Raw genomic sequence first — 70,976 nt, 5'->3', positions numbered from 1 at the left:
AAACCATTTCACCGGTTCCCTTCCCATAGAAGTTGGAAATCTGAAAAATCTAGGTGTATTAGATATTTCAGGAAACTTGTTATCGGGTGAGATTCCTATTAGTCTTGGGAGCTGTACAAGTTTGGAAAAATTACTGATGCAGGGCAATAAATTCTATGGTCCAATTCCTTCATCATTGAGATCTTTACGAGGTCTTAGTGTTTGGGATTTCGCTCAAAATAATCTCTCAGGGGAAATTCCTAAATTTTTAGCAGGATTTAAACTTTTAGAGAATGTAAATCTATCTTACAATGACCTTGGGGCAAGGTACGTACCAACAGAAGGAGTCATCAAAAATTCAAGTGCTACGTCAGTTATGGGAAACAGTAAGCTCTGTGGTGGCATACCAAAATTGCAATTTCCTAGATGCACCAAGAACAATTCAAGCAATCAGAAGATCTCTCGAGGATTGAAAGTAATAGTTTCAATTATCAGTGCCTTTTCAGGATTACTTATAGTATCATTTTTCTTTTTCTCTTGGCTCCAAAGGAGGAGAAAACTAAGAAAACAGTTGTCAGGACCTAAACTGAGAAAAGCACTTCCAAAAGTGTCTTTATGAAAGTCTCCTGAAAGCAACTGATGGATTTTCTTCAACACATTTGATTGGAGTTGGCAGCTTTGGCTCTGTGTACAAAGGACTACTTGATGAAGATGGAACTGTTGTCGCAATCAAAGTGCTTAACCTCCAACGTCCAGGAGCTTCCAAGAGTTTCATGGCTGAATGTAAAGCCTTGAGAAATGTACGCCACCGAAACCTTGACAGGGTCATAACATCTTGCTCAAGTGTTGCTTCTCGACAATGACTTGAATGCTCACGTTGGTGATTTCGGGCTAGCAAGATTTCGTCAAGAAATATCAAATCCAAATCAAAGCAGCTCTCTTAGAGTAAAAGGAACAATTGGCTACACAGCCCCAGGTTACATTTAAATGCGTTACATACTTCTTGGATCGCTTCCACCGTTTCACGTGAATAGTGCCGTATACGTGAATAGTACCGTATACGTGAATAGTGTCGTATACCGCTTAGGAAGTGAGGTGTCAACAAATGGCGATGTTTACAGTTACGGGATATTGTTGTTAGAAATGGTGACAAGAAAAAACCAATAGCTCTGATACCACTGTTAGGAAATTGGTGGGTGAAGCAGACACGCAGCTAAAGTAAAATTGATAGAAAAATAAAGAACAAGCACAAAAGAAAATACCAGAAATTACGTGGTTCGGCTTTTAGCCTACGTCCACGGGCGAAGACAGAAAGAAATATTATACTAGTGAAAAGGAGTTACAAGTATTGTAGTATTTTAGCTCACTACCCAAAACCCCAATACACCCAAACTCTCAAATCACTAAGCACACAAAATTCTTTGCTCTTGCAAGAATCACTTCTCACAACTCTCAATTCTCTCTACAAAATTGGATGATAAATGAATTAGGGAGTTCTCCCTTTTATAGCCAAAAAATGGTAATTAAAATAATATATACATATTTCAAATGTTGTTGCCAACTTCTTCTTTTTCTCCATTTGGACGGCACCATTTTCTTTGGCCGGCTGCACCATTTTCTTTGGCCGGCTTGTCAAAGCCAACTTGAATTTGCCTTGTGGCCACCGACTTTGACATGTTTGAGGGAGATTTGAATCTTCATAATTCTGTTTGGACCCCAAACCGTGCTCAGCAGGCAAAGAGGTAAATTTAAGTGCTTCAGATTTCCACTTATTGTTGTGCTTTAAATGAATTTACTTAATGATTTTTACTTTTCTTAATTTCGTTATTTTTTTGAAGAGAAAAAAAGTTTAGCGAGATGTATTTTCTTTTATTAATTTGATATATCTAAACAAAATGTTCCATTTGCCTTTTTTTAAAAAAAAAAAATTATCGTCGTATAAAATCGTTTGTCATAAACAACCATGGTCGAAAAATTACTCCGTTACACTTGGAAAGTTATGTGAAATCTATAAAAATATTTTTGAACTAGTGAATCTTTTTAATTATTAAGCACGATTCTGCTCTTTGAGCGGCAACTCACCTCTTGTCATTTTTTTTTCCTATTACAGCCAATAGAGATAACTAGCAAAGTCTTAAAAAATCTGTAAGTTGCTGTGGAGGAATGAGGTTCTGATAGAAGGCTTGTAGCTAGATATGCTCTATTGCATATCTAGTCGCTTGTTATTAAGAAAAATTAATGTATGAATTTTGAATACTTGTAGTATTTGCTAACAGTGCAAGAAGGGATCTGTAAAATTTATTTGCTTATGAAGAAGCATAGTTTTTCCATCAATTATAGTAATTTATTTAGCTGCGCAAGATTTAATTTCGATTAAAATTGGATTTTTAGGGAGCCTGTGAAATCTGTGTATAGAGAAACATACATATCAGATATTTTGAGATTTTGATTCTTTGAAATGAATTCGACGAAGACTCGACTCGCGAGTGTGTTGTGCATCAGGTCCATAATGTTACGCCATGTGGCTCAACGACCCTTTATGGAGACTTTTTACATTCCCCTTCCACCGAGTGATTGCTTAATGCTTCGGGATATTCGCGAACGATCTGGGCTTTTTCTCGCGCGACTTCTGATTTTAGCATCCTAATTTGGGCAGTCCGCAACACTAAAATATGAGCAATTGGCCGAGTGGTGAGGTGGCGTCGTCGTCATCTTATTTACGAAATATGAGTAAAATAAATATTTTTAAATAATAAGTGAGAGTAAAAAATTTAAATAGTACTTTATAAGATTCAATATAAATCTATCTTAATAATTATTTATTATAAATATCAACAGTTGTCTATTGTAATATTATTAATAATTAAACAAAATAAAAGTATCTCTCCACAAACGATTTATTGTAATAATAATAATAATAATAAAATCCAATCATAATTTAATAATTTAAAAAATTAAAATTTAATAATTTAATATATAATTTAAAAATTCAATAATTTACGTAATAATATCAAATAAAATTCAATCATAATTTAACAATGAATAATTCAACATGAATAACATACAAATAATCTCATAAATCTACAAATAAAATTTATTTTTTCATTTTTTATTTCATTTTTAATGTATATTTTTAATTTAAAATAAAATTTAATAATTTACCTAATAATACCAAATAAAATTCAATCATAATCCAATAATTAATAATTCAACATAAATAAGATACAACATCATAAATTTACAAATAAAATTTAATTTTTTTATTTAATTTTGAATTTAAAATAAAATTCAATAATTTACATCATAATACCAAATAAAATTCAATCATAATCCAACAATTAATAATTCAACATGAATAACATACAACAACATAATAAATCTACAAATAAAATTTATTTTTAATTTTTAATATATTTTTAATTTAATTTGTAATTTAAAATAAAATTTATCCAGATCCAGATATCTAGTTTTTCGGATTCACTTACATCCGGATCTGGATCTTCCGCATCTTTGCGGATCTGGGCTGAATCCGGATTTATTTGACCTCTCTATACTTAGCAACCTTTTTTATGTCAACATATTATTATTATTGTTGTTGTTGATATTATTCTATTGACGCAAAAATAAACAACTTTCTACGTGATATATTTAAAAAAAATGAAAATACAAAAAAAAATAAAAATAAAAATATCTTTAGAAGAAAACAAAAGAGGAGAGGGCCAGCCGGACAGATAGTATCACAGCATAGTGAGCCTCATCATCATCATCATCATCATCATCATCATCATGATGTCCTATTAGGCTTCTATACATATGCGCACGACGGAACGAGAGGACGAAACGATTCAATTTGAAGCCAGCAAGTGATTTGACACAAATGGGTAGCCTCTGGCGAGCCATATCGGGCCAAACAAACCAGCTCAGCGACTACGACAGCACTGAGTTCTGGTCAAACCCCGAACGGTCCGGCTGGTTGACCAAACAAGGCGAGTACATAAAAACTTGGCGTCGCCGTTGGTTCGTTTTAAAACAAGGCAAGCTCTTTTGGTTCAAAGAATCTACTGTCACCCGCGCCTCCAAGCCACGTGGCGTTATTCCAGTGGCCTCCTGCCTCACCGTCAAGGGAGCCGAAGATGTGTTGAATAAACAGTACGCTTTTGAGCTGAGTACGAGGACTGAGACGATGTACTTCATCGCTGATTCCGAGAAGGAGAAAGAGGACTGGATCAACTCCATCGGACGCTCCATAGTGCAGCACTCCAGGTCGGTTACTGATTCCGAGATCGTTGATTACGATAGCAAGCGGTGATGACGATTGATGATAAACTACAGGTTTGAATCATTTGTGCCACGTGGCAACGTGTGGTGAATAATTCCTTGTTTGCTTTGTATATTGTGATGCTTAAATTAGTGTGTATTAGTTTGTTAGGGCTTCCGCGGTGTATGTTCTGATGCTTACTTTGCCACATGAAAATGCTTATAAATTGAAATCAATTTTTGGTTTTTGTTATGGAATTCGTGAGAAACTGATGTTGATTGATGTAATTGTTGGTAACGTAATCGTCTCGTGAATTTGTATTGATTGCTTCTTGTTTGAACGTGGACTTGATTTCTGCTGAGATTGTCTTGAATTAGTGAGCTGGTTGATTGAATTAGAAGATTGGATTTTGTCATTCATCTTGAAATTTCGAGCACTGGTAAATAAGCTTGCGGACTGCAAAAGTAATCATTGTTTTTTGATTGATAAACAATGAATTGGCTTGTAGAAAGGGAGAGAGTTAAATAAAAACTGAAGAAGGCCACAATTTCTACATCCTCTATTCTTGGTGGTTATTATGTGCTAAATTTGGTTCATTGATACCTCAGATTATATATAGCCCTATTGTTGGTGAGAATGTCGTTCAAAATGTAGGACCTTTATTACGTTTCTTATTCCTGTTCATTCTCTTTGTCTTTCTTTTGAACATGAAAGTTCAACTTCTAACTCTCTGTTAAATCGCTTATGCATCATTCTCTCATGCATCCTTCCGGCAATACAAGGGGATCCACTATGTCCATCACTTGGCCAATCAATGCCATTTTGGTGAATTTGGGTGAGGTTCAGGTTGTTCTTAAACATGCATTTGCTCGTCAATTCTCTGTAAACATTATGAAGAGAAGTATCTCACAATTGCATGCATCTCCCCAAAAAGTAAGCTATCAACACTGCTGTATTTTGTGTATAGTGGATTAAGTTGTTTAGTCATTTTCTTTTATTATTATTTTTTTAACTGACCAATCAGTTCTTAGAGGTATGCAAAGTTTGTAACTTTGTATCTCTATAGAATGGGAACAAATCAACTACTCCCTTATCATCACTGAGTTAAATAGTTTGTTCAGCAAATCACTGGGAAATTCAAATTTTTCATCAGGGAGACCATTGTTGATTTTGAGCCAACTAGGGATTATTGGTGTTGACAATGAGAATGAAGTACTGGAGTGCTTTATCAACATGAATGGCATTGTTTAATGTCCAAAAAAGCCGAGACATCCTGATTAGTGTTCATTATCTGGAACTTGTTTTGGGTTGACCAATTTTATAGATTTCCTGGTGAATAAATTTGTGGTTTAGATCCTAAAATCATTAGTTTGATAATCCACCCTTAAGCAGATATATTTTCCAGAGATTCCTATGGAAGATGTTTGCAATTGGTAATGAAGCTCTTTAAAGTTCCTCTTAGGTAAAGACCGGACATTTTCATTACCATGGCTGGTTTACTTTGGTACAAGATACCTTTGTCAGTCATAGCTACCAACAAGTATCCAATTGGCTTCTCATAAAGCATCAGTCGCTTTAAGAATCTGCAGTTAAAAGCTTTATCCGAGGGTTGAATAAGGAGAAGTATTATTTTTACTTGTTTCTCTAGTGGCAGGGAATAAAGACACTTGCTAACAAAGCAAGGTGAACTGTTGACAGAATTCAGGGATTTGCCCATGAAGCTTTTTGTTTCCAACGAGAGAAATGATATTAGCATCTTTTGATATGCCAATTTCAGGTAAACAATAGCTCATGGATAAAAAGAGTCAATTTTATTGCGCAAAAGAGCTCTCCAGGATGCCCCAATTTCGCCCTTGAGAATCCAGCTCCTTGGGTTATATAACCAAATGAATAATAGGCTGTAAAATGTAAGTTTGATTCATAAACATCCTTCTAATCAATTAGAAGGAAAGACTGAACCGGTTATTCTGTAGATAGTCAAACTTTGATGTTACCCAAAAAAAAAATAAAAAAAATTAGTATAAAGTAAAAAGGAAAGTGAGGATTTCACAAAGATAAGGAAGAGTCAGAAAAAAAAAAGGTATTAAATGATTTTATTTAGAGCAATAAAAATAATTTAGCTGAGAGGTCCATGTTCCTTCATTAGTTAGTTGCATTCTTTCTTATTCGCCTCTCCCCGTTAATGCGTACACCAAGCAGCACTTCCTTAATGACATTCATCTCCATCACCATCTCTCTTACGCCCATTCGTTCATTGGGTGTTTCTGTTAAAGAAGCAATTCCAATTCTGCCAAGTGAAGTCAAGCATTCCCTTATTTTGGCTTTCATGCATGGCTCATCTTCGGCATCTTTGTCAACTCCTTGTAGCAGACGAGAATATACAAGCTCCATCACTCTCTCTGGCAATGCCATCTTACAGAAATTGTGCAGGCTTAGGCAGTCTGCAAACATTTCATCTGTCGGTCTCTTTCCTGTCATTATCTCTAGCAGAAGGATTCCGCAGCTGTAACCCTTCCCCTTGTGTTGATAACGAGCCACCCATTCCATATTCTATAAAATTATAACAAAAAATAATTATCCTTTTTATGGTTCATGATTAAATCTGATAAAATAACTTGATATTTTTTGGAAGTGAAAGACAAGAATGGACTCACCAGGAGGCACATAACCTATTGAACCCCAGACTGCAGCTGAATTGCTCTGCCCCTTCATGGGATTAGTGACGTTCGTAGGAAGGAACCTGGCCAAACCGAAATCTCCCACATAAGCAGTCATGTCATAATCAAGAAGAACATTGCTTGGCTTTTAATCACAATGAACAATTGGTGTTTCTCAATGGTGATGAAGATAATCCAAAAGCAGCGACAATATCTACAGCTATCTTAAGCCCTTCTGCGAGGTCTAGTCTCCTTGTAGCTTCATTTGGATGCAACCAACTTTCTAAGCTTCCGCTGGGCATGAACTCAAAAGCAAGAGCTTTGAAGTCATTGCCTCCAGAATCCATGCTTGAACCTGCAGTGATTATTTTGAGAAGATTTCAGTGCCTGGTCTTCCGCAGAGCTTCATATTCTGCAATAAAGCTTCTGGAAGCTCCTATCCTTTCAAGATTGAATACCTTGACTGCTACAGGCTTTTGATCCTGGAGTAGCTTTCCCTTGTTCTCACAAAGCCGAAGAGAAACCATCAGTAGCTCTAAGAAGCTCATCATAAGGGATCCTCAAGAATTCTTCTCCCAGGGATGACCGTAGAGATGGTCTTCTTGGCTTTCTTTTCTGAAAGAATCCAACCGAAAGCATAATTAGAAATATCAAACAGACACCCCCACAAACTATTATAAGAATAAATTTTGGTACCGAGATGATGGATCTGCTTCTTAGAACTCTCAATGGCACAGGATAGTAAACGCAATTCTGGAACACCACCACAGAGCTTCCCGTTTCCAACAATCGAAATCACACTAGTGTTGGTGAAAACACTCATTGATGGCAACTGGCCCTCAAAGTTATTGAAGGACAAGTTCAAATTCTCAAGAAAAGGAAGAGTCTCTAGCTCTTTTGGAATTGTGCCAGACAAGTTGTTGTGAGAAAGATTCAAATCTATGGTTCCTTTGAAGGAACCAAAAAAGGAGGAATTCTTCCTTGAAACATGTTACCACCAAGAAGAAGATGTTCAAATTTCGAACGATTTCCAAGAGTGATTGGAATTTCACCTGATAACATGTGCTCAGAAAAATCCAGTTCCTGTGTATTACTCAATGAACCGACCTCTAGTGGGAGAGAACCATTAAAATTGTTGTGAGCAAAGTCGATGGAAGATAAAGTGGAGAAAAGGCCAGATGGTTTAGGAATTGAACCGCCAAGTTGGTTGCAAGAGAGATTAAGAATCTGCAGGCTTGTGAGGTTCTCCAGGCTTTCGGGAATGTTTCCTGTCAAGTTGTTCTCGGCCAAATTCAATTGAAAAGAGTAAAGTGAGGTTGCCAATGGATTCTGGGATGGAAGAAGAGAGTTTATTTCTGTTGAAAACTAATTGTTGCAAGTTTTGAAGCTTCCCTATACTAAATGGGATAGAACCTGAGAGACAGTTCCTATCTAAGCCAAGTTGAATTAGGTTGAAATACTTAGGCATGCCAGCAGGGATGTCGCCAGCAAATTGATTTCCTCCGGCGTCCAGAATTCTTAGTTTAGTTGAGAGATTGGTAAAGGAATCTGGTAAACGCCGCCAAAACCATTGTCACTTAGTGCCATTATTCTTAAATTGGTGCAATTAGTTAAAGATTCAATAAAACTCAGGTCGCCAGCATCCCCAGTGCCTAAATTATTAGAAGCAAATTCAGCCACCTTAGACTTGTCATTCTTCTTCCGAGATCAAAAGTAACTGGCACCGAAAGTCTGCTCTCAGTGATGTCAAGAAGTATCATTCTAGATGCATTGGAGAAAGAAGCTGGAAAATTCCAGTGAATTGATTTCCTCCAACGAAATATAACAAATGCTCGGGAGTGCCAGGCCTATATCCCAGGGCAGACCCATTTTTAAGTGGTTATCTGGAATGATTAAATCTGTGTGAGAGGAATTTTATAGATTGAAGAAGGGACTGTTGCAGAGATATTGCTTAGACCACTTCCAAAGTATTCCAAGTTTGTGAAATGACCAATAGAATCGGGAATGTCTCCTTCAAGGTTATTTGTCCCAGAGAAAGAAGCGTGAGAAAAGATGAGTTACCAAGAGATGGAGGGATGATTCCATGCAGATTGTTGGAGAACAGAGATAGGTAAGTGAGCTTGGAAGTTGCTGGAATTTCGCCAACAAGATCGTTGAAATTTAAATCAATGACTCTTAACGTCTCAGCAGCGCGACAAGTGGCTTGGAATTTCACCCTGTACAGTACTGTTACCGAAGTTTAGATTCTGTAGACGAAACAAGTTACCAATTTCCTGTGGGACATTACCCTAAAACTGATTGTCCTGAGGGTAAATTGATCTGAGGAAGGTCAAATTGCGGATGAAGGGTGATATAGAACCTGCCAGTTTTTGAGACCTTAAGTTCAACTCTACATCTCTCCAGTCCCGGCTGCTGCGTTTTACTCCCTGCCACTCGCATAGATGAACAGAATCATTCCATGAGCTCAGAATTCCAAGAGGATCTTCTGTAATAAAATCCTTGAATGCCAGCAAAGCAATCTTGTCAGTCTCATTACTACATGTACTCGTGGCATTAGCAACAGTGGAAAGAGAAGCTGCCAAGCAAAGCTGCGAGATAATAAGCACAATAAAATTTATTCCGATTACAAGAGAAGGCCACATTATGCTTGTCATGCTGGTAATTTCGCCTTCATTTCAGGCTAAAGAGGAGAGTGCGACGACATTAAGAGTTCCATCACTTTAATATATCATGCAAACAAAGCCGAAAAATTGTTAAATAAACAATGACATAATATGTCAAATCTCTTCTCTAATTTTCAACCCTTATATCAACTATTATAAAGGAGTTATTACCTCAACTATTATTGTGTTGCGTCCACATTCAAATACAGTTGGCAATTATTATTTCTTCACATGCCAGTATGTCTAGGAATTGTTATCCATTATCCTGCTGCCATTTTATATGATTATTTTTAATGAAATATTTTGTATCTCTCTCTGTTTCTGTTCAGACAAACAAATCTCCATCTAATCTGATGAATCGAACATGTCATGTTGTTACATGTTCATTTGGGTGCGACTGCAGTACATCCATCTCATTTTTTTGTTACATGCAACTATATTATTAACGAATGATTGATTAGGGACAACAAAACACTTGTTACGGACGCACGATGCACTGTTACAGGACCCCTGTTCATTATAATTCAAGCAATGAAAGAGCGAATTCCGATGCGAGCAATTTACTCACAATTGAATAGGTAACAATAACAATAGTCTTTTAAAGAGACATTTTGTCAAACACATTCAAAACCCACATTTACATGAAATTGAAAAATCACGAGAGATAGATAATTTGTTATAAAAACAAAAAACAAAAAAAGGCTTGAAGCGCTTTCCTTTAGCAGTTTTCTTGTCACCGCGTCCACAATAAACTGATTACGCGGCAAATGAATTAATTGGTTAATTTAAATTAATGTTTATTATTTATAAAAGAGATTAAAGTTTGAGATTGGATTAATTCATTACTTGATGGAGGCGAAGGGAACGAGACTGAAGAGGCAGGATTTGAGATCGAAACCGAAACGACGTCGGATTGAGAAAAACTGAGAGTTTGTGATCGCATAGGAGGTGCTCTTGGAATAACTGCCCGACTGCCGCCATATTATTCTGTTTTGTCTAAGTCTCGAAGGGACAATGACGACGGGGGCGCGGACACTTTTGATTAGTACAACTGAACCTTTCAAGAACGGCAGTTGGGCTGGGCTGGCAACGTACAATCGGAGCTCTACACAATTAACCACGCAAAACCAGGAGAAATGGGCCTATAGTTCGGCCGAATTTGCTTCACTCTTGGGCCTTATTTCTAACCAACTCTCACCATATTAATTATTATTATTTTCCAGCCTTACTCTCACCGTACAATCGGAATGGGCAAAACTTAACTTAATTAGTTAATTTTTTTAACTCCCCTTCTCTCTACGATTTGATTTTAAAACTACACAGTCAAACACTTAGATAGTTATTTTTATTTTTATTTAATTTTTTTGGTTTCAGAAATCCTCAATTCGTTTTGAATTATTACAATTTGTAAAATACCTACAATCTGAATTTTACTCCAAGGATAAACGAGGAAAATAATTCATCCCTTTAAAATTTGAGGAAACCCCCCATTCGAGCTTGAGCCCCACATCATCAAGCACATGCGTTACCACCGGCCTTCAGACGTCTACGACTTGAATCAACTAAAGTTGTAATTTTGACATTTTTTTTTATTACATGAGACTATTGCTCAAATTACAACTCATATTACATAAGATTATAATTGATATTTACAAATCAGACTATTAATGAGACCAACTTACATCAACTATGACTGATATTTACAAATCAGACTATTACTAGGACCAACTTACATCAATGCTAATAGAGCTCTGCCCAGATTTTAACCCTTACAAATATTCAAGGGATGTCTATTTCTCACTCTTGGATAATGGAGAAGACTACCTTCACTTAATTAACAGACTATTACTGGGACCAATTTACATCAATGCTAATGGAGCTCTATCCAGATTTTAACCCTCACAAATATTCAAGAAATGTCCACTCCTCACTCTTGGGTAAGGAAGAAAACTACATTCACTCAATTTTAATTGAGGAAGAAAATACCCCTAAATACATTTGTGAGGGTTCGAACCGCTACCCTCCAACTTGGAGGGCAAAGCCGAGTGGCTGTCATTTTGACATTGAAATTAGAAAATCTCAATAAAATACACAGAAGTAATCCCCCCCCCCCCCCCCCCCCCCAAAAAAGTAATAATGAAAAAAATCATAATTTGCAAATAAATATAACAGTTATATAAATACAAGACACAGGTTACAAATACAAGACACAGGTTACAGATGTTGATTAGGCACACAAATTGAGACGATGGAACAGACATAAATTACAGTTGCTTCTTTTTTTTTTTCCCCTTTTGTTTATTGCGTTATTTAATTTATTTATTCATACTTTTTTTTTCTCTAAATCCTATCGGAGCAACTCAACTCCCCTTCAAACTTCTTTTTTTTTTTCCCCCTTTTGTTTATTGCGTTATTTAATTTATTTATTCATACTTTTTTTTTCTCTAAATCCTATCGGAGCAACTCAACTCCCCTTCAAACTTCAAAGGAGTTTCAAATTCCAAGACATCAGCTACTTGATTATTTAATAAACGCTGACTCAGCCAAGTCGATGGCTCGGGCAAGTCCGGCAGCCTTGTTCTGGCACTCACGGTGCTCGTCATCTGGATCACTATCAGCGACGATGCCAGCTCCAGCTTGAAGGTAAGCCACCCATTCCCGGCGCTTCCTGGCATCCTTGTACAAGTACATTGTGTCATAACGTGTACCGGTTTGGAACACCATGGTCCTTAGAGCCAGGGCAATGTCCATATCTCCAGTAAAGGAAACACCGCCAAACCCACCACTGTAGGGGCCACGTCTATTTACCTCCAACTCGTCAATTAACTCCATTGCTTTCACCTGTTTCATAATGCCAATAATGATCAGACAAACATTAACTAGCAACGATCCGCAGATCTAGTTGATTGAAAAAGAAATAATGCAGAGAGTTCCAACCTTTGGTGCTCCACTAACGGTTCCAACAGGCAGTGCAGCACGCAGGGCATCCCAGCAACTGAGACGATCTTGCAACTCACCCGTAATCTGAAAAAAGGCCGAATCAATGGCTTTGGTGAGCACTGAATGTGGATTTGGTTCTGTATGGCTTAATGTGTAAGTTTGGATATTGTTTAAAAGCTAGGAAGGGAGAAAAGAACTCAAATTGCCATTTGGTGACAAAACAGCATTCAAATCCCACACCTAACCAAAAATGCATGACTAAACTAATACAAGGCATGGGGTATGTTGGGCCTCCACTGCAAGCCAACAAGTATTAAGTTTAAAAAGTCCGCACATAATCTAACTTATCCATTACAATAAATATATTCCCCATATGTGCTGCGAATTTGAATGTTGACAGAATCCTGAGGCTATGTTTTCCCAGATCTACAATCCTTTTCGAGAAAAGGACAAGTATAGGTACTCGTTTATAGGCTTCCAGTTTAGATGCTAACCGTGGAGCTTATGTGCATTACGTGCGAATACCGTTCAACATTCATCAGCTTTTCCACTTTCACAGAACCAGATCTTGCAACCTACATCAACATAAAGGTTATTAAAAACACTTTATGAACCTATGTCGCAGAAATCATATCGGCCATCATTAGAAAACACAGAAGATGATAACATCCACAAATACAATGAATCATTTCAGAAATACCTTTCCAACATCATTCCGGCCCAAATCAACCAGCATAACATGCTCTGCACATTGCTTTGCATCCTTTAGCAACTGTGTTTCCAACATCTCATCTTCTTCGGTCGTCCTCCCTCTTCGAACTGTTCCGGCCAAAGGTCGATTCACGATCTTGTTCTGTTACAACAATGCAAAAATAAGCAACCATGCTGATGATTGTTCAAAAAGTAGATAACCAACGAATTTAAATGTTTACAGCCAAACTTTACTTTTCTAGTAATTTCTAGAAAGCCTAAGTAATTTAAATTGATAATAATCAAAGTTTACCTTCTTTACTCGAGTAAGAATTTCTGGACTTGAAGCTACCAGAATACACCCTCTTGCCTGATAAAAAGAATATTGATATCAGAAAGTGCAACAAAAAATTATACTAATTCCAGATGGTACTGTGCATACTTGCAAGTAAGTCATATATGGACTCGGATTCACAACTCTCAGTGCTCTATAAACTTCAAATGGATCAGCAAAAGTTCGACGTTCAAAACGTTGGCTAAGTACAATTTGAAAGATATCCCCGGCCTGAATATGTTCCTTTGCCTCTAGTACAGCATTTTTGTATGCTTCGCTTGTCATGTTTGACTTTTTTAATGGAGGACCAAAATGATGAGTGTGTAAATCTATGGAACCTGGGGCGAGCCTTGGCCTAAGAATCAACAATCAAGCCAAAAAATAATGAATCTCTTTGCTTTTTTGCGAGCCTTGGCCTAAGAATCAACAATCAAGCCAAAATATAATGAATCTCTTTGCTTTTTTTAAAAAAAAAAAAAAAAACTCAAACGTGTAATGACTTTCTCCAAAACCAATATAAAAGTACACAAAATTACTACGAATTAACTCACAAGTCAATATCCTGTACTCTGGCCACCAGTTTCTCCAAGTGTTCCAATCCCTCAGCATATGCTTTCTGGACAGAGGAGTGTTGATCCAGCCTCACCCAATGAATTACATATACTTTCTGAGGAGGGGAAAAAAAAAACAATTCAGATAAAGCTCTATAACAGCTTCTAACAAAACCAATTTTACGAATTGAATGCCAGCTACTTAGTTGGTAAAACCTCTTTAGTTGAGACAAGAGGTCTAGGGGTTCAAACCCCTGGTGGGGGGGGAATTTAATTACCAAATATACAATTTGCAAAATGAAATTCTGGCATATAGTTACTTTGTTTGGGAAGTTGATTGACAGACAAAAGCCCAATTTCAACCATGTGCATGTTGAACATCATCCTTTTTTTCTCTCAAGAGAGAAGGGCAAGTCACAATCAAAACTAACAAACATTTAATGAAGTAGTTTGCTTTACCTAAAATTTGAGTAGTGGAAATGTTGATGGACATTTAAAGACTAACCTTCTCCACGTGGTCAAAGACAAGCACATCATTATAGAGGCCCAGATGTATATCTGCAAGACTTCTATCATCATGTGGTGCCTTTGAGAAAGGTAGCTTTTTCTTCTCCACATAGCGAACGGTATCATACGAGAAATAACCAACCCAACCACCTATTCATAAAAATAGAGAATCTAAAGTAAGAAAGAAGTAAACAGCATAATAAACATTCCACAATTTCAGCAAATTTAAGCAGCCGACTACAAGATGCCAACATCAATTCAACTTATTCCTTATTTCAATCCATAAAATTAACTTCAAAACAAGTAATATATCAGCAAAATTTAATTACCGCAAAAAGCTTCAGGAAGTTCGTCGATTATTTGAGGCTTCCAATCCTCGGAAATTTTTCTGGGAATCTCCATCGGATCATCAACAACCTCCTCGACTAAGCTCCCTTTCTCATGATCCATTATTGTAACATTATTATCTTTCACGATAACTTCCATCACAGGCTGAGCTCCAACCACACTATACCTCCCCTGAATAATCATCCAATCCAATTCAATTTCATAACTGAAAAAAAAAAAGCATAAATCATGACTACCCAGATACTGAAACAAAAGAAAGAGTCACTTACAACATTTGAAACCCGAACACCGGGCTCCACTGATTCAAATAAAAAACTCGGAGCCTCTCTGTCATCTTCTTGAACCAAACACCGATATGCAACCACCGGAGTAAGGTGGTCCGAGAATATGCAACGGTATAAGGGTACCAAATTTGCCCTTTTGGAAGCTTCACTAAATCCTAATGCATCACTCGCTACACAAAAAAAAAAAAACAAAAAAAGATTAAGAAAAGAAAAAACAGTTTCTTGACACTAAAAATAATAGCACGCATTATTTTCATCTTACTTTCTCGCATTTTCTCAGTGACCGAACAGTGAGCAGAAACACTTCATTTACCTAACTTAGTAGCAGTGGCGGTGGCGGTGCTGGTGGTGGTGGTGGTCTGGCGAGAAACGCAGCACTTGACTGTACTGAAAGTTGCTGCGGACTTGGGGAGGTTAATGCGGGTGACGGTGACCGGAACAAGAGACAGCCGGTGACTGGGTGGGACCAAGCGGTTGGAGAAGCTTAGGGATTGCATTGATGTTGCCGCTGCGCCTGCATTCATCGCTACAAGAACAAATAAATAACTCAAAAATCGATAGCGTCAGTCTCCGGTTGAAGCTCAAAACAAAAGATTATGGATTTTGTTTTTGGCCTCTCGGTGTCTTTGCTCTTTGAGCTCGCCACAGGACGTTATATATAGAGTGAAGGTGAAGACAGCGTAGGCCAAATGCCGCCGGCAAATCATGTGGCCACGTAATTTAATTTTGATAACTCAATTACCGTTTTGTCCTTCTGTCACTTATTGAAAAGTATTAAGTTTGACAAGTAAAATCGGGGATTTTAAGTCTGGTGAGGTGGCTCTTAATTATATGCCAGTGTGATAGATTATGAGGAGCCCACAGTTCATTTAAACACTAGACTTCAAATGATTTCGTGATAAATTATTTTAGGGTGCGGTTGATAGTATTATTTTTCGGTCACTGTTTATTTTACATCTTTTTTAGGGAGAATGCTAAGGTACAGACTCTGTACCTTACAGCACCCACACAAAATGTCCGTGGGCCCCACTTGGGCCCACTTTTCATTTTACTGTGCAAGGGTGGCTGTAAGGTGCAGAATCTGTAAGTTAGCCTCCCTCCTTTTTTAGAAGAAAGATGATTTTTTGATGTGACATTCTCAAAAATGAAAATATATTTGCATATTATTTTAAAAAACGGTATGAAAATAAATATAGTCAAACATGTTCCGAAATTGCGTTTGATAGAAATCTTTACCAAAAAAAAAAAAAAAAATTCAATTCATCATGTAATGGATAATTATAGAGCCACATTAATTTATATAAAATTATTTATAAAAGAGAATTATTATGATGATGAGGATGATGCAGTACATATAATGTTTATTTATTCATTTGATCTTTTATTATTATAATTTTAATCAAAATCAAATGCAAAAAAGCTGGTAAAATAATAAAACTAGCATTAATTAGCATATCACAAAACACAAACTCGAATTAAAACTATATTTATCAAAGGCATTTAAATAATTCATTTGTGTGTAGCTGTAACTTATAACACAAAAATAGAGAACAAAACAATTCCTTCTTAATTTATAAAATCTTCATTTCATATTTTTATAAAACGAAAAATTATGCAAAAATTGAATAAACAATTCAAAATAAAAATTATGAGGAGAATATTTGCAAAGAGTGCATGAGGGAGGTTGCAAGAGTGGTTTGGTAAAAGACTTAAAGTGCAACACCCTAAATTTAACACGTAAATCCTTATACAAAAATTTTAAATTGAAATATATCAAATTTTTTTAATCAAATAAAACCACAAATCCATGTGTCTTAAAATTAAATAATCTCTCCTGAAGATAAAAATTAACAAAAGTCTCAAAACTCCCCAATTACATGTTCATAAAATAAATAATCTTAGAAGAAACATGAGTTTACCCTTCTCTTAGTCAACTAGCAAAATGAAATGAATTTCTAACTCCAATGATAAGCATATCTCTCAACAAAATACTTAATCTGCAAAAAGTAATGACGAAGGGTGAGTCGTTAACTCGGTAAGTAAAATCATTCCTAACACACTAGGATTATCGAGTACTAAAAACATTGCAAGTCTTCTTTTATTTAAAACATATATTATAAGTTAAATTTCATAAAATGACATGTTATAACAAGATTGCGTCAATTCATAGTAATTTAGAATATCAAAAACATAATTAATTATGGAAGCAAATTGTATAACATATATATAGAAAACAAAATATTAGCTCATGTCACATAGTGTCACCTATACTCCAGGTGATCAGCCTAGAAACAGAATTAGAATATCGTGAGTACACTCAGAATAGAAACCCAGTACTAGTCCTTATATATTTTATATGATCAGAATCAAAATAACTATAGACAATGAGTCAAAACATTTAAATTAGTTTTTTTTTTCTATATGTATTCACTTGTACATTGCATTTTGCATTGTATGTGGCACTTCGCGGCGCTCTGGTCCTCGAGAGGTGACCCCCATAGAGTCTCAAGAGGTGGCCCTCGTACAATCACAAATAATTTAAATCGTACATGGGTACAAAACATTTGTATCATATTCATAAATGTCCATAACAATAATTTAGGCTTGCACAATATTTTATAGACAAAATGATAAAAGGTAATCATGTAACAAAATAAATTTCATATTTAAAAACATTTATAATATTTTGTTAAAAATTTAGATTTGAAAATATTTACATAAACTAAATTTTGTTATGAAAATTAATTAATCTTTGAAATAGTACAAAAACACTTATAATAATATTAAAATAATCATACATATCCAGTACATTAAGAATGAAGTTACTAACCTCGGTAAAAGCAATTATCTATACACACCTCTAAACCTCAAACACCTCCAACACCTAAAACAAATACAAGATATAACTATTAACAACTTATTCTAAAAACCCAATTTTCTAATTCATACCCGTATAAATCTGATTCTTACAGTTTTAACTCTTAATCTAAAAATCATAATGACACAATATTTTATAGAACTATTCTGGACATCCATAGGTATCTCTCATAAATTTTTCAAGGGGATCCGACACCAAAAACAATTTCAAAACTATTTGTTTCTTGATAATTCAAAATTGTCTCACAGTGCCTTAACTGAACATTGTAGATTCCGAGATTTTTATAAAATTATACATCAATCAGAAAATTATGAAAGGAAAAATGGAAATACTAGACACATATATTAACCTCTTCTAAAGTTTCACAATTTTTCGAGTTCATTTGGTAGAATAAATAATTTTGTGAATATGGTCATTCTATTGAAATCGTAATTTTCTAGTGCAACAGTGTCATTTTCGAAAATCCATATAAAATTAAAAACAAAATCGAATCTTATAAAAAAAATATTATTCAATTATCCCACATATATTAACCTCTTCTAAAGTTTCAGAATTTTTCGAGTTCATTTGGTAGAATAAATAATTTTGTGAATCTGGTCATTCTGTTGAAATTGCAGTTTTCTAGTGAAACAGTGTCATTTTCGAAAATCCATATAAAATTAAAAAAAAATCGAATCTTATAAAAAAAAAGAGTATTCAATTATCCCTGAATGTCTAATTTTCAAAAAGATAAGGTTTTTTTTTTCTTATAAATCGTCCATAAAATATATGTTTTATTTCGGGATATTCATGTTGTCTAAAATTGTTCAATGTGTTTATTGCATCAGTGATTATCTAACATGACTCACCAATAAATTAGTGCACTAAAACACAACTCAAACACCTCTTAAACCATGTATAATGGTCTTTAACAATCTAAAATCATGCCAATAAAACCCTAAATAGAGCACAATGATAGGAAATCAAATAGAACATAGAGAGAGTAAAACTTACCAACCGTTACGACTCTCTCTCCCTTAAGCAAAAGTTTGAATCCTAAGATATGAGTGAAAGAGTAATGAGCAGCAGTAGAGAGAATTAAAAAAAAAAAAAAAAGACATTGTGGATTTAGGTTTATGGAAGAAGGAAAAATATAATTTTATAAGGAGCCTTAAGAAACCCTATTAACTTTGGAAAGAGTAAGTCTTTTCCAAAATTACACTATAAATCATATTCATGGATTTAATAATCCTTATTAATAAGGGAAAAAATGCCATTTGTAATTTCTAATAAAACAAAATTTTCATAATTTAAAATCATGGAAATTTGGCGTTATATAAATAGATAAGATTTGGTAAAAAAGAAAACTGTATGTACGGGCCGACTGTGGAGACAATGTTGGCATTTGTTTTTCTCTCTGAAATATAAATAAATTTAAATTATTCTGAATTTTAAATAGAGTTGAAAGTTTGAATCTGAATTATATGTTTGTCTTTTTATATGTATCACTAAAAATAAATATTAAGTTATTTATTTTTTAACTTAAAAAATCTAAAAACTAGTATTTTTACATTTATACTTTTACAAATTATAAATCTTAAAAAAATAATAAACATCTCAAAGAACATAAATAAGATAATATACTATCATAACATAAATCATATTCAATTGGATAAAACCCTTTAATATTCTATATTAGTATATGTTAATCAATTGTTTTTTGTAGTTTATGATGTTTTTATATGCAAAGTATTCATAAAAGATTATGAAGTTAAATAATGCTAATTTGAAGAAAATAAAAAGATAAAAATAATAATAGTTTACCACTATATTATCACACGTTATAGAGATAGGTAATAATGCTAATTATTAAATTTTATTTAGGTAAAGATGAAAATTAATTATTTGATAACTACATTTTAGAGAATATCTTTTAATGATATCATTCAAACTTTTTATATTAAGAAAAAAACTAAAAAAAAATTCTCAATAACTTACGGTGTATTTGGCACACAGTATTATATTATGTTGTATTACATTAACATTGCATTTTAATAATATTGTATAATGTTTGATGTCACACTGTATTGTATTAATTTTTAGTTATACTATATTTGATGTTGCATTGTACTGTATTAATTTCTTTGCTGATTAATTTAAATTATATATTTAGAAAATAATATTTATTAGTATTTAATACTTAGAAAAATATTGAATATAAAAGTCTTAAATTTTGACAATTTAACATTATTGTTTTAATAAAAATGTTAAAAGTTATATAATTATTCTTCATAAAAATTTAAGCTTATTATCTTAAATTTTTAGTAGCATAACATTTATTTTTTAGTATTTTTTAAATATATAATCTATAAAATAAAAATTAAATCAAATCGTCCGATGGAATAATTTCACGTAGTATCACAACATAAATAAATAATTAAGGTATACAAAATTAGCTAAAAACCACAATCACCCACCACAACTTCCAATTCTCAACTACAATTTAATCACCAACCAGCTCCCAATATCTATTTAATAGACCCTTTACCCACTTCGTTTTATGTCTCGTATGTTTTTTATCAATTAATCACCAACCACCTTGACACACAACTCCCAATTCGCAACCTAAATTTAATCGCAACATAAATCGTGTTTCTTTGAAGTGTCAATTCATAATCTTTTTTCTTTTTGAACAAGCACAAAGATTACTACTTATCAAGAAAAAGTTTTATTTATTTTATATAAAGTTTTTATCTTTGGTTTATTTGAGAGATTAGCAAATGGATTTATTGGTTTATGATCTGAGCTTGATGTTAGGATCTTTTTTTTTTTTTTAATTGTTGACTGGTTTATGCACTTTTAAGGGTTTGTGATTTGAGCTTGTGTGATTTGAGCTTGATGAAGGTAGATCATGAAGGCATTAGAGCTGGTGGTGTCTTGCGACGGTGGCTGTGAAGCTAGTTATCACGCGACGCGAGGTGGTGAAGTTGCAGTGTTGCTCGGCAAATCAAGATGGCGTGGTGGTAGAGCAAGACTGCCGTGCATTTGGAAGAGAGGAGAAGAAGAAATTGCTTGACGCATTTAGAAGAGAAGAGAAGATGATTTTTATTTTTTATTTTTTATTTTTTTTGTTACGAGCAGTTGGCTTTGTTCCCTGATTTTTTACTCTCGAAAGTTGTAAGGGCTTTGCAAAAACGAACAATAAATGAAGATGTAATGCAATTAGAGATGGCCAATGGGTCGGACGGCACGTGGCACGAGCACGGCACGACACAAGCACATTTCGGTGGTGCACGCAACACAGCATGACGTGAGCGTGGGCTGGGCTGGGCTTAGAATTTTAGGCATGCGAGCCTTAAAATCACGACACAATTAGAGATATATTTATAATTTATTAAATAAATAATAGATATCATGATATTAATGAATAAAATTATAAATATCATGATTTTATAAATATCAATTAATATTATTGTGAACTATTATGTATGACTCTATACAAGTCCAAGTTAACAATTAAGTTAACCCTTAAGAAAAATTTGTTATTATTGTTGTTGTTAAGTATTAAAAAAATTCTAATATTATAAGGTCAAACTCAGTAATTAATATTACATTTTCTTACTATTATTAGTTTATTATTATTGAATGTGGACTTGAGTTTTGAATTTTCAATTCTATTAAATTTGAATTAAGGTATAAACCTAAAAAAAGTACATAAACTTGAAAAAAGTATGGCAACAGCTTGACATACGCTCTTAAATTTTTTTTTATAAAAAAAAACGCTTATTGGGATTTTTTTCTTAGGCACGGCATGACATGGCCCACAACACGGCACGTGTGCCGGGCCGGGCCTAAGTAGAAAAAATTAAGCACAGCACGGCACGACACGAAATATATAGTGGGCGCGACACGGCACGGGCACGGGCACGGGCACGGGCACGGGCACGGGCACGGCCACACATGGGCCTTGCTTGCCGGCCCGACCCATTGGTCATCTCTACATGCAATGCGGGGTAAACTCGACATTCACATGGGATTTCATTATGTTGGTTTTGCCGCATTAATTTTTTTTATGCAATACCGCGTAACAGTCAAACATTGTATCGCAGTATCTTAATATAATGTGGCGTTCTAATACAATGTTATGCGGGGCGCCAAACACCCCCTTAATGATTTAATGATTGAAAATTTTCATTCAGATGAAAAAACAAACAAACTTAATGACTTAACCAATTAAAATTAAGTCAATTAAATCATTAATTCAAAAAAGCATACGACCCAAAAATCTGACAAATAATATTTTTTTTCAAAATCTCCATAAAATTCACCCAATGCCTAATCAAGCATATTGTCATGGTAATCAATGGGCATTTGGCCTAGTGGGAGAACATTTACACTCAATATGCGAAAGTAAGGGTTCACACCTCCATAAAAACATTGTGGAGTTAATTACAGTCCTTCCTCAATTATTTCATAATTGAGTGGAGATAGAGTTTAAAAAAAATGCATGTCGTCATGGTATATTAGCTTAGATAGTAAGGTCAAATATGATATTTGACCTTACTTTGATCCATTTATCATTATTTTAATATGCACCACTCTATAAGTAAGTGAAGACTTCGTATAAATAGATGAAAGTTAAAGACGGTAGAAATCCCATGGAGGGGGCATGTGGATTTTCTCCATTAGGAAAGGATATGGAGAATGATTTTAATCTAATTTTTTATTCAATGGAAGGACGGAAACAATCTTTTATCCAATTTCTTATTCGAAAATAATTATTATGATGATTTGTATTTTGTTATATGACTTTTGTAATGGATTAATGTTAATATAAGATATATTGCCAGAATTTATTTAAATTTTTTATTTAAATATGATTAAATCAAGTTCAAAAACTAAAAATATATTAATTATTTGGGGATTGAGGACACTTAGGAATCTCCATCCCCTCCCCTCAAGTAATTTTGACAAGTATAAGCGGGGACAAAAATATATACAAAATATCGGATATATGTACGAAGATGTCGGTCCCTCCTCTCCCCTCCCCTCCTCATTGCCATCTCTTGTGAAAGTGCTACGTAATTGCTTGCACATGAATTGAAGAAGCATATGGAAATAAGAATGTATTTTTATGGCTCAATTTTTCTTGGTCCCTTTATTCTTAGTCCAACTAATATTTCTCTTTACTTCTTGCGTGATCTAATATTTACAGCGTACACAATTTTTTTAAAATACTTTAATAAAATTGTAAAGTTGGTTATATAATTCCAATAAGTACGTAGTAATATCTATTTTGAAAAATAATAATAATTATATTATTATGTTGTCCCCGTTGACTAACTTTCTAGCTTCGCCCCACAGGGACCAATCCCAAACAAGTGAGATTGCGACAATTTTTTTGTGATATGGTGGAGAATAAGGGGAAAATATAATGGGTGGAGACCGCAGAGTGAGGAATTAGGTGTTATTTGGTATTTTCAAGAAGCGGCTTGATTATATGCTAAACCATATTTTATGGTAAATTTATTATTTATTATATATCCATAAAAATATAAATTCCTATATTATATCCAACTCAATGGTGGTTATGTATTTATCTTTTTAATTTATTATTGCTTTATAATTATCTTTTCTTAAAAAAAGAACCAAAATACCTATGAAGTCTCTTTATAATTAATAGTTTTAAATTCTATATAATAGAAATTTAATTCTTATAAGCATGCGGCAATAAATATAGTATGTCACATCTTGTACAAATTTAATTTATACAATAATTTGTACGTGTCATTAATGAACATGCATGCAATGATAGGGTGGAGATGCTCCATAATGCAAATAATGCAAATAATAATAATAATAAGATGAAGAAGAAGCTAAATTTTGCTTCAACCCAAAATTATGAAAAGTCATAACTCCATCTTCGTGCCGTTAGTTTGACCGTTAAATTTAACCATCGACTACTCGGACAGTATAAAAATACTATTATACCTTTAGTTTATATGATTAAATGATCAAAATACCCATTAAAACTTAAAATTAACGACTAAAATATTCGACGACATAATTTCAATTTTCAATTTTCACTCCTTTCTTTCCATTTTTCTTTCTCCCTCCTTCCCCCACTCTCCTTTATTTTTACAGTTGCGAGACACTTTACAAACGGTCTTGTTTTCAAAAGCTTCCTCCGTTATTTTACCTCATTTCTCTTTTGATTGTTTTTAATATTAATTTATAATTTAATTAACACCTAATGCTGCTAAGAATAAACACGGTAGTTGTGGTTGTACCAACTGGAAGAATGAAGATAAGTGTAAGCATGGAAAATAACTATCACCATGACAAGTAATTATCATGTGTTTCATGACAAGTAATTATTTTTTAAAATATCTATCACCATGCCCGCTCGATAATGAAAGATAAGAAAATGCTTGTTGCCCCGACAATATTGAAAATAAAAAAGAAGATAAATTAAATTACGCTAGAGTAGGGTTCAGTCGGGATTGATTGTCGGGGCAACAAGCATTTTCTTATCTAGGGGTTTCTATTTGGGGAGTATGTCGCTGCTCCAGGAAATAAGAAAGAAGATAAAAGTTTTTTCATGCAAACTTACTGGGGCGGACCCAAAATTTAATATTATTCCGGGCTAAATTTTAAAATTTATATTTTGAAGCGAATATATAAAAATTTATAAATGAAAAGAAATACATTAAATAAGAGGAACACCAAGAATCTTATCCCTATAAAAATGTATTATAAACAAAAATAATTATAAAAAAAGTAGAAAATAAAAGGCAATTCAAATCTCAAAACACTATTTTTCAATTATAGAATATGACATTGCAACATATAATAACATGTAATTATATAAGAATTAAGAAATCAATTAAGAATTTCAAACTAAAATAGATCAATATATATAATTACAATCAATTAAAAATTGTAAGTAAAGCTTTTATGTTTGAAATCAAGTATGAAATTACCATGCTTAAGAAATTAAACAATTAAAATTTATTCATTCATTCAAATTATAAAAGTATTATTAGTCAAAAATTTCAATAATAAACTAAATTCAATTCAGCAAAAAAATACTTGGATGTAGTTGTTTCTTTGTCTGGTGCTCTATCTCTCTAACTAGATGTTGATGATTCTTCGATCAAAAGTTTTGTTAAAATACTCAAAGTTTATTTTCTAACTTGTCCTCCTAGTTAATGTAACTAAAAAATAAAATCTAAAAATTCACATAAAAAGTTTATGAAAATATTGATAATTGTTACTATATGTTGTTTTTGTAAGTATTTTTAATACCAGTGACGATATTATATTACATTGACATACTTTTTTTTCAATTCGAAGTTTTTTAAAATAAATTAAAGAAGTAATAAAATTTTAGCTCCCTAATGTTTACATTCTATTCAATAAATATATAATTTAATCATTTTATAAAATAAGTCACTAATTTTAATTGAAAATAATATAATTGAATTAGGGACATATTTGAAAATAAAATAAAAACTCTATTGTTATATAAAATTGATGAAAACATAAGGATAATTGAGTTAGGGACATATTTGAATATAAAATAGAAACTCTATTTTTATACTAAATTGATGGAAATAAGGGTAATTGATTTAGGGACATATATGAAAACGAAATAAAAACTCTGTTATTTTACTAAATTAATGAAAACATAATGGGTATAAATGATTTTTTCGGACTAGACCGGGCTATTGCCCAACCTAGCCCACGTGTAGGTCTGCCACTGCAAACTTGTACGTGGCTTGTTATACCAGCAGTGCAAACTGATCTAGTCTTCATTCCGATTGACCATCAAAATATACGTCGTTGGTTTCATGCCTATATACAGAGTATTCCCAAAAAAAGCTTTGTGAAAACTACGGAAGTTACTTTGGCAAAAACTGGTCTTTCAAAGTTATTTAACTGCTTCTGAAAACATGCATGTTAAAACACTTTTAACTCTTGACTCACGTCCTAAAACGCCTTTTCAACACATCAACGGCTAAACGGGCCAACGGAGACCGTGTTTAAAAAGAAGCTTTAAGAAAATCAGCAGAAACTTTTACTGAGTTCTTATTAATTTTGTCAAAAACAAAAACCTAAGGGCCTATTGGGTATTGTTTCTGAATTTGTATTTTCTGAGAACAAAAATGAAAATGAAAATTGTATTTTGCAGTTGCTGTATTTCGAATTTAAGTATGCGTTTGGTATCATTTTCTATATCCTGTATTTTAAAATAGAAAATAATAATATGCATTCGGTAGATACAGTTGAAAATGGTAAAAACAGAGAATATGCGTTCGGTAATACCTTTTTCAAAATCAGTTTTTACTAAACATTTAAGTTAATTGTATTCATAAAACAAGAATGAAAACAAAAGTTTGAAAAGGGTACCGAACATGCCTTTAATTTTCAAAAACTTTCCCTCCAAAAACTTTTTGCTCCTGAATGATAATAAGGACCGTCTTTTGTTAATGCTTTAAATATAATTTATACTTTCGTTAACTCGGTTAGACTTCTGAACCGGAAAACTAAATAAAAGTAAAGAGTTAAACTACTTACTTGATATCCTTGCTATTTACTGTCTAGATAAATTGCTAAGTGTTTATGGATAAATAACTTTTTATTGATTTTGTTTCTTGGGTACAAGAGTAGTTCTCACATTCGTGCTTACTTTACATTGACTCAAAACTCTTTATTGAGAACTTTGGACTATTATTGACATGAGTTATGACTCTAAGGTGCGTTTACTTCATGAAATGAGAATGGGGTGGAATGAGAATGAGCTGAATGTGAATGATAATTTAATGTTTACTTGGCAAAAATAAATGGGAATGGGAATATGAATGTACTGAAATGTCATTGATGCGTTTACTTGGCAAAATAAATAGGAATGAAAATCAATTTATCAAAATACTCATAGTATTAAATAATGTAATTTTCATTAATTAGATATATGTATAAATATTATTAAAAAATAATATTAATTAAAAAATTAAATTAAAAATAATAAATGTTAATAATGATAATATTAATAAAAATAATAATATCAATAATTAATAATAACTAAAATAATAAAGTTAATAAAATTTAATAATAATAATAATATTTAAAATAATAAAATTAATTGTGATTTGAACGAGGGTAATTCGGGAAATATGAAAAAATAAGAGGGATACAAAAGTCAGTTCAGAAAATAGGAATCTCCATTCCCAACCCCCCATAGGAATGAGATTTTCATTCCTTATTTTTAAATTATGTGGGACCCACACCTTTTATTTCCATTCCCAAATTATATTTTGCCAAGTAAATATGAATTTCATTTTTATTTCTTCATTCATATTCCCTAAACTAAGGATGGCAATTGTACCCGTAAACCCGCAAATCCGCCCAAACCCCTGCCAAAACTCGCATGATGCGGGTAATTTTACCCGTTGCGGGCGGGTTTAGTATTATAAACTAAAACCCGCACATGGATGCGGGTGGGTTTGGTATTAACCTTATATCCAGTGGATACCCGCATGGATATCCACCAAACCCACAATATTTTTTTCAAATATTTTTAATTTAATTTAAATCTAAAAATGTATAAAGAAAATAATGTCATTATTCAAATTACCAAATAGCCAAAGGTTCAAAGTTGTGTATGTGTGTATGTGGCCCATTTCCCATTCTAAAGTCATAACCTAAAGAAAACTAAAGGCATTTCCCTTCGAATTAGTATTTGAAAATATTAATCTTAGTTGTTATTATAGGCATTGTGTTGGATGGGTGTTTATGGTGGTGAATGAAATGAATATCTTCTCTCGGAGCTTGTTTTAAATGATAATATGAAATGTAATTATTATTTTTAGATACTAGTTTGTGTTTTTTAAATGGATTTGTGTAATTTATACTTAAATTTGAGAATTTGTGTTGGATTGATGTTGAAATTTTAATTTTTCATTTACATTGTTTAAATATAAAATTGAGTGTGTTATATGGAATTTGAGGTTATGATTATAAATTTATATATTAAACATTTGTGATTTTAAATAAGGAAACCCACAAAAAATCCACCGGGTACCATTGCGGGTTTGGTAATTGTTAAAACCCGCTGCGGGTGAGTTTTTTTAAAAAAATTAAAACCCGCTGCGAGTTGCGGGTGGGTTTGGTAATTTAAATTTTGTGCGGGTTTGGATTTGGTAATGGCAAACCCGCTGCGGGCGATGTCCATTGCCATACCTACCCTAAACCCTCAAGTAAACACATCATGAGTTACAAAATACAAAATTTAAAAGTTACACTTTACATGTAGCGAAAAGTCATCGATTAACTAAAAAGTAAAAAGCAAATACTGGTTGGCTAATTATGATTTTTTAGTGACTCACTATCTATGAATAGTAACTGGCTACTGTTATTTATGCTGACTCACTGTCGGTAAGAAAAGACAAAACAAAAAAGATGTTTTCACTGTTTTTTCTTTATTGGATAGTAAGTAAAAAAATTTCATATGTAAAAACACGTAATTCTAGATCTGACTACTTTTGATTTTTGACGAGCTATTTATTTCAAAATTTAAAAGTTACACTTTACAAGTAAACACATCATGTGTACAAAAGACAAAATTTAAAAGTTACACTTTACATGTGATGAAAAGTCATCGATTAACTAAAAAGTAAAAAGTAAATATTGTCTGACTAATTATGACTTTTTAGTGACTCACTAACTAGCTACTATTATTTATGCTGACTCACTATCGGTAAGAAAAGGCAAAACGAAAAAGATGTTTTCTTAGTTTTTCCTTATTGGGTGGTAAGTAAAAGAAGGTCATCTATAAAAACACGTGATTCTGGGTCTGACTACTGTTGTGCAAATTTTAATGTACTCGCAAGCGCACGAATCTATTGTAGTATAGACTAATGGTGACGAGTGTCGATCCCACGAGGAGGTGGATTTTAATTATATATAGAATTAATTTTGTAAATGAGTTGTTGGATTTATGGTGGAAATGATTTGGAATATGCTAATACTTAAATTAAAATGGCGAGAATAAATTCTAAAATTGGAATTGAAATGGCGAGAATAAATTAAAGAGAATTCTATTAAAATGACGTACTTGGGTATCTGGATCCGTATCAACATGCATCATGGGCTAAATAATCCTTATTAATGCCAATTAAATCATGAGGGGGGAATCCACACTTCATGAATCACGCTCTAATCAATATGGTACTAAGGGCTTATCGTGCCAAATAATAATAACCTTGTACTAGAGGGCCGGTGAAACCAAGGCGGTACTAGACAAGATTAGTATTATTTGTCGACGAGAAGTCAAAACATCCACAAAAACTAGAGGGGAAGAGAAAATAAATTTACCAAATTAAGCCCATGACACATGTTGAGACTTCACCTTCAACCCAAGCTTGAAAGAAAATTAGCCACTCATAATTGAACTAGGGGCAAAATGGAAATTTATTAAAATACGAAGAAAATACAAGATGGAGAGGGAATTATAGAAAACAGAGTCCAAAAATGGATTCAGAGATATCAAATTAGGGGGGAGAGGCCCCTTTTTTATAGATACATGGAGTAAATCATGGCCATCGGATTAAAAACAGTTTGGACGCTCAGGATTGCGCCACGTCATCAGTTAACAGTCCACGGTTTGACCACGCGGATGAACAGTAACACGGTTTGACCCGACTTTGAATAGTAACGCGGTTTGACCCGGATGAACAGTAACGCGGTTTGGTTGAAAATAATCCTGTGTGATGCATGCACCGTACGCGAGATTTTTCGTCCACTGATATGCTGCCACGTCACCATCAACAGTACATAAGAATTTTAGTCCAACAGGATCGTGACACCTCATCAGTCAATGCCACATCATCGGTCAATGTCACGTCATCGATCCGTCTATGTGAACAGTGCCGTGAACAGTAACGTATACAGTCTCGTATACGTGAATAGTACCGTACATGTGAATAGTATCATTTTTCCTTTTATGCTCCTCCTAAGGTTTTCGACCGTCCTGAGTTCAAAAGTGATGTCCGTTTTGCCGTCTGATCTCTCCTTTATTGTGAAATGACTATAATGCCCCTAAAATACATAAATTACTTAATTAAAATAAAACACACGTAATTAAATCACAAGAATGTTAAATACATAAAAGCAAGGGTTATTAGTAAGACTTGAAATGTAAAATGACGGTTTTCTCCTTTATAAATATGCATTTTCTAACACTCAACAACTACTTTTGATTTTTGGCGAGCTATTTATTGCAAAATTTAAAAGTTACACTTTACAAGTAAACACATCATGTGTACAAAAGACAAAATTTAAAAGTTACAATTTACATGTGGTGAAAAGTCATCGATTAACTAAAAAGTAAAAAGTAAATATTGTTTGGCTAATTATGACTTTTTGGTGACTCACTATCTATGAATAGTAACTAGCTACTATTATTTATGTTGACTCGTTATCGGTAAGAAAAGGCAAAACGAAAAAGATGTTTTCTTAGTTTTTCCTTATCGGGTAGTAAGTAAAAGAAGGTCATCTATAAAAACACGTGATTCTATATCTGACTACTTTTGATTTTTGGCGAGCTATTTATTGCAAAATTTAAAAGTTACACTTTACAAGTAAACACATCATGAGTACAAAAGACAAAATTTAAAAGTTACACTTTACATGTGGTGAAAAGTCATCGATTAACTAAAAAGTAAAAAGTAAATATTGTCTGGCTAATTATGACTTTTTAGTGACTCATTGTCTATGAATAGTAATTGGCTACTATTTATTTATGCTGACTCACTATCGGTAAGAAAAGGCAAAATGAAAAAGATGTTTTCTTAGTTTTTCCTTATCAGGTAGTAAGTAAAAAAAAGTTATCTATAAAATCACGTGTTTTTATAGATAACTTTTTTTTACTTCTGACTACTTTTGATTTTTGGCGAACTATTTATTGCAAAATTTAAAAGTTACACTTTACAAGTAAACACATCATGTGTACAAAAGATAAAATTTAAAAGTTACACTTTATATGTGGTGAAAAGTCATCGATTAACTAAAAAGTAAAACTAAATATTGTCTGGCTAATTATGACTTTTTGGTGACTCAATATCTATGAATAGTAACTGGCTACTATTATTTATGCTGACTCACTATCGGTAAAAAAAGGTAAAATAAAAAAGATGTTTTCTTAGTTTTTCCTTATCGGGTAGTAAGTAAAAGAAGGTCATCTATAAAAACACGTGATTTTGACTCTGACTACTTTTAATTTTTGGCAAGCTAGTTATTGTTGACTAATTTTCCATGTCGTTTTCTATGTTGTCTGCTTCTTCACTTCCCAAGTAATCCCACCATTCAGCTTCACGTTGGGCTAATTCTTGTTGTTCTCATTGAGCTCGGATTTCTACTTTGAATTCTTTGGCTTAGTGTTCCACCAATTTTGTATATTTAATTTTAGTGAAGAATGGGACTTCATAAAGTGGATGCTTCTGAGTAGAGTTTTTTAATTGCATCTTCAATGATTAAAATAATAAATGCAAAACTACTAGATATACTACGATCACTTTGATTTAGAGTGAGCTGAACTGAGCAATTTATAATCTTCTACTATGTGAGTATTTATAACCATATATATACAGTTAAGTTTTAATTAATTACATATATTTTATTCAATATTTATCAATTAGAATATTATAAGAAGTTTAGATCCGCGTCGATCCAAATCCGGCTAGTGATAGTAACTTTTGTTGAGAATAAAATTAAATACAGCTAGTCATTCTGATGGGGATTAGAAACTGGCCAATGGTGAATTAGCCATCAATAATTCCCATGTGAATTAAATAATTATAAAGACTTTTTCACTTTTTTTCCAATATTTAATTCATTCTTCGAAAAATATTATTTAACATTTGACTTGAATAAGTACAGATCACCTCTATCAAATGATAACACGCAGATAAAAAATAATAAGAAATAATAACACACGGATTAAAAAATATTATAAGTTTCGTTTGAAAGAAGAATGACTTAATATTTATAAATATCCAAACTCAAAAAATTAATCCATTAGGCGAAGTGGCTCATTCTCCTAATAAATCCAAGTACCTCTACTTCATTAGAGAAAACTGATTAATGAAATCGAACAGCCGCCGGCTTAGAAATTGGCTGTCATGTACAGTGGCGGCCGTACTTACGGGAGTAACTTTTTAGGGCTGGACCGCACGTACCTTCTTTGAAAAGCTTCAAAAAGGATGCGTATTTGTTGTTTTGCTTAATTTATCATTATTAATATCTTAAAAGATTTCATTTTCATTAGCGAAGTCACGTTCTTTCAGATTCAGTACCGATGGTCAAAATTTGAGTTTCAGAAAAGTTTAAATGGTGTGCGAGTGTGGGAATAATTTTTAGCATGCATTCAACGCCGTGCATGATAGATAATATGACTGTATTTTGGCATGCATGGCATAAGACTCGAGCAGGTGTCGAGCTTAATGAATGAATGGTCTCGTTGGGAAGTGCTTGACACGAGCACGATCCAATCACCAACTTGAAAACCTGATTGATTAATGTTATAAAGGTCAAAGATTGTGGTAATCAATTAAAATATTATGAATTCAATGCATGACTACTTACATTAGGAATTGGAACGAAAGCCACCATATATAATCTGTTGAGATTTGTCTAAATATATACATATACTCTTAATTTTCATAAAAGTACAGAAGCAAGCCCAGCACCATATGGCCGACTTTCTATATATATATATATAAATATATAGAAACATGTGAGAAGCACGTTCAATTTGTTGAATTTAAATGATTATCCTTTTAGCTAACCAATAAGGAGTCGAATTTGTTGGAAATGGATATGTGGGTCGCTTCTCTGGCCAATCTTATTAATGGACAAAAACATGTGAGAAGCACGTTCAATTACATTTACACATGCCATGTTTTCTAATGGCTAATTAAAGCGTCCTTCGTTCGGGTTTTGACAACTGCCCACACACAATGCAAAATCTCATTTGAGATACCAACAGATTTTTAAGTAAATAAAACTATTAAGTCAATAATTTTATCTTATTTTAAATGTGAGGCTTAAACTATTGAAGCTACCCGATGGTTTGTTATTTTGTTCGGGATTGTTTTGGCATTTTCCTTGGAGATATTGCCTAAATATCAATGCAACTCCCCCAGTAATGATATATTTACCTTTCTTCTTAAATTGACTTGCTCTTCTTTACGCGTTGTTTTTCTGTTTTCTTTTTCTCTCTCGCTTTCTTTTCCTCCATTCTTCACTTTTGCTTATTTTTGGCCTAGTGGTTAATTGTCACCTGCAGAGTCATTATTGATGCTGAAAACATTAATATATTAATTTTAAATAAGAAAAAAAACTGACAATCTCCCTATAATTCATCCGCTTTAACAGGCTTTAGATACAACTAAACATAGACTTATAATGTTGTTCCAAAAAAAAAAAAAAAATCCTCAATGGTCAATCATCTTAGAATTATTGTAATAAATAATAATTATAGAATTAAAAAAGCATCTTTAAAATTTTTAAACTATTATCTGTTTCATGAAATTTGACTTAAAGAGTAGAGTACACCGAAACTACATTTTCATTTGAAATTTTTCTTACACAAAATAGGAGTTTATCTTTGACCGGTTGTTGTATATTCAGGATAATTTATAATCAAATCTTAGCTCTGGATACCTACACGAATGGGTCAGTATATGATTGGACGAAGTTAACCAAATGCTGAGACTGTCAGTAAATTTCACTTCAACAAAACGCAGGTATCATTTCGCCAATTAAAACTATATTTATATTATTGCCATTCAACTTGACGTTTCAATTCAAGGATCTTATCTCCTTCAATTTCTTTTTTTTCAAATAATAACTATCTTATCATTGTGAAGTTAAGTCAAAAACAGGGTACTGCGTACGAATGAATACTATTTATTGTAATTTTACCAGCAACCAATACTGATTAAAATCCAGTGTGACTTAATGACGCCGGCCCCAGTCGGGAAACGACTAACCATGGGGATTGATGCTGCTACATTTGCCCTTTATCTAAAAGGATTGCAGATCCGTAATGTTATTATAAAATAATATCAGCTTTATCAGCTTTGCTTGATGACTTCCAGTTTTGGTGGTGGATGCAGACGGCGGGCTGCTGGTTTGAATTATGAATTGTCATGTACGTAGTTAGTGAGGAGAGCGACTGAATAAATTGCAAGTATACCAACGACTAAATTTCAATTTGAATCTCAACTAATATGATATTCATCCATTAGATGATGGTTAAGTAATTTTATTAATTATGAAATTCGTTATTCGATAAATAAGCGACACATAACATTAAAATTTAATTTAGAACTTAAATATTGGAATCCCTAATATTATTGTTGAATAAATCGTGCGGCATGAACTTGAAATGGAAGCACAATAGCCACACAACTGTTCCCCAGCTGACGCGTTTGATTCCTATTTAGAATAATAATTACTTTGCGTACATTTATCAGATGGTATTATATTACACTGTGTTAACTGTATTACATTATAGTTTATTACATTAGGGTGTATTGCCTGAAAGTATAATATGATACTGTACTTAGTTAGTTAGTTTATATTCAATTTTATTAATATTTTAGGGTTTTACTATTAGTTTTTGAAATATAAAAATGATTGAATAGTATTATAACATTATGTTATACTACTATTAAATAATAAAATATTATAACATTATGTATACTATTAATAATATTATATTCTAATATAAATTATTTCCATGTGTTAGTCATTATAAAATAATATAATCATATTATAATGTAGTGCAATTTAATATTATATTGTTAAAATATAAATATATTATAATTATATAATATAATATGGATCAAATCATATTATACAAATAAAATATTAAAATGTAAATTTATTTTTATTTATTAAATAATAAATGATTAAATAAAATTAAAATATTTTTTTAAATATTTAAGTAAAATAATTAAAATGATTTTATTAATGAAATTAAAATAATGTATTATCATTTACTTTTTTAAATATTTAAGTTTATTACTATCTTCTATTGTTATCTAAATTAAAATTTTTATTTAAATATAAATATAAATCAATATTTAATAAAAATAAAATTTATTATAATTTATTGAATAATAAAAGTAAAATGATTATATTTAAAACATGAATATTATTTTAACTCAACACAACCTAAACCCTACTTTTCCATAGTTTATTTCATACATCTTTCAATGTACTAGCTAGTAGCAACCTTTTTAATAAAATGCATGCGATCAGAAATTACAACCAAACATGGGCTACTATAAGAACAATATTTTAATGGAAAGCAATACAGTGCAATGCAAGCTACCAAACGCCCCCTTTCTGAAATTTTTATATCTTCATTTGCTTGTTAAAATCTTATTTTCCAAAGTATAGAAATTATTTTGCTTAATTATTGTAAAAAAAGAAAAAAGAATAAAGGACTTCGTTTAGCTACCAACCATTATTGTAAAATATTTATATTACAAAATGATAAAAGCAAGGTTTTATTTGTTCAATAGGGGGCTATCGCAAAAAAAAAAAACATAAATTAAAGTAGACCGCAATTGATGTAGGACAAGTATTTTCAGTTTAATTGTTTTTAGTAAGTATTTAATTTTTGTCAATTAGATTTTATTAGAGTCATATTTTAATTGGTTTTCTATGAGAGTTTTTCTATTATTATCTAGGTAGGATTCTATTGTCGCATTTAGATTTTTCCTACGCTAGTGGATATGTGGTTGTTGTTGTTGTGGTAGTTCTAGCGGTGGCAGATGGGTAGCAGACGGTTGGTTTTAGTGAGTGGAGGCTCGTGAGTCTAATGGTGTGAATCAATTGGCAGCGAAGGGTAGATAGCGAGGCGGTTCGCGGTGGTGGCAGCGGTTATGTATGGTAATGGGTGACTATGGTTTGGGATTTTGATTTTTTTTTTTCAGTGTTGAATTGAATTGGGTGGAAGATGAGTGAAGAGTAGCCAAAAAAGTTGTACGATTAGTATTACAACAAGATTAGATGACGTTCTAATCTAAACGATTGTATAAGAGAAATTTTGATAAATAATCCCTTTAGAATTATAAGAAGTGATTTTTATTAACCACAACGATTTTAAAAAAAAATAACCACTCCATTTATAATAGAACAAATTCATTAGGCTAGAATAACTCAAATAGAGAAATAGAATCCAACTTAAATAATAATAAAAAGGCTCTCATAAGTCATAACTACTGCAAAACGACTAATAAAATATAGTTGACAAAAATTAAAGTACGTGCTAAAATAATTAATTTTAAAATACTTGTCCGACATCAGTAACATTAAAATTGAGAAGAGTAATAGCAGGGTCATGGTGGAGAATCAGTACTGGGGGAAAAAGATTATGAAAATGAAAGAGCTAAACCTAACATCCAAGCAGACACACTGATACGTGAACAGTCGAGGCATTTATTTTTCCTTGTTCCACTTGTAGGCTCATTTTCTATTATTGAAATTAAGACCACAAATCACAATGATGATAAATTTGACCGTAATATGATACTACTGCAAAATTTTCACCGCAACCATGATATACAAATTAAAACTTTTAAAAAAAAAGTCAATCTCAAATTCTCAATGATTACGACAATTAAGAAATTTTTATTTGACTATGCGACATTTCTCTGCCGTCTTCAATCAAAAGTTCCAAATTTATACAAATAATTAAAAAAAATCATTCAAATCTTATATATATATAGGATAAGGTTATGGTGCAACTGTGGCACGGTGCCACAGTTGCACCATAAGTTTCCCCCCATATATATATATCACCAACCCTTTAAAATTACATATATTTTTACACTAATTTATAACCATTAGATTTACTACACATTAAAACCTAATTTCTACACATTTCTCCTAATTTTACTAATTTCTCACATTTCTAATTTTACTAAAACCTAATTTCTATACATTAAAACCTAATTTTACTACACATTAAAACCTAATTTCTAATTTTACTACACATTAAAACCTAATTTCTCTCTCCTAATTTTTCTCAGTAACTTTTTCTCTCTCCTAATTTTCTTAATTTCTTTTTGTTTTTCTGTTCTCATGGCTAACCATCCATTGAATGAAACATTAAAAAAAAAAATCCACAATCAAGAATGGCTTGCTTAGGAAATTATCCGGCATCTCATTTTCAGTACACCAAAATCCTTCATATGAAAAAAAAAAAAAAATTTACAATCTACATACTTATACAAAGAGTACTTCTCATTCCACACCCGATCACCATCAAACAAATCACACCCATTTCCATCCTCACTCAAAAATTCAACTCTCCTCTTATCCACCATTAACGCAAAAAAAAAAATCTAAGAACCCCAATATATGGCCCTATTAGCCTTTAATCGTTTGAATTTCTTGAAAAAAATCATTAACTTTGAAACGCTTCATTGTCATCCCGAGATGGGTTCTTAGACATTGGTAATAAAAATCAAATCTTGGAATTTTTTTTAATGATACATTAAATGGATAAAGACTTATCTATGAGAAAATTTAGGAGAGAGAAATTAAGTTGTATAAGAAAATTGATAAGGAGAGAGAAAATACATTAATTACTGTTGTTATTAATTAATTATTTTATTAAATTCTCAAAATATATAGTAAATTTAATTATTATAAATTAGTGTAAAAATAGATGTAATTTTAAAGGGCTGCTGATGATATAGATTTTAATATATTAAAAAATATTAAAAATTTTACAAATAATTAAAAAAATATTAAAATCTTATATATATAGAATCAAGATACACGTTAAAAATATAAAAAAATAGATTTTAATATATTACAAATTTTTTTTTTTTAGAAGAATCCCGATTCCAAGCAAGAAAATAGTCAATGCCACTCGGTGGAAACCTCAGGAAACAAAGAAACAATTTTCCATTTTCAGTTTTCCACACACGTGAATGTTTACAGTTTATAAAATGAAATGAGAATCCATGTGTAATCAAGGCCAGGAGAGATGAGAGATGTAAAAAGGCTTTTGTTTCTTTCGAAGTATGCAAGTAGAGTAAGTAACTTAGGACAAAACTACGTTACAGAATCTGTAAGGTACAGACTGCAGCATCAGCCGTTGGATGTGGTTGGATGTGGAGTGAGAAACTAAACAAAAGAAAATCGGATGGTGGGATGACGGGAGATGTTTGTTACAGAATCTGTAACATAGACAGGTCCAGTAACTTAAATTAAACCACATTGGGAGTCGATTAACATGGTTCAGTCGTGTGTCACGACTGAACCGATACTCAATTATCTCTGCTATTCGACAGTCAATACTCAATAGTCATCTAAAGACAAGCGGCGCAGCGCGATTCGCAGAAACTGATTATACTGCATGTAAAGATTTGGAGTAATGATGATATGCGTATAAATTGCCGTAAAGTTTCGATACAAAAGTTTTATTCAAATATTTATGTCACCAGTTAATAATGACATGTGTTTGACAGTAATACCGTACATGTAAGCAGATAATTACTCAAAGATTTGAGTGCATGAATTAAAATCCTAATCATATTTAGTCATAGTAGTTCTCTATTAATAAAAGACTTGCACTTCCACCCTACGTAGAGCCGCCAGCCTTACTGTGAAGAAGAGAAGCAATTACCAAGTGCCTTGTATTAAGGGGAAATGAGACAACCACAAACAAATAAAGTCTTTCTTCGCCATTTTCCTTCTCTGAAAATTCTTTGGAAGTAAAGCTTGCCGTTTTTATCTTTAACATCCCTATCATGCATTTTCTAACCCGGCACGCCCGTCACTCTGATAAACGTTTATAATTTTTTGCTAGATGATGAGAAACTTGTTCAGCACCCCACCCTTGAGAAACACTTGAGGCTGCTCACGTGCTATATAATCAGGAGTTGGAGGCTTATACAGGCAGGCAATTCACTCTCAAGTCGTTTTCATAGACAAAATACCAGTCAATTCACTTTTCACAACAATATGACAATTCGTTCTTTCGGGTGAATCCAGTTTCCAAAGAAACTGTTTATGTTTATAAATGCATCATAACAGTCAAGCAAAGCTCGCAAAGATTAGTCAAGTAAAAATTAATTGTAACAAGTTTAGTCAAGTCAGGCTCGCAAGATTTGTCAAGCAATTAAGATCTGTAAGAATGGGAAACGGGGTGCACCTGGATTGGAAGATAGAGACAGAAAAAGAAGTAAAACACAAGCCGGGTTCACGTATGAAATGAAAATAATCAATTAACATGGTGAACCCACTCGAATTTATAGTTAATTCTATCAGCGGTCGGTCAGCCTTCAATTCTTTACAAGCTTTTCATAACAAACAGCCTTGCTGCCTGGTAAATTATATTCAATATTGAATGAAACCATACCGAGACCATTTGCTAGCTGCTCTCTAATTTCTATTGCTCGATTTCATTGCAGTCCTCGCACATTTTCTTATTTACAATTTCTTTATAATAGCTAGGATGCATCTTATTTAGATCTACAACATTTCTTGTAATTTTTTTTGTTTTATATTTTTTTTATACGATGATGCTGACCGAGAAACATAGGGTTAGAAACAGTCTTAACGATGGAAAGGTAAGAAACAATTTAAGTGAATATAAGTAGTTCTGTTTTGGTGACTAATTGACGGTCTCTTTACAACACACATGAAATAACTCCTCCAACCCTTTACCTTTGTCATGGATTGGAAGGGGAGGTATTTTAACACTCAACCGATTATTCATTTTCAAGTTGAAAAGTTTAATTAGTCATCGCATTAGCTATAACTTCATATTCTTCAATATGAAATTATTGTAGTTATCACTACCAGTGCTGCCATGCAAATGTTATGAATTCCTTGTTTAAAATTTGTATCATCAATAGAAACAAGAAGTGGTAAAGTTGTCTCAGCGCTGCATAAGACCTGTCGAAATGTTGTAATTTTTGTCTAATTGCGTCAAAGTGACTATCAAAACTAAGTGCCAATTGACATGCACATCGAAATTGCAGTCGGATTTTATCTGCTTTAAGTAAAAATAAATTATTAACTAGCTATTTTCTTCCACAAGAAATCAGCCAGCTCTTGACACGTTTATGTTGTTCTTGATTAATGACATCGCGGATATTTCAGCTACTACGCAACTTACAGCCCAAGATGTATTATACAAGGAGAATCTCCCTTGAAAAGTCCTACTGAGACAGATTCTCATCTATCAGAAGGATCAGAGTATAACATATGAGAGAAGATTGAGCTAGAAATTTGAAACAGCTTGATCTGAGAAAGGGAATGGGTATGGTAAGCATACCAGCAATCCTAGGAACAAAACTAGAACTCCGAGAGCAATGTACTTATCATCAGGATCTGTGATTTCCTCAGAGAGTGGAGCAATTGGCCCCCTCTGCAAGAAGAATACGAGTACAACCCAATAGAATGTGACGTCACTAAAAAGAGAGGACAGGCCTAGCAGCACGATTGAGACACCTGTCAAGCGCGTTGAAGCCTGTTCAACAGAAAAACTTGATCATTATAACACTTACGCATTTCTAATTAGTTGTGTTGGGTAGTGTTTAAACATATATGACTTTCAGTAGATATCCGGAATTACGATTACAAGTTTGAAGGTCTAACCATGGACCATGGTCATTAGGCTTGTGAGAGAATTTTCAGTAATCAGAATAACTTCAAATGAAATACCTTTCTTCCCCATAAGGCAAAAGCAATTCGGCCTCCATCTAGCTCCCCAGCAGGGATGCTGTTGATGGCATTTATGAGAAGTCCAGCCCAAGCCCAAATGACTAATGGGTTAACAGATATTGGAGTGCCGTCCTTGAGTACATCGCCAAGAAGAAGCTTTGCTATAAAAGAAGATAGGAATTCCACAGCCATAAAGTCAAATAAGAACCAAAATTTCCAGAACTTGTAGTAACAGATCAACACGAGATTCGAAAAAATTCAACAAGCATGTATATGGAAACCCTATCTTTGCATCAAATAGCTGTTTTAAATCAATTGCTTACCAAAGCCCCCAGCAAGAAACGACTCATGGAATACTGAAGCATCAACAACAATGCCGATACCATCACTGGGTGGGAATATGAATCCTACAAGAAAAAGAACAAAGCCCAACGAGAACCCAGCCAAAGGTCCAGCTGCTGCAACCTTTAGGAGATCTTCACGCTTGGAAACAATATTTCTAATCCTCGTTATAGCACCAAAAGAGCCTATCTGCCACCAAAACAATTCATTAGTCTGACACATATGCAAAGGAAACACATAATGAATCCGTAAATGCTTTATAGATGTAAATATGGCTTCTGGCCAACATGGTTGTGATCAGCCAGCTGATGAAAGCCAGTGTTCTATGTTATTGCTTGGACATCACTATTAATATGCATCAATAGTCAATCAAGAATTTATGTTCTCAGGTCTGAAACAAATTTCCCAAGATTTAGGTTTGATTATGCCTTGATTACAGAATCATGATGATCAAGTGCTTTTGGAGGCAATCTTGCATTTTTTAACAAAGATTAAACCATCCAACATCAATGTTGAATTCTGTGATTGAGCTTTGAAGGAATTGAAGAGTTAGTTTCAGGTGGAAATCCAACTAGCCATTATAATATAGTTTATTATGATTACCATATTTTTTCTCCATAAAAGTAGCTTCTCTGTACTGAAAAATTCACAATATAAACAGAAAATGGGGAAAAGGGAGTGGGGAGTTCTTCCAACTAAAAGTTTGGAACAGAACATATCACCTGCCAACTAGGAACGAAGTAGGGCACCCCGAGCTCAACTCCAGTGCTTTTCGCAGCTAAAATGTGGCCAAGTTCATGTACCCCTATAACAAGTGCAGTAACAAGAGCTCCAGGAAGGCCATTTGTCAACAAGTTGAGATTGTCAAAAGTTGATCTGCAGCATCACAAACATTGTTTTTGCAGTCAAATAATGAAATACAACTAAACTTCACCACGTGAAGTGTCTCAGAATTCACATAACTGATTCGTAGAAAATTTAGAGTAATTCAGACAGGTCTTCTCCATAAAGTTGCCCTTTTGCCGGCTAGGCTGGTTATTATATACTCCATCCTAGTTTTAATTTTTATCATCAATAATATTTCTTTTTAGGTACTTCCCCAGCATCTAAGATTTTGCTAAAACTATAAATAAACAACTAAATAAGGTAGTGTAGAGTGGGTTATGCTTATTAACAGCAAAATAATCTTGCAAAATCTATAATCTCAAAGAAGAAATGAAAAATCAAGGAGGAAAATTAGTTGCATTTTCGAAGGAGTTAAAACAGGCCATATTTCATCATCTTTGAATATATGACTTTAAAAAGTCATAAAGAACCACTTACAATAAGTTGGACTGCAGAGCAGGCACATTCCGGAGAAGTAATGTAAACACAGTAACCAACCCAAATGCCCCAGCTGCGAACCATTCTGGGACAGCTGCAAAAGCAATATAAACCAATGCTGGCTAATAATCTTTATGTTCCAAAGAATGGAAATCAGTTACGATGATGAAGCTTGATATCAGCATGAATAACTTTCTAGGTGACAGTTAAACAATCACCTGTTGTCTCTGGTTGCAATGTTTTCCTTGGAACTACAACTGCTACTGGCTTATCATCCTCTGGATTGACCAGAAGAAAAAGCTTATACTGATCCCCAAATTTATTCTGTGTAAATATTGAGCAGAAATTAAGTCTAGCAAAAGATAATTCAAAATCTTCATAAATATTGTTATTGACAAAGTGCATATCTGCATACCTTCATCCTAGTTGATATTTTTTCATAGGTTTTAGCTGCCTGTCCTCTCAGATTTCCTTTAAACAAAACTCCACCCTATCAAAAGTAAATGAACAAGTTAAACTAACCAATAAAATGCCCATAAGCAAGCACCTATCAACTGGAAAAATTAGCATAATATCACCAAATGAATGAGTCATTTTAATTCCATATAAATGAATAAGGAGTTCCCATTTCTTGAAGGATCTATTTATACAACCATTGGGTTTCTAACCTTGGTGGTGTACTCCATTTGTAGCTCTAGTTATTCACAAAAAGTTTCACGCAAATGAGAAACAAAAAGCCAAAGAAGTAATATACCCACCTCATATGGCTCCTGGTTTGTCACAAAAAAGGTATCAAAACCGAATACTTGGTCCTTTAGAATATCAATTGTCTCCTTTGGAATCCTTATATATTCATCCAGTTGCTGAGGCTATCCAGGAAATATATGGAGAGAAGTATTGTAAGAAGACATTGAACTATGATCTTTGTTCTAATGCAATAAATATGAAAGTGCGCAAATCATAATCACCTTCACACCTGGCAATGGGGATCCACTGGCAACTTCTCCATTGCCATCATCCTGCTTTAAACACAAGCTTAATGCAATAACTATGAGAGGAAAAGAAAAGTCCATTCTCTACAAATGAAAGCGAACTGTTTTCTTGATATCCAAGAGTTATGAAACTCAAAATGAGAGCCAAAACTTTAAATAGACAAAGTCATTCTGCTCAGGCGTTCATATGCTATTAGATCTCTACTTTCAAATTTAATTTTCTTACGAACAATATGGACACAACAAGAAAGGAAAATCTAATCAAGTGGTCAAGAGTAGAAAGTGAATTCATCAGATCACACTGACTAACCTCAATCATATGATGATAATCTGATAAACAAGCTATCTAGTGACCGCAGTTCACATTTGCATTACTTTAATTACTTAAAATAAATACCTGGACGCCACCTTTTGTATCAGCAACATCATTGCCATTTATTTGATTTTCAACTTGGGGCTGTGAATCAAGTTGAGAATCCGGCTGGGATTTGTCATCCTCCTGATCGGAAGCAGTTGCCGGTTGATTTTCTTGACCATCATGAACTTCTTTTTCCTATATAAATTCAGATAAATACCAATTCATTAGAGGAGAAACACAAAAGTCAAAAAAGATCATACTTTACTAGGGCAATTAAAAGAAATGTTCATCATGAAAAGAAAGATGATACTTTTTTTTTTTTGGTAGCAAATTCTTTGCTCAGAACTGAAATACAGCAGGCATTTTATAAAATATACATGAGCAAGTACCAAAAAATTAAAATGAAATAAAATAAAATAAAAAAGAGGCACCTTATCATTATTGCTATCCGGTTCAGTCTGTGTATCAGTTACTCTACAAATAAGCTCTCTCTTCTTCCTGCAAAATCTATAAAATGAACACTAATATCCATTAATTAAAAATTAAAATAAATAAATAGAGTTCAACCAATAATACTAGAAAAAATCGATACCTTGAAACCTTATAGGAGCTGAAGTTTCCTAAACGGCACCGTACGGGGCGAGTGACATGTAACGAAGCTAAAATTGGCTGAAAACGAATATCACAACAAGAACTGCAATGTGGTAGCAGACTCAAGTTCCCGCGAAAAGTTGTCGTGAAATTCATTTTTCAAATTTTGAAATATAAAATAAAAGAACAACAATACTGAAGCCTTAGTTCGACTGAAACTTAAACATTATTAAAAATTGGAGAATTTTGATTAAGGTTTTGGTTTGCAGATTTGGAGATCTTTCGAGTCTTATCTCAGGACTGACAAGTGCTGACGAGTATCGAAAAATGAAATTATCCTTTTTTTTTCTTGGTTAAATACCCGCCTAAAGATTTTTTCCGTTTTGGATATTACCAATCAGGATCCGACATGTGTTAAGAAGCGGGACAGTTGGACTTTATTGGTATTTTATCCTCATGGACTTAAAAGTAGAGCTGCTAAAATGGGTCATCGGGTCGTGTTCGTATCGTGTCAGTTTTGTGTCATGTCAAATTTAGGTCGATTCAAATTCGACCCATTTAATAATCGTGTCAAAATATTGAGACTCAAATCTGACACGAAAAAATAATCGGATTACCCAATAACTGGCTTAATATTTATATATTAAACAAAAGTTACATTAAATATTTACACTTTGTCATACATATATATGCACATACATACATACATCCATACATATATACATAATTTATCAATATTATAAAATATATATATCTACTAAAATATTACACATACTATTGAGGTTTTAATTATATATATGTAAATAATAGTATATATCAATATTATAAAATATACATGTCTAGTAATATTTTATACATTTACACTATTAAAGCTCTAAATGTATTTAAAATTTTATAAATAAAATATTGTGTCTATATTCATCCTTTTAAAGAATAAAAAAAATCATCCTAATATTTAAGTTTTGATGACAAGAATCTGTAAATTATTTTAAAATAGAAAATATAATCGGGTCATTGATCGGGTAAATGGGTCAAGAATTTTAACCCTAACCCGACACGGAAAAAAATCGTGTTGACCTGGACCCGACCCATTTAATAATCGTGTTAAATTCGACGACTCATACTCATTTATTGGTGTTGTGTTCGTGTCGGGTAATCGGGTCGTGTCAAATTTTGCCAGCTCTACTTGAAAGGTTTGTGCTTGCCGTCCTAGACATTTATGATATTTCGCACTATGTACCTTATTGATATTCGCCACCATGGAATGAAGACATGGATCTCGTTTGCTAATGGGCCGGCCATTAAGGTTTGTTAAGAACATTTATTTTCCACCGAAGTATGATGGATAAGAATGATAGCAACAGCAAGTTCTGGAATTTAAGTTTCCACTTTAGAGGGTGGAGTCCTCCAGAATTAGAAAAAGTAAAGAGTAGAGACTAGAGAAAATAGAGGAACAGAGGAATTGTATTTTGGATTTAAGGGAGTTGCTCTTTTCTTGTTCATTCATTTCTTTAAATACTCCTTCAAGAGAGCTACAGACAAATTATAGAAACAGCTAAAAATATTCTCTCTAACAAACTTGACAACACAGCAAAATAGAATTGCAATAATAAGTAAATAACAAATTCAACACAATATCTTAAGAGTATCTAAGTGCTGTAATCGGTTGCACCATCATTCCCGCACAAAATCTTGAAGCTTGAAGGGAATTTTGGGCTGTCTCTTAGGCCTAGCTTGAGCAACCGGCTGTGCAGTGGTTGTATCATTACCATCCCCATGGAAATGAGTCTTGTCCTCAAGGCTAAATTAAGGAAAAGTGGCGTGGAAATGTTCTCAATTCTCCCATGTAGCTTCATCTAGTGTGGTGTTAGACCACTGCACTAAGACTTGCTTGACCTTTTGCTTATTTGTCTTGATAGTTCGCTGGTCCAAAATGCATAGAGGTATGGAATAAGATTCTACAGTTGGTGGTAGGTAAATGGGAATAGCTTCAGCAGGATTTGGACATAGCTTGAGGATTGAAATGTGAAACACATGATGGATACGAGATTCGGGTGGTAACAATAAGCGATATGCAACCTTTCCAACCCGTGCAACTATTTGGTAAGGACCATAATACTTTTTTGCAAGCTTGTTACTTAGACGGTGAGTAAGAGAAGACTGTCAATAAGGTTGAAGCTTAACATAAACCCCGTTACCAACCTCAAACTCCTTATTGCGATGATGACGATTTGCTTGGGTGTGCATTCTTTATTGTGCTCTCTGAAGATTCAGCTTGACAGTAGCCAATAAAGCTTCTCTATCCAACAATGCAGAGTTTAAAGAATCAATAGGGGTGTCTTCACTGGAGTATCCTACAAGAGGTAGTGATGGGGGCCTGCCATAAACAACTTGGAATGGTGAAAACCCTGTAGAACTGTGTGTACTGGTATTGTACCAATATTCTGCCCATGGTAAAGCAGCAGACGATCTATTTGGGTAGTCTCCAGTAAATGCTCGCAAGTATGTCTCGAGACAATGATTGACCACTTCTGTTTGTCGGTCAGTTTGCGGGTGATAAGCAGTGCTAGACCGTAACTCTGTTCCCTGCAATTTAAATAGTTCTCGCCAAAATTCACTAATAAACAGAGGGCCACGATTAGTAACAATTGATCTAGGAAATCCATGAAGTCGAACATACTCGCGAACAAAATATTCAGCCAATTTTGGTGCAGTAACTCCCTCAGGCAAGGCACAGAAATGACCATACTTGGACAATCTATCAACAATGACCCAAATAATTGTCTTACCATTTGATTGTGGTAAAGAAGTAATGAAATCCATGGAAATGTCTTCCCAGACTCTTGATGGTATGGGCAGTGGTTGTAAAAAGCCCTTTGGAAAAAAAATTTCTGGTTTAGGTTGCTAACAAATTAAACATTCTCAGACATGTTGCCGTACATCACGACGCATTTGCGGCCAATAAAAATTGGCTGATAATCGAGCATAAGTCTTTTGTTCCCCAGAATGCCCGCTAATCACCGAGCCATGGAATAGATTCAGAAGGCGTTTTCTGAGCTCCATATTGTTGGGAACAAAAATTCTACCCTGATGGCAGAGTAAGCCTTGTTGAATAAAAAAATTATTATTTGTGCAAGCACCTTTCTCAATCGATTAAAGAATTTGTTGGGCCGTGTAATCCAAAGCAAGGGCATCTCGAATTCCAATTAAGAAAGTGCTAGTAGTAACTGAAATTGACATCAAATTACTTTGTGCTTCGCTTGTCCATCATGAAAGAGAATCGGGTCCACTGTTTTCAACCCCGGCCTTATGTTCAATTGTAAATTCAAACCCTAACAGCTTTGTCAACCAAGTCTACTACTCTGGTGTCTGTATAGTTTGTGTAAGGAGATGCTTGAGGTTTTTATGATCAGTGAATATGGTGAAGGGTCGACCCAAAAGATATGGTCGCCATCGTCAAACTGTTGCCGTGATTGCATATATCTCACGACCATACGCAGGTGCAGATTGAAATCTTGGTGGCAACTTTTTACTGAAATAAGCAATTGGATGTCGATTTTGGGAGAGAATCGCACCCACAGCAAGACCAGAGGCATCTGTTTCCATTGTAAAGGCTTTAGAAAAATCTGGTAAAGCTAAGACAAGAACTTCAGTCAGAGCGCGTTTGAGACGCTCAAAAGCTAAGTCAACAGCTTCGCCCCAGTCAAATCCGCCCTTCTTAAGCAAATCAGTTAATGGGCTTGTAATTTGGGCATACCCCTTTACAAAACGTCAGTAATACCCTGTGAGTCCAAGGAAACCTCTCACAACAGCAATTGTTTTTTGTTTGGGCCAATTTAAGACAGCTTGAACTTTGGTGGGATCAACACTCACTCCTTGGGCTGAAACTAAATGGCTGAGATACTCTAATTTAGCTTGACCGAAACTGCACTTGGACAACTTAGCATACAATTAGTTTTGGTGGAGCAGCTGTAAAATAATTTTGAGATGATAAAGGTGTTCTTCATGGGATCGGCTGTAAACAAGAATGTCGTAAAAAAAACTAGAATGAACTTACAAAAATAAGGTTTGAAAATATAGTCCATTGTGGCTTGAAATGTAAAGGGGGCATTGGACAGCCCAAAGGGCATTACAAGAAACTCGTAATGACCTTCATGTGTTTGAAATGCGGTTTTCGAAATGTCGAATGGGTGGATCCGAATTTAAAAATACCCACTCCGCAAATTGATTTTTGAAAAGATGATGGCCCCATGTAATTCATCTAGTAATTCATCCACTGCAGGTATCAGAAATCGATCCTTGATAACGATGGCATTTAGAGCTCTATAATCAACACAAAATTGCCATGTCCCATCTTTTTTGTGAACCAAGAGGACGGGTGAGGAGAATGGGCTGGTGGAAGGTTGTATAATTTGATCTTGAAGCATTTCTTGAACTTGTCTCTTGATTTCATTTTTTTGATAACGAGGGTAGCGGTATGGTTTAACTTTCACAAGACTATATTATGAAAGAAGAGTGATTTTGTGGTTAAGGGGTCTATTTAGTGGAAGGCCTTTTGGGATGCTAAATACAGCTGAATATTGGTTTAGTAGTGTTAGGAAATCTTAGTGAATGTTGGAATCTATGGACTGATGAATATTTTGAATTAAAGATGAATTGACTAGTTGGGGTTCTAAACGAAAGTACTGAGCTATTGAGGTAGTTTGTTGTAGTCTTTTGAGTTGGTGAAAGGATATAAGAGTAGGGTTAGGCCGAATATTTTGAGCTCCTTCAAGTTTAATAGGCTACCCTTTATATGTAAATTCCATAGTTAAGGCTTTGTGATCAGTGATAATTTTCCCCAACTTCTCCAGCCATTGTACCCCCAAAACAGCATCAGCTCTAGAAAAATCTAGTATATGAAAGTCAGCTTCAAATCCAACACCCTGCATCTCGAATTTAACTTTCGAACAGTGACCTTCGCTGCGAATCCGTTCCCCATTGCCAACAGCTACCAAAAAACTCATTGTCTTCTCAATAGCCAAATGAAGGAAGTGAGCCAATCGTGGGTGGAGATAATTATGCGTACTCCCAGTGTCAATTAATACTGATAAAGGTTTATTATTAATTTTAGCACTCAGTCTGAAGGTTTGAGGACCAGTTGTTCCAATCAAAGCATGAAAAGAAATTTTGGGGCCTGGATTCACTGCTTAGGCACCGTATCCTCCACCAATATTTCTTCTTCTTGTAAAATTTCTGATGGTTCCTCTGTCAACAATAACAGAAAAGGGTGAGTGCGACAACGATGACTGGGCTTGAATTGTTCATCACAATTGAAGCATAAGCCTTGAGCACGGCGTGTTTGCATTTCGACAGCCGTGAGACGACATATAGGAAGGGCAATCTTTGGTGGGTTTGATGGATTTGGTGGTGGAAGGGGTAAAAGGGGATTTAGTCGTATATTTGTTTCGTTGCGGGTAGTTGTGGGTATTGGTGTATTGGTTGGTTTCCATGAAATGGATTTTTGGTTATAAGATTGCAATTTATCTTCAATCAATTTGGCTAAAGCAATTGCATCACGAAGGTTAGAAGGTTTGTGAATAGCTAACTCATTTTGAATAGTTGGTTTTAAACCTGAGATGAAGCAATCTAAAATGGCATCTGGGTGAAGGTTGGTGACTCTGTTACAGATGTTTTCAAAGGTTGATTGGTAAGCCTCTACAGAACTTGTTTGGGTAAGTTTAAATAAAGTAGCTCGATGATTAATATAAGAGGAAGGGCCAAACCTGCTTTCAATAGCTCGGGTGAGAGCTGCCTAGGAAGATAATTGTTGATTCTTGTGCATCCATTGGAACCAAGAGAGTGTTTGGCCAGTCATATAGAAACTGGCGATATCAATCCGCTACTCCTCTGGGGTTTCATAGAAAGAAAAGTATTTTTCAGCTTGAAATATCCAATCTAAGGGGTTAGATCCATCAAATGTTGATCGATCACATCGTATGGATCTTGTGCTTTGTGTGGGTTGTAGTTGAACTTGTATAGGTTGTGTATTTTATGGTGTAGATGGTGCAGAGGCTGGTGGGTTTGTGGAGGACCCAATCTGAGAGGGTGCCATCATGGTAACTCTGGCAGCAAGCTCTGCTATAGAGTTTTGTAGGGCTTGTTGTGCACCTTGCAGATTTTGTTGTGAACTTTGGTTAATTTGCTGCTGTTGTATTATGATTTGGCGTAGGTCTTCAATGGATTTTTGGGTCGATTTTTTGAGTTGTGTGACCTGTTCTTCAAGGGCTCGATATCGTGTTTGCATATCCTCGTTTGTCATCTCTCAACGAAAGCACCAAATGATGGATAAGAATGATAGCAGCAGCAAGTTTTGGAATTTAAGTTTCCGCTTTAGAGGGTGGAGTCCTCCAGAATTAGAAAGAGTAAAGAGTAGAGACTAGAGAAAATAGAGGAACAGAGGAGTTGTATTTTGGATTTAAGGGAGCTGCCCTTTTCTTGTTTATTTATTTCTTTAAATACTCCTTCAAGAGAGCTACAGACAAATTCTAGAAACGGCTAAAAATATTCTCTCTAACAAACTTGACAGCTAAAAATATTCTCTCTAACAAACTTGACAGCATAGCAAAACAGAATTGCAATAATAAATAAATAACAAATTCAGCACAATATCTTAAGAGTATCTAAGTGTTGTAATCGGTTGCACCATCATTCCTGCACAAAATCTTGAAACTTGAAGGGAATTTTGGGTTGTCTCTTAGGCCTAGCTTGAGCAACTGGCTGTGCAGTGGTTGTATCAAAGTAGAACATAAAACATTTTGTTTTCTTAATAACATACTCGCTGAGAGCACTGATAAGTAACTTTCAAAATTTTTAATTTCAAAACAATTTTTTTTTTAAACATCAAACTAGTTTTTATTTAATGAGGGCAAGCAAAAACCCTTGAACAGAACCAGAGGGAATCTGAGGCCCAAACTAGCAATATGTGAATGCGAGAGTTTTCTTGCCAAAGAGAAAATAGAACAGATAAAAACATAAGACTGAATTCAAAACCAGATGGTATCTAGTATTTGAATAAACCATTAGGCTATACAAACATTTTCATAATTGGCAAGCTTTTTTCTTTTTACCTAAAATCGCTATTCAAGTAAAGTTTGAAGTTCCGTTCTTAGGAATAGTTACAAGAGAGACGAGAAAAGTGAGAGACCCTTGCCTACACTAGATCCTCAGGCCTCAAATCCCACCTTTTCTTGCGACTACTGCGAATATTTGTGCCAAAAAGCAGCTTTGCCAACTCTACTGGTAATGGTGATGGCTCAAGCTTGATAAAGCACTCCTCATTGACCTCGTCGTCATTACTGATCCATCCATTGTAAGGTCTACGTTTCCTAATACGAACAGTGTGCTTCGGTTGTTCAGAGTGAATGGCATGTGGAGGCGAGAGGTTAGTATCTCCAAAAGGATCAACACTACCAGAATCCTTATCAGAAGTTTTAAGGATGTTAAGATGTTGCTGTTCTCCTGAGTTCTGCTCCAAGTTTAGGTCTTTCTGGCCAGTTCCATCTGCGAGCATTGGCAGACGATCATCGCAATCTATCAAAAAGAGCGCAGCTGATGTACTGTATTTGCAGCATAAATATACAAGGCAATTTGTACAAAGTTCAGTTTAGTCAAAATCCATACTAATGTGAACCTGAAAGCAATTCATAGTTCTTGGCTGGTATAAAGGAAAAGGAAGAAAAAAGAATGATCCAAGTGATTGAATTGACTGAAAAACCTATGTTCTGAGCACAGGCAACAAAAAAATTCCAGAGGAGGGCACAATATATTACCTCTTAAAGTATGCAGTGTCAAGCTTTGAGAGTGAGAAATGTGAAGTCATTTACCTGAATCATAACTCACTAATGCAGTACCCGAAGTCCCATATGTCTGTGGTGCAGACTCCAGGGCCTCACTAGCTGGCAAAGTGATTTCTAAAGCCTCCGCGTCTGAGTGGGGGGGTGGAAGAGCGGCAGTTGAGGGCCCAGCAAGTGTATCATCCTTCAACAGAGGAATAAAAGAAAATGCAGACAACAAAATCAATTCATATTAACATCCTTAATATAGAGATGGAAAGTAAATATGAATTAGAAGAAATTTGGGGGCTCAAACAATTGCAGGAGAAGCTAAGTTGGAACTAAATGTGAATCCTTTGAAGAAAGTATATCATTTAAATAGCAGCAAAATATCATATTCAATCACAACAGATAGAAATAAAAACTGAACAGAGCAGAATCAAACCAATAAAATAAACAACCAAAATTGGAGTAGATGGGATGGCAAAGTTTAGCCCCTTATAAATACCCAACATTTTCAAATTGACTCAACCTAAAAAAATAAAAACCCACAGTCAACATGTTTGAGACCATTAATGAACATAAAGGCCATAACTGCAAATTGATCTTAAGTGTGTCATTTGCAACCATCCCAAAATTGCAATATGATTCGTGAGATGACTTGCTATTATCAATCTCTTTTCTACTCCATCTATCAACCTTTAATTTACATTCTAAGAAAATTAAAGATGAAAAAATAGAACGGAACCCTAAAACTCATGATTCGTTGAAGGTGAGATTAGTACGTAAAAAATAAAAAAGTTACCTTTTGTTGCTCCTCTTCCTCAAGAATGTTATCAAGGAGGACTTTGTATGAATTCTCTTCAATAAAAAACCAATTGTCTTCTCCATAAACCTAAGACCAAAAAACCAAACTTTTCCTTGTCAAAAACACTAACACCCAAACATGTTTTTGCTTAAAACTAAAAACACAAAAACAAGAACACATACATTCAAGAGTTCCTTTAACTTCTTCAGAATCAAATCCTCTGAGAACCCGTATACCTGCATTGCTTCAAGTGCTGCTTGCATTCGGGTATTTTTCTTCAGCAAAACCAACCCAAAATGAAAATAAGAAAAAGAGACCCGTTTTAGCAATCGATAAATGAAAACTAAAGACAGTGAGAAACCAAAAAAAAAGTGCTGTTTATGATTACCTTTCTTGGTCTTCTTCTCGGCGCCATTTGTGAGTGAATCACCCCCTTTGTGAACCTATAACCCAATGAAAATTGAAGGGAAAAATTATCTAAATAATACAATTTTTGCCCAAAGCTGAAAACTTACAAACTTCAATTGATATCTAAAACAAAAAATACAAAAACTTCAGCGGACATGTCGAAATGCATTTGAGCTTACTTTATCGTTGCAGTTTCACGGCGACTTTCCGGCGGCCTCACGGTGGACTTACCCAGTGAGAGTAAAGTTACTATCTTTAACTAAGTAACTTAAAGAGTATATCATAAACTTTTCTATCAAATTATTGATTTTATATATTATATTTCAATCTATTAAGAAATTTGGAAAATAGAAATAGAGAACATTAGTAATTTTGGTACGTCTCTTCCATAAACATCTCAAACCAAACAAAAGAATAAAGAGAGCAGAAATTTACCTGTGTGACGTCACCAGCGTGAACCGCAGGTCGCCGATTCTTTGCAGGCTTCCGTGTGAAAGCTCAGAGGGAATGTAGTAGAGAGAGGGTGCAGGAAGAAAACGTTGAGAGAGCTTGAGAACTCAACGGAACGGAGGAGGGAGTGTGATTTTTGGGACTTCTTACTATTTTTTATCATTTAAATCTGATTTCTTTTTTTTGGGGGTTTAATTATCTGGGTTCTGCTATGCTGCCATTGTTGTAGCTAGCTTACCACGGCCACTGTCTTTTGTGACTAATATAAATGTTTTGTTGAGCCCCTTGTACTCTGTTTTATATATAATTTATTAAAACGTATTATGACACTTTATACTTACCTTCATTGTCAAAATTCAATTTATCACCTTAAACTTTTTTTTATTTACTATTTTTTGTAATATTAAAAGAGTTTTTATTTACAACCATGCCACATTAATCTTCTTAACACATAAATATCAATAAAAAGACAAAAATGCCCTTAAATGAATGCTAAAAAATTATTTCTTCTCTTAAGGAATTACGATTGCTCATCTTCCATCACTTAAAAAAAGTTGACTCATCATTGTTAAAATTTTAAGGGATATGAACCATGGACGAGTGTTCGATTCGGGTTAATTACAAAATCAATCGATTTATAACTTATAATTTAAAAAAAACTAACATTAAATAAAAAAATCCTAAATACTCACAAATGCCACATTTGATCGAAATCAATTCACAATTAAATTCAAAACAAACCCTCGTGGCTTCATCTCTCTAGTCTCCTCTCAACCCAAATACCCACATTGGGAAGCTACCAGCCACTAGGTGCCACCATGCCGCTCCACGTCGACAAGATGGCATAGCTGCACCACGACCGACAACCTCGACCTACATCAGCCTTTTCTCTCCTCGCTCAAAACAATATCACGTCAGCCACATCACTATAGGCAGAGGAAACTGGAGATCCATTGAAGCCAACATATAAAGTCACAACGTAGAATTACTCTGGATAAGCGAGGCTTGAGTTCACCCTTGCCATCGTCATTTTGCTTTCTCTTGCTCTCGCTTCAACTTCTCATATCAAATTGAGGATTTTGTTTTGATGCATATAATTTCCACCACAAGAACCATCACACAAACAACCAAACCTACAAGCGACTATCCTTAAATTGACCGTCAGTCAGCAACATTTAGCAACAATTGAAGCCACCATTAAGCTCATCACAGAGAGAAAGTGAAGAGAGGTGAAGAAGAAACGAGAAAAAATAAATAAATAAGAGATGTTTAGAATTTTATTAATTTTAACAAATATGAGGGTTAATTTTTCCTTTTAATACTTATATTAAATTCTAAATAAAATAGAGTGCAAGGGGCTCAATAAATTTTTATAGTAACCAATTCACAAAAGACAAAGGTGGTGGTAAAGTGCAAGAGTGGCCACACAGCCGAACCCCTAATTATTTTGGGTGACACATTTTTAATAAATTTTAAAACGGTGATATTTATAAAAAAAATCTAAGCAGGTGACATTTTATTAACGTCTGCTGTTAACTTTAATGAGAATAGTAAATTAGTTATAAATGATATTTTTGCCCCTACAATTAATTATAAAATAATGTTGCCGTCCATATAATTTATTACAAAATTATAGTTTTATCCCTACAAAATCATATTTTTGCCCCTACTCAGTTATTTTTAATCTTTAATTTTTTAAATAAAAAATTAAATCAAAGTTTAATTAACAAGGTATTTTTTGGGTAAATCAAATATTTTTTTTAATTCTTTTTGAATCAAACTGATTTGGGTAATCAAAGTTTAAGAAGCACATCTCTTATGAATTGTAAAATTTTATATAAATCTAATATATTTTATCTCTTTGGCCTTATGAAAAAAAAATTATTTTTTTCAATTTTACCCTCCATCAGTTAAAATTAACAGCAAAAGTTAACAGAATTTTATTGACTGCATGAAATTAATCATTTTTATTATTATTTTAAACATTTTGAAGCAAAAACGCCATTACTTCCTCATCTTTACTCCAAGAAATCATTGCTTTAATTTGCAAAGATACATTAGCAAAACTAGTTGGTACCAATTCTTTTATTATCACTTTTTCACCTTCTTTTCCTGAGCTTGCGCTTGTACTTGTAGAGGCAGAACTGGTTCGTCCGATAAATTCGAAGAAACGACGTATCTGTCTTATAACACCTTCATCCTTGCCCGACACGTCGTCTCTATAAAGACGACTCCTCTTTTTTATCGGCAGTTCTTTCAAAATTCAAAACTTCGGATGGAAGGAATGTAAAATAAATAGCAGAGTGCAAGCAAATAGAGAAACTGACCGTTTACATTACCTTTCAAAAGAAAAGTCTCTTTACATTCCATGGTTGAGTCAAAAGTCAAGCCAAGCTTTTAACCGGCCACATCAACACCAATGCAATCAACCCAACCCAAGAATTAATATAAGACGCATTACTAATTATCTTTACCAATTCATTAAGAAACTGGAAAAGAAAACTAAACTAGCAGCCATGGCTTCATTTTCAAAATCATTCTCTTTTGAATCTAATACAGCAAATTTTGCTTCTTCAACATCTGGTAGGTATCTCCATTGATGATGCTTCAATTCCAAAGTATATGTATCTCTGTACATGATTCATCTTCAACATTGTAGCATTGTAGCATTGAAGTTAGAAATAATACAGACATTTAGATTCGAGAAAAATTATATCGTATGCATGTTCTGATTAATTCTTGCATTTTCAGCAGGATCCTTCGTCTTTGGCTCTTCTGGTAAATTTTTTTACTCTCTCTACTCTCAACACTTTACTGTTTTTTAACTAAGTTTTGATTCTCTTAAAACATGACAGAAGCAGACTCAAATTTAAGCCTCTTCGATTCCTCTGCGTCAACTACCTGTTGTACATTTTACTGTGTATCTCTCAGAAACCTTTTAAACCTGCATATCTACCAATGTTTACTGGTACATTGTCCAATGATCGATGCTAGTACGTTCCAAGTGTGATCATCCGCATGCATTAGTGTGTTTTTTTTTTTCTAATTAATGGAAACTTTGCTTTCAGCCGTCAACAGCAGTAGTGCTCTTGGCTTCAGGAAAAAGGAAAGGATTGGTAAAAGGCGTAATAAATGTCGTACAAGTTCCCCTTTGCATACGAGTGATGCCATTGGCACGTTATCTGCAGAGCAAGCTCCTAGTGGCATTGTGTCGTTTAAGGCAAAATCAGATGGCGGTGAGGTTAATTTTCTGCCTGAAGTGTGTTTCTTTTGTTGAATTATGCTTAATATTTTGATCATTGAATTGTTGCAGAGAAAAAACCATTGTCCAATTCACCGTTGCCGTTGACAATGGTCACGCGAATCTTGAACGGAATACCGCAGAGCCCACATTTTTACCAGCTTCGAAACTACTCTGAGCTAACAAGAAATAACTTGATATCAGCATGGGATCGAATTTTTGAAGAAACAGTGAGAGAAATTCACTCTCTACAAGCAATGGACTTCTGGGTTAGAGCGAAAAGGCTTTGGAAAACAATAGAAGAGTTGCAAAATTTGGGGTACAATGTGATTGCATTAAGGAGAAGGCTGGTGGATTTAGGTGATATTATGACGGAGCTCAAGTTGTTTCAATTTCAGATAAAAGGGTTGAAGACCAAAGCTGAGAATCATAGAATGGAGAAGAGTAGACTTCTGAGCTTGATTGAGAATATGCAAGCACTGGCGAAGAAAGAAGAGGATTGCATGGAGAGTAAGCTGATTGAAGCAACAAAGTTGGAGAATTAACTACCAAATTTTGACGCTGCCTTTGCTAAACTAGCCATTGAACCAATCTAAATGAAGCATATATACGCCAGTGTTGCATTAAGCATAATCTAAGTGCATATAATTTCGTAGGTACCCAGTACAGCTTGGAGGAGTATGCTGTTGGTTTTATGTTTTGTTAACTCTATTTTTACTGCAAAAATATGCTATATTACTTAAATCAGTAGTGTTTAAAGCATGGATGTCTGTATAAGTTAATGACTATCCAAGTGTGCATAATTAGACTAGAGGAACGAAAAATTCAAGATTTTCAACAGAGTGTGGAGTGTGTTGTACTAGACAGCATTGCATTGTAAATATACCCTTAGTTGAGAGGTTAGATTGCATATTCTAGATCTTATATAAGATCAAAAAACTTTTATCATCTTTTTTACCCAAAGGAAAAGAAAAGGGAATTGATTGGTTGACATTCACTGCTATGAATCACGCCCATCTCAATATACATTTTATAAAGCCTAGTGAATAAAGTGAAAGAAGATTATATGATAACGCTATGATGATATACACCTTAATGCCTCCAATGGTAAATTGAAAATTGAAAGCTGCTTTTTCCTCCGATCTTTTTTACACTTTTTTTATTTTTCCTCTAATTTTTATGCGTTTTGAAGAAACAAACCAATAAGCTTCACAAGCAAAAGAAGTAAAGAAATGAAAACTTGTGATTGCTCATTAAAGCTTTTCCTTTATACTAACAAAGCGCGTTTCCTTGAAAACGCTTTTTTATAAAGAGCTGTTTTTATCATCTTTATCCTGCATGGCATGGCGAAGTGCTTATTTAGAAAGTTCTTTTGGCATGTGGATGTTTATTCAGAAACACATTTTAACTCGTCAGACTTCATAGAATGGAATTAAGCAACAAGACATAAGAGTATCGGATCATGATTCACGTGACAGGAGAAAGGCAAAAAAATAGAACTGTGTTTTGGACTCATGTGGACTCAACATCATAAGCTGCCCAATTTTATGTACTGTGTGAATGATACAACACCAAATCCAAAATCTCCTATAGAATTATTCTTTATAATTATATTGGGAAATTGTAGGCTAAACTTAATAAGAAAATATAACATGCACAAGCATCTAATATTGACATAGAAATGTTGAACAAATAACAAAAGGGGAAAATACAAGAAACCAGAAGACGTTAGAAATGCTTTGGTGGTAATGTGGGGTGGGCCCATAATCAGTGAGCAGTAGCTGAGGTTGGCGGTGGGCACTGATAGCACTTGGCAAAGAGTCCAAATGTGTCGACTTGCTTGATGAAGTTGGTCATACTAGCCCAGCCTCCTAGTCCAAACCCAACCACTAGTACCCATACCAGTATGAATGTGTTCACCACGTACATTGCCGTCCAACTTGGGAGGAAGAACGGAAGCTTCTCCGCTGAATTCTGTAATCACAAGAATTATGGAAGGAAAAGCTATGTTCAGAGACTTGTAAGAGATGTCGTTCTCTAAAGATGCATCAAATGTTGTTCAAGTCTTCCAGCTAATCTAAGATACGAAGTAATGCAGGGACATAAGTGTGAAAATAACACATAACCAATTGATGAGAAAGGACCGCCAACATCATTTCAAGATTATAATTTTGCATCTTTTCAAGCATTAAATCCACGAGTGGGCCTAGAACTACAATAACATCCGGGGTTTCAGTCACCTCTGACCTACATTATGAGGCCGGAAACATATCAATAAAACAATTGGACTTATCAAACATATATTTTTTGTACAATTGCAATCCCAATCAAAGATGAGAAAATTTGCTGTGGCACGAGATATAAGGCAGTGGGTAGCTCGTAGATATAAATTGAAGATTAGAAGTTGAAAGATTGGACCATTCACCTGTCGAGCAGAGGCTGATCTATAAGTGAGCATATGGGCTAAAGCAGGGATGATGTAGACGGTGAAGCTGACCAAGAGAGCCCCCACAGCTGAGTTGATGGGACCAAAGAAAGGAAATATAATTGCCAAGAACCATATTGGTATCACCACAGGCAACCGGGCAAGTGCCCTCAAACATATGCTCTTTGTATCATGCATTCCCACCACTTTCTCCCACACAAAATATAGTGGAGTGCATGCAAAGCCAAATGTTATGAACTGCAAAATAAAAGGAAAAATATTGGTCATGCCAAATCATTGCTACATGTAATAAAAAAAAAATGGTTGTCATCACAACATTGTACAAACCTGGTGAATAAGCATTAGGATTACTGCAACATCACGCCATCGACTGCGTGGAAGCAGTGAGAAGGCATTTGAATGTGTGAGGAGTTGATCACCAAAAGCCCAGTAAACAGCGGCAGCAGAAGGAATGGTTAGAGTGAACACATACAGGGTGGCAAGAAGATATATGGACTTGAATTTCTGTGGCTTCCACATAGCATGCATAATTTCTCTGTAATTTAACATCCATAAATTAAAAACTTTATCAATAATTAGTCAAACCAAAGTCAGGCTGAAATGAATGCGTGGGACACATCACATAGATATGCTAGTCTTTAGCAAGGAAACATAATCAAGATCCTCTGAAAGAGGGGATAAAAATCTTCAATTAAAGTAGCAGAGCAAATGAGGACCATCTAGATTTAAAAGAGCAGATGAGGACCATCTACCTAAAGTTATAACATATATACCTACCCCGCATGACTTTTTTTGTCAGCACCAAACACAAAATTAAGCATAACATAGACTAATATCTGCAGTGACAAGATTTGGCAAACCATAATTAACTCTCAAGGCATTTGCAATAGAATTTATTTATTTTTTTAAATGTTCACTTACACAGTCACTGCATGTCCGCCAAAAGTATAGAGTATATTGGTGGCACCGGTGAAGTACAAAACCAACGTGCTTGGGCCTGAGTGAGTCACACCATCAACCTGTAAATAGATAAAGCTCAAATCTAACGGCTGATAAGCAAAGAAGGCACCCAGGAAGCATCAGAACCGTCGAATAATATTACCTGGCCATGAACAAAAGCTGCAATGGTCAAATACCAAGCAGTATAAGTGGTCATACCAAGGCCAAGGAAAGACCAAAGTCGGTAATTGTGAAATGAGGGTATGAAAACAGTGGTGGCACAACAAGCTCCAAAAATATATGTCCATGTTCTCTTGTCTAAATTGTCATTTATATAGTATATATTACTGCAAATCACAACAAGAGAAACAGAAATTATTGATCAAATGAACAAAACCCAATAATTGAAAATAAATAAATAAGATCAAAATTGGGAGGGAAAAAAAATTATAAGACCTTGCACAAGCAATAAGCTGGATAACAGAACCAAAGAGGAGGAAAGTGCAGTTGAAGGCCAATCCAACAGCTTTCCAGTAAGGACCCAGCAGTCCATCTAGCACTTCAAACCACTGCAAAAACAAAAACAAGTGAATTTGAATTATATGTAGAAGCGTTTTGGGATTATATGAAACAATAAAAAGGAAAAAAAAATGATTTTTTATCTTAATTTTTATTTTGGGGGTTTGTTCTTGAAAAGCTAACCTGTATGACATGGTTCTTGAAACTGACATTCTCTTTCTCTTTTCTGCTTCTATACTCCACATACAAAACACTAATAAGATATGCAGTCCAGCTTCCCATAATCCCATAGAAAATTTGCAATATGATGCCTGATAGCATTCCCAGTTGAGAGAATGAGTATGGAAGTGTCAACAAAACTTGTGCAACCTGTAATTCAAAATACAAACATGAGATGGGTTCTTTTTTTTTTTTCCCTCTTTTTCTTTTTTTGAACATCAAGTAGAATTGTACCTGATTAGAAGCACAGCTAAACCAGGCATCATAAACAGACCCACCATGCCAAAGAAGGCTTTTGAGGCCAAACTTTGAGTCATCTTGCTTAATTTGTTCCTCTTTCTCTTGACTCTCACTCTCATTCAAGCTTGACACCATTTCTTCATCTGCTTGTTTCTCACTTATCATTTTGCTCACACAAATTCAAAGATCTGCAACACGGAAACACCAAGAGCAAAATAAAAAATAAAATAAAATACAAAAGACAAATTGATCTCAAGAGACAAATATATGTGTAACACCTTAGTGTTACCTTGTTGTGATTAACAAATGTAGGAACACTGGCAAATTGGTTTACTTGCTAAACTGTCTTTCTAAGGAAAAGAGAGCAAGAATGCAAAAGCATGAAAGGCGGAACAGCTACAAAATCATTTAAAGCTTCACAATTGAAGAATTGGCATTTCGCAGTGTTGTAAATGACCCTTCTAAACTTTGAAAGCAACTAAAAACTTCAGCTGCTTTTTTTGCATGCTTTTGTTTAAAACTCGCATGATTTCTGTTACAGAGTTGCAGAGATTCTATTGCGTCTGTACTTTGCTTGAAATCCAAAACTTTATACTATTTGTTTTTTTTACTCTGTGTTTGCAGCGTGTCCATGTCTCTGTGTATTCTTATGTAATCTCTGTGAGTGTAACCGTCACATAAATGGCATTAAATATTGTTTCATGGGTGTGTTTGTATGGTAAATATCCAAATAAGTAACATAATGAATTCTTGGTAATTTACATTTTTCTCAATTAATTCCAATTTCAATATTTGAAAGTCATGTGAATTTATCTGTGAGTTTTCACGGATAAAGATTCTCTTTTTATCTGAGCTCTCATAAACTTTTAAAAATATTGTATCATTTGTTTTTAAGCGATAGTGTACGGATATAATTTAACTTTTTTATTTTTTTATTTGTTAACTATTAATCACCTACATGTATTTTTACTCAGAAAGAGATCAAATCATATGAGAATTCTAATCCGCCATTTAAAAGAAAATTATTAGGGAAAAAAAGAGTGAAGGACTTGTTTGATACTGATAGAGGGTTTGTGGATTAATTTACAAAAACATAATAAATGAGAGGACCAAACGTTATTAACTCTTTATTGTTGGACATTTAATCATTTATCATTAAAGTCGCGTTAAACAGTTGTCATTGCCTGTCATTTGTGATAATATTGTCCTAAAATGGCAGAGTGCGTAGATGATAATCCTTTGCGTAATATATTATGGAGGGGGAGTTAATTATGAGTCACAAAATTTTCACCTACTTTTGTTGTTGGATATGAAAAAATTTTGCGTAATTGACAACTCAACAATTCAATGCAATGGGTTAGAGTATTTTTAAAAAACTTTTCAAATAAAATTTTATTACTTATTTGAAAAGTCACGTCAACATTTAAGATTCTAAAATATATTTTAATTAAGATTTTTCAGATAAGAAATAATTCTCTCTTTTCAATTTTGTAGAGTTACTTTTTCACTATTCAATTTATATTTTATTACTTTTTATTAGAAAGAGAGAAAAATATTTTAATTTACCATTCATTTTTCCTTTGAAAAAAATATTTATTTGATTAAATAATATGAACTTATTTATATTTGAAGAACCCTTTGGAGAATAATATTTTTTCACTCTCATTTTTACTACATAAGTAAATAAATAAATATTTAAAAAGTAAAATTAATAGAGCCTTTTAGAGATACTCTTAGTTAACTTGAGCTAGTCTCGTATCCAAGCATTGATTTATAACTAAGGTAAAAAAATCAAATATAATTTTGTAATTCCATTTGAGAAAACCCATTGGCTCTATTTTTTCCGTAAAGAAAGTCCAGCTATATGAAATTAAAACGATAAATCAAATCCATTGCCTGTCCTTTTTTTTTTTTTAAATTTGTTTTCTTAGGTGCCAATTGATAAGACTTGATCCATTTTATATCAAAAGAAGCGAGGAATATTAACTTTAGTTTCCTCTATTTAGGTTTGTGCAATTTATGTTACAGAAAAAAAATCTTGTAGTTTTGAGATTCTATAAAAATTAAATCAACGTGTATTTACTATTTAGTAAACCAGTCTTTAATATAGTAGTCGAAATATCTTCCCTATATTCTTGAGCTGAGAGTTTAATTTTTTTTAAATGATTAAATATCTACATCTAAGAGGAACAAATTGGTAAATTTTTTATTATGAATTTCAATTTTTATTTATTATATATATACCATCTTAAATAAAAAGTGTAAAATAGAACAAATCATTGGGCTTCAATGCATTAAAACACTTATGCTGCGTTTATTTTTTGGATTGGAGTGGGAATCCTGAGGAGTGGGAATCCTGAGGAGTGGGAATCTTTGGATTAGGAGTGTGGAGTGGGAGTGGGAGTAGGGTGTTTACTTAGACTAAATGAATGTATGGATTGTCAATCAGAATTCTAATTATTTGTTTACTTTGTCTTGGATTGAGAGTAAATTGTTTTAAATTACAATTTTATCCTTATGCACAGAATTATAATTTGTAATTAAAAAATTAATAAAAAATATATTTGGAAAATAAAATAAATATTTTATTATATTTATAAATTAATAATAATTACTAATATTCTTAATTATGTAAATCATAATTTTTTATTAATTTTAATTTAAATTATGTGAATAAAAATTATTAATAATAGCAACACAAATGAAATATTATTATTGATAATATAGTACAAAATTAATATTTTTTTAGAATAAAATATTTATTATTATTAAATAATTAAATAATTAATATTTATTAAAATTAATGTTTAATATTATTAATTTAAATATAATATTTATTTATTTTTATTTTATTAAATTTAATAAAATAAATATGATATAATTATTATTTTTAATAAATATGATATTATTTATTTTATTAAATATTAAATATTTATTTATTTTTATAAGGATAAAATGGGAAGAGGGGGGAGTGGATTCCCACTCCCACCTCCCCCCATGGGAGTGAGAATCCCACTCCCCACTCCAAAATTGGGTGGGACCCACGGATTCCCACTCCCACTCCCCTCTTTTTTAAGGTAAGTAAACACTGGAGTGAGAGGAATCCACACTCCACACTCCCACTCCAGAAAGTAAACACTATCTTAAAAACTTACGACGTAACATACGTAAAACGATCGTAATAAAGTCATAATTTTTTGGGGATGATATAATGATATAGTAGGAATGTATTATGTAATAATGCTTTTGAAAGATACTTCTAGCACTCAGCATGATGAGACATAATTAAGAAAATGACAATTCAAGAATAAATATTAATGTAGAAAAAGGAAGATTCATTCAAAGTGGACAAATTCTATTATAAATCGTTACAACTCATAACCATTTGCCTCTTCTTTAAGTTACCAAACACAAAATAATTCGGTAAAATTTTGATCAACACTAAATTCAAATTACAGAAGAAGCTACTACACTAACACATCATTTTATTTTACTCAACTTTTGAGTTTGATGCAATTCAAATAGATTTATTGGTTCTTCTTTCTTTCTTTCTTTCTTTTTTTGATAATAATAAACTATTTAACCAATTTAAGGGTCAATGATGAAAGACTTTGAAAATTTGAAAGTTCTTAACCAAAAAAAAAAAAAAAGTTTTAACTGATGATATAGTATAGTCCCTCTTTGTTTTAACTTATGATATGCATTGCAGCGTTTGGTGATTTGATTTTTACCAAAAAAATTATTGAAAATTAGGGATGGCTTTGAGAAACGAAAAAGTGAATTGATGTACGCAAATTGAATGAAAACGACCGCTCAGCCAAGAATTTGGTGAACTACTCAATCTTTACTAGTCAAAAAGTTGATTCAAAATCTCATCTTTTTTTTCTTTCTTTTTTGCTCCTATTTAACTTCTATTATCTTATTATGAGCCAAACAAGCAAGTTTAATTTGTTAGTGGGTGGAGGGACCTGTTAACTTTTTCCCCATAATATGCTCTCTGTCTTCTTTCTAATTGCTGATCTTTTGACTAAATAATCGATGCTTAAATTGTATGGCTGGCCCCACATATTTATTCATATCATCAATTGATTTTACAACATCATTATCCTCAAAATTGAATGCAGTAACATATTAATATGAATTTTCTTTCTCAGATTTTCTTTATGAAAGTCTATTTTCTTTTGTTAGCTTCTTTTCTTTTTTTCCCTTATTCAAATATACTGGTATTTTTAAGTTTTAGATCAGAAGATTAATCTCTTACGAAAACTTGTTTCTGTACCAATCAGTAGAGTCAACGTTGGTGCTCGAGGAATTTTTTTTTTTTAAGGGCCAAATTAGAATTACAAAACAATTAAAAAAGTCACATTGGATATAAATACAAATAGAAAAATTTCATATTGAAATAATCTCATGTGCTACAAATTAGAAGTGTGACTGTTACACAAGATACACTCTCTATTCATTATAGGACCACACTGCATCAAGGTGTTGGAGAAAAATCAATATTTTTAATTTTTTATAAAAAAATTTAGGACCGATCTCATACAATATATAGGAATACGTAATCTAGAAATTGTACCTTGAAAATCTGAGAAGATGAACAATCTTTATTTTTTCCGCTGAAGTGATTTAGACTCCCAGATCACGATCTGTCACCACCACTTTTGTTAGATCACGATCCGTCACCACCACGCCTATTAGATCACGATCCATCACCACTGATATTCTAGATTATGACTCAGGTTTGATCTGCACTTGACATGTTGACGCCTTTATCACCACTATAAGCAACTAGTAAGAGAAAAATTTTCTCTCAAAATTAGAGAGAAAAATTTTCTCTCAAAATTAGAGAGAAAAAATCTTTTTCTCTGATCTGTATAAAGTAGTTGCTCTATCTCTTTTAGAAGAAAATAAACTTTTTTATATCTCTATTTAGTGGAAACCATAGGCTTCATATTTATTTATTTTTTATTTTTATTAAATCCCATTTGATTTAAATTAAAAAATAATTAAAACAAAAGTCACGTTACTTGTTCTTGTGTTATGGGGGCCCACCTTGTAAAATAACACAAGACCCCTTACACTCAAGCATATTAATGAAGTCTCTCATTAAATAATATATTTAGGTTTTTAACCTAAATGACTAGTTATCTTGCTTATTAATCCAGTAGCGGCGCAGTCAATTAAATGAGCTAACCCGGGGATCATATGGGTACATACAATAGTGGATACAATAATTAAGCCTGTAATTAAACTACTCCAATTATTTAATTCTAAATCTACTCCACTAAAAGATTAGAATTGACCTCCATAATTGTATGCTATCTATGATAGTGTACTCGAATAATAATTCGACCCATGCCACATTGATTTATTTACTGCATAATCCTTTGTACCACTTCGTTAATTAAATCGATATCTCAATTGTCCAATAGATTTAGTTACATCTTGTTCCTTGATATTTAATGGTTTTCTCTAATGATCATTTTCAACATACTAAATATGTTAGCACACTCTGGCCAGAGAATTCTATGATTAAGTGCCGAAAACTCATCAAGAGATGTGTTGTACAAATTCTATATTGTTAATCTATAACTCCAATACTCATAATTGCTCCCACCAAAATTCCGGATAATCTTGACCACAAGTGTGTGTCGTGCCCATTGGTAACTCAAATGGAATAACAATTACAATCATGAAATAATAACTAATTCAAGATTAAGATTACAGTAAAATCAATGACTGTGAGATTTAATAAGTCTGACAGTCATTTCAAGGTTAATTAAATCTCATATGTGATCCAGCTCAATGTAGTTATACTACATCAGTAAATTCATATATGATTAAGACAAATCATTTAATGAATTTACTACAGTCTAAATATAAATAAAACGTCCAACTCTATTTATCAACTGCGAACCAAAATTTATTTAATCATAAGATAACTTGTATTTATGTTTTATGTGAATTCATATGATGATCACATAAATACATATAATATGATTAAACGGACCTTATTCAATATATATTTATGCAATTGAAAATATCTCAAATATTTTATTAATCAGAAAATAAATTAATATGCTTTAAAAGAGCATATAATCCCAACACAAGGTCCATAAACTGACTCTTACACAAACATAAACCTTGTTTGGCATTAAGGTTAAAGAATTTATAGTACTAAAGTGTTTACTAAACATTAGTTGTTCTATTTTAGAAGTTAAGTTTATTTAATTACTAATTGTTCTACTTTAGAAGTTAAGTTGATTTGATTTTATACTTATACGATAAAAAAATCGATTATATCTTTATTAATTTTTTCAAAATTATTATTTAAAAATTATATTTACTACACATTTTTAACTTTTATTTCATATTTATATTTTTTTTTTTGGCACCTCAACATCAAATAAGATTTTAATCTTGCAATCTGAACATAAAAACGATATAATTGAGAGGTTATTAAAAAGAAAAAAAAAACAGAAAATCTTTGAGGAGTAGAAAAAAATAATTAGAAAAAAAATTACAAAGAGATATATCTGATCGCTAATTCTGTGAACATCATTTATTGGAGGGATAAGTTTGTAAACGATTTGGTCAATTTGTCTTTCGTACGTCACAAATTACAAAAAGAAAAAAGAAAAAAGAAACTAACGTAAATACAAATACGTTGCATACAAATTCAATTTATTGGAGTGATTATTTAACGATGAGCGCATGCATATTATTAAACAAAAAGTGCTTTTCTTTTAATAAAAAAAAAAAGTGATTTGTGAAAGTGAAGAAATGTACTTAAAATATCGACTAATAAATAATTCGAAAGTTTAATGAGAGATTAGTGGGAGACGGAATGATTAAAAGAATGAGTTAGCCAGTTACCACATTCCCTTTACCGCGTAAAAAAGTTTCCAATAATTACTAGCAATAAGACCCCCCCCCCCAACCTTTTTTTTTTTACACTGATATATTAATCAGAATTTATCCACTTCATTTATATTAGGGGGACACAAATTTATCCCTACTCAATTAATTAGGACCCGATTCGAGTTTCAAAAATGAGCTAATCTGACAAGACAAATTAATTAAAATAAAAAATTTCACAAAATATAATTTTTTTAATAAGAAACTAACGAATCTAATATGTAATTAACAATAAAACTTTGAAGCATTAATTCGATGGACATTTCTAATCAACTTAATGATTTTCCATATTCGTTAAATGATTGAATTAATTAGAAATAGGTCCACAGCCATGAGATAATGATTAGATGGAATTTGTGTAGATCGAAGCATATATCTGTTTAAAATGTCTCTCTTTTTACTTCTTTTCAAGCTTTATATGCAATTTGGCTTCTGCTTCGAGCTTTTTGCCTTCAATTAATTAATTAATTAATTTTGAATTTCCCTTTAGAATCTCTGTTTTGTTGAAGGGTCGATCAATACAAGCATCCTAAACCATGCTCTACTGCCCACAGTAATATTTTTAATTTCCTAACAATTAATATTTCAGTGGGCAAGAAATGATTGTGTGACATATTAATTGTACTTAATATCATAACGTTAAGTTTTATAAGCAAAGAAATGCAATGAATGTCTATTAGTGTAGGACATCGAAGTCATTTTAGTAGTTGGTTCAATCATTTTGTAAAAAATAACAATAACAATAACAATAATCATAATAATAATAATAACAACAATAATAATAGTAATGAGGACAATGTTTGTATGACAACCCAACACAGATAATCAATAAGAAAAATGCTTGTTGTACCCAAATAAGGGGAAATACTTGAAGCAAACTCTTTGGTTTTAATTATTTAAAACTATAATAAATCAAGGAAATAATTGAAAGGAAACAAACTATATTTTCCTAAAACAACCGATGAATAATTATTTTTCCCCAAAAAAAAAAAAAAAACAAGCATACTCATTCAAACATAATCTTTTGTGCCCTATTTCATTTTAGGGCATTTTGAAATCGAGCAACATACCCATATCATTGTCATCAAATCTAATAAGAACTCGACCTCATTAGCTATTGCACTAATTGAAGATAATTCACAAGTCTTCATGTGGCATTGGCCAGCTTTAATCACTACCAGCATGACTGTAAAGTAATCACTACTCTACAAAAATTTGATTTATATGGGTCCTAGGGATATGGGATGTATTATATATCATCATCATAATTATTTGATAACTATCAATTACATAATTTTAGTGTCAAGTTCATGATGAGATACGGAGTCAACATTATTTTTGCCTCTATTCTTTTCAATTACAGTAAGATTTTGATAGTGGCCAAAGCAATAAGTAGTTTTGGGGTCCCAATATGCTTTGAGGGGCTAGTTAGAGATTTGAGTTGCCCCAAAAATGACAAATTGAGAGAATTAAGAGAAATTTTAAGCAAAATTATTGGCCCTTGATTCCATTTGTCTTTCCCTTGGTAAGAGAGATATATACGACTCAATGGTTAGGCCAGCAAAGATATTATAGCTTTTGATCAAAGAGTTAGGTCATCAAAAGATTAAGTTTGTAAGTAATCTTACATATTTCATCTAAGCAAATTAATGTGAACATAATTTTAGAAAAAAACAAGTATATTTTCATAAGAAAAAATATACCAACTACTAAAAGATAGTATTATCTAGTTTCAAATTTATATTTTGAAGTGTTGAACATCCATGAGCGTGTTCTATATATATATATATATATACCTCACTATATATTTTCACACTTGGACGCAATGATACCTGTCACTAATTGACATTGCTCAATGTACATCAAAATTACATCATAGAAAGATTCATCGAATTTGGGTATTTCAAAATTATTATATTCATTTACCTTTTATTGATATCAAAACAGTTTTTAAATTAAAAAAAGATGACAAGTTAGATAAATTTTTAAATTTTAAACTAGTATGTTTAGAAGTTTTTCAATGTAAGATTATTATTATTTTTCTTTTTTAAAAAAAGAAAAGCTCAAATAGTATAAAGAAATTTGAATATTCTGACAAGTATTCTTCTTATGCAATCATTGGCACACAGCACACTAGCTAGACTGATATAATTGAAAAAGCCTAGAAGAAACCGAAATCATTAGTCATTACCTAACCCTTTTTTTGTCCTAAAATAAATTACCTAACCCTTTTATTTTTGGGGGAAATAAATTACCTAACCCAATTTGATTTATCAAATTATTGACTCGATGGAAAAATTATAGCAGCAAGTTAGGTGGCATCTTACTCTTGCAAAAAATTCAACTTAATTTTTGCACCAAAATTAAGGAAATGTTACATCAAAGTTGATGTGTATAATGCAAACAAAGCAGGCAGAGACCATCAAAATGATAGAAAATCTTGACATAAATCCGCTCCTTTTTTTTTTTCTTTTTTTTTCTCCCCCATTAGACATGCTCACATGGCCGCCGCAAGCAGCAGCTGCTTTCACAAAATTAC

At 33.2% G+C, this 70,976-nt stretch overlaps 7 protein-coding genes and 2 pseudogenes across 14 annotated transcripts; 3 read left to right on the top strand and 6 right to left on the bottom strand.

The window, feature by feature from the left end:
* LOC18043418 overlaps positions 1–842 on the top strand; it is a 3,018-nt pseudogene extending 2,176 nt beyond the window's left edge.
* Positions 843–3,673: 2,831 nt separating this feature from the next.
* Positions 3,674–4,577, top strand: LOC18043417 (pleckstrin homology domain-containing protein 1). Its single transcript, XM_006435645.2, has one exon. The coding sequence runs from the start codon at positions 3,857–3,859 to the stop codon at positions 4,286–4,288; it is 432 nt and encodes a 143-aa protein (XP_006435708.1). The 5' UTR covers positions 3,674–3,856; the 3' UTR covers positions 4,289–4,577.
* Positions 4,578–6,275: 1,698 nt separating this feature from the next.
* On the bottom strand, positions 6,276–7,602 carry LOC18043416 (annotated as a pseudogene).
* Positions 7,603–8,685: 1,083 nt separating this feature from the next.
* On the bottom strand, positions 8,686–10,547 carry LOC112099283 (putative receptor-like protein kinase At3g47110). The gene is made up of 2 exons (XM_024186586.1): positions 10,404–10,547; positions 8,686–9,482 (listed from the first exon to the last, which is right to left on the bottom strand). The coding sequence occupies exons 1-2, from the start codon at positions 10,536–10,538 to the stop codon at positions 9,183–9,185; spliced, it is 435 nt and encodes a 144-aa protein (XP_024042354.1). The 5' UTR covers positions 10,539–10,547; the 3' UTR covers positions 8,686–9,182.
* Positions 10,548–11,990: 1,443 nt separating this feature from the next.
* Positions 11,991–15,844, bottom strand: LOC18043414 (anthranilate synthase alpha subunit 1, chloroplastic). The gene is made up of 11 exons (XM_006435642.2): positions 15,525–15,844; positions 15,197–15,381; positions 14,909–15,098; positions 14,578–14,729; positions 14,073–14,188; positions 13,630–13,876; positions 13,501–13,557; positions 13,198–13,350; positions 12,992–13,072; positions 12,495–12,581; positions 11,991–12,398 (listed from the first exon to the last, which is right to left on the bottom strand). Exons 1-11 carry the CDS (start codon positions 15,733–15,735, stop codon positions 12,078–12,080), a joined length of 1,800 nt encoding a protein of 599 aa, XP_006435705.1. The 5' UTR covers positions 15,736–15,844; the 3' UTR covers positions 11,991–12,077.
* A 24,290-nt stretch (positions 15,845–40,134) lies between these two features.
* Positions 40,135–44,744, bottom strand: LOC18043413 (probable zinc metalloprotease EGY2, chloroplastic). 5 transcript variants are annotated; one of them, XM_024186803.1, is made up of 12 exons: positions 44,434–44,744; positions 44,273–44,348; positions 43,881–44,036; positions 43,460–43,513; positions 43,250–43,360; positions 42,907–42,981; positions 42,710–42,815; positions 42,492–42,585; positions 41,891–42,044; positions 41,150–41,357; positions 40,827–40,987; positions 40,135–40,632 (listed from the first exon to the last, which is right to left on the bottom strand). In XM_024186803.1, exons 1-12 carry the CDS (start codon positions 44,586–44,588, stop codon positions 40,384–40,386), a joined length of 1,599 nt encoding a protein of 532 aa, XP_024042571.1. In that variant the 5' UTR covers positions 44,589–44,744; the 3' UTR covers positions 40,135–40,383. The 5 variants fall into 5 exon arrangements, with proteins under 5 accessions (XP_024042571.1, XP_024042572.1, XP_006435704.1 ...); XM_024186804.1 differs by having other exon boundaries at positions 43,250–43,354; XM_006435641.2 differs by having other exon boundaries at positions 43,460–43,510.
* A 6,607-nt stretch (positions 44,745–51,351) lies between these two features.
* LOC18043412 lies at positions 51,352–54,193 on the bottom strand. Of its 3 annotated transcripts, none has more exons than XM_006435640.2 (6): positions 53,898–54,193; positions 53,443–53,497; positions 53,237–53,329; positions 53,052–53,141; positions 52,298–52,451; positions 51,352–52,004 (listed from the first exon to the last, which is right to left on the bottom strand). In XM_006435640.2, the coding sequence occupies exons 2-6, from the start codon at positions 53,467–53,469 to the stop codon at positions 51,625–51,627; spliced, it is 744 nt and encodes a 247-aa protein (XP_006435703.1). In that variant the 5' UTR covers positions 53,470–53,497; positions 53,898–54,193; the 3' UTR covers positions 51,352–51,624. The 3 variants fall into 3 exon arrangements, with proteins under 3 accessions (XP_006435703.1, XP_024041515.1, XP_024041514.1); XM_024185747.1 differs by having other exon boundaries at positions 51,352–51,974; positions 53,898–54,166; XM_024185746.1 differs by lacking the exon at positions 53,898–54,193 and adding an exon at positions 53,642–53,769.
* A 2,662-nt stretch (positions 54,194–56,855) lies between these two features.
* LOC18043411 lies at positions 56,856–57,698 on the top strand. The gene is made up of 3 exons (XM_024185541.1): positions 56,856–56,880; positions 56,981–57,148; positions 57,226–57,698. The coding sequence occupies exons 1-3, from the start codon at positions 56,871–56,873 to the stop codon at positions 57,696–57,698; spliced, it is 651 nt and encodes a 216-aa protein (XP_024041309.1). The 5' UTR covers positions 56,856–56,870.
* Positions 57,699–58,791: 1,093 nt separating this feature from the next.
* On the bottom strand, positions 58,792–62,167 carry LOC18045480 (auxin transporter-like protein 2). 2 transcript variants are annotated; one of them, XM_006435638.2, is made up of 9 exons: positions 61,806–62,167; positions 61,511–61,704; positions 61,241–61,426; positions 60,995–61,107; positions 60,702–60,885; positions 60,521–60,618; positions 59,927–60,134; positions 59,579–59,836; positions 58,792–59,127 (listed from the first exon to the last, which is right to left on the bottom strand). In XM_006435638.2, exons 2-9 carry the CDS (start codon positions 61,679–61,681, stop codon positions 58,921–58,923), a joined length of 1,425 nt encoding a protein of 474 aa, XP_006435701.1. In that variant the 5' UTR covers positions 61,682–61,704; positions 61,806–62,167; the 3' UTR covers positions 58,792–58,920. The 2 variants fall into 2 exon arrangements, with proteins under 2 accessions (XP_006435701.1, XP_024041513.1); XM_024185745.1 differs by lacking the exon at positions 58,792–59,127 and adding an exon at positions 59,146–59,400.
* Positions 62,168–70,976: the final 8,809 nt, after the last annotated feature.

Source organism: Citrus clementina, unplaced genomic scaffold, assembly GCF_000493195.1.
Source record: "Citrus clementina cultivar Clemenules unplaced genomic scaffold, Citrus_clementina_v1.0 scaffold_4, whole genome shotgun sequence".
Lineage (NCBI taxonomy): Eukaryota > Viridiplantae > Streptophyta > Magnoliopsida > Sapindales > Rutaceae > Citrus > Citrus x clementina.
The sequence above is the reverse complement of the archived record's forward strand: the minus strand, read 5'-3'. Positions and strand labels throughout refer to the sequence as shown.

Excerpts from the sequence above, each read along its gene's own strand:
- LOC18043412 (XM_006435640.2), bottom strand. The coding sequence starts at position 53,469 with ATGGCGCCGAGAAGAAGACCAAGAAAG. Across the intron at positions 52,452-53,051 it reads AGGAAGAGGAGCAACAAAAG|GATGATACACTTGCTGGGCC; the intron begins GTAACTTTTTTA and ends CCTCTGTTGAAG. Across the intron at positions 52,005-52,297 it reads ATTAGTGAGTTATGATTCAG|ATTGCGATGATCGTCTGCCA; the intron begins GTAAATGACTTC and ends TCTTTTTGATAG.
- LOC112099283 (XM_024186586.1), bottom strand. The coding sequence starts at position 10,538 with ATGGCGGCAGTCGGGCAGTTATTCCAAGAGCACCTCCTATGCGATCAC. Across the intron at positions 9,483-10,403 it reads GTTCCCTTCGCCTCCATCAA|CTTTGCTTGGCAGCTTCTCT; the intron begins GTAATGAATTAA and ends ATTATCTCGCAG.
- LOC18045480 (XM_006435638.2), bottom strand. The coding sequence starts at position 61,681 with ATGATAAGTGAGAAACAAGCAGATGAAGAAATGGTGTCAAGCTTGAAT. Across the intron at positions 59,837-59,926 it reads TCCTAATGCTTATTCACCAG|TTCATAACATTTGGCTTTGC; the intron begins GTTTGTACAATG and ends TTTATTTTGCAG. Across the intron at positions 59,128-59,578 it reads GATCAGCCTCTGCTCGACAG|AATTCAGCGGAGAAGCTTCC; the intron begins GTGAATGGTCCA and ends TTGTGATTACAG.
- LOC18043414 (XM_006435642.2), bottom strand. The coding sequence starts at position 15,735 with ATGAATGCAGGCGCAGCGGCAACATCAATGCAATCCCTAAGCTTCTCC. Across the intron at positions 15,382-15,524 it reads CGCCACTGCTACTAAGTTAG|CGAGTGATGCATTAGGATTT; the intron begins GTAAATGAAGTG and ends TTTTTTGTGTAG. Across the intron at positions 12,582-12,991 it reads TAATGCACATAAGCTCCACG|ATTACGGGTGAGTTGCAAGA; the intron begins GTTAGCATCTAA and ends GCCTTTTTTCAG.
- LOC18043417 (XM_006435645.2), top strand. The coding sequence starts at position 3,857 with ATGGGTAGCCTCTGGCGAGCCATATCGGGCCAAACAAACCAGCTCAGC.
- LOC18043411 (XM_024185541.1), top strand. Across the intron at positions 57,149-57,225 it reads TAAGGCAAAATCAGATGGCG|AGAAAAAACCATTGTCCAAT; the intron begins GTGAGGTTAATT and ends GAATTGTTGCAG.
- LOC18043413 (XM_024186803.1), bottom strand. The coding sequence starts at position 44,588 with ATGAATTTCACGACAACTTTTCGCGGGAACTTGAGTCTGCTACCACAT. Across the intron at positions 44,349-44,433 it reads AGCTCCTATAAGGTTTCAAG|ATTTTGCAGGAAGAAGAGAG; the intron begins GTATCGATTTTT and ends TTCATTTTATAG. Across the intron at positions 40,988-41,149 it reads GTTTCTTGCTGGGGGCTTTG|CAAAGCTTCTTCTTGGCGAT; the intron begins GTAAGCAATTGA and ends CTTCTTTTATAG.